This window comes from Oncorhynchus tshawytscha, linkage group LG06 (assembly GCF_018296145.1).
Source record: "Oncorhynchus tshawytscha isolate Ot180627B linkage group LG06, Otsh_v2.0, whole genome shotgun sequence".
Lineage (NCBI taxonomy): Eukaryota > Metazoa > Chordata > Actinopteri > Salmoniformes > Salmonidae > Oncorhynchus > Oncorhynchus tshawytscha.
Window position 1 is genome coordinate 53,729,823 of NC_056434.1, and position 72,089 is coordinate 53,801,911.

The 72,089-nt window shown below is 41.6% G+C and overlaps 1 protein-coding gene across 3 annotated transcripts; it reads right to left on the reverse strand.

Annotated features, from left to right (window-relative positions):
* Positions 1 to 14,104: 14,104 nt before the first annotated feature.
* LOC112232482 (CD82 antigen) lies at positions 14,105 to 58,976 on the reverse strand. Of its 3 annotated transcripts, XM_042323403.1 has the most exons (10): positions 58,869 to 58,951; positions 58,214 to 58,353; positions 44,576 to 44,654; positions 42,465 to 42,537; positions 28,962 to 29,086; positions 25,755 to 25,829; positions 23,348 to 23,446; positions 19,112 to 19,285; positions 15,678 to 15,761; positions 14,105 to 14,467 (listed from the first exon to the last, which is right to left on the reverse strand). In XM_042323403.1, exons 3-10 carry the CDS (start codon positions 44,636 to 44,638, stop codon positions 14,390 to 14,392), a joined length of 771 nt encoding a protein of 256 aa, XP_042179337.1. In that variant the 5' UTR covers positions 44,639 to 44,654; positions 58,214 to 58,353; positions 58,869 to 58,951; the 3' UTR covers positions 14,105 to 14,389. The 3 variants fall into 3 exon arrangements, with proteins under 3 accessions (XP_042179337.1, XP_024255280.2, XP_024255282.2); XM_024399512.2 differs by lacking the exon at positions 58,214 to 58,353 and having other exon boundaries at positions 58,869 to 58,976; XM_024399514.2 differs by lacking the exons at positions 58,214 to 58,353; positions 58,869 to 58,951 and adding an exon at positions 48,994 to 49,012.
* Positions 58,977 to 72,089: the final 13,113 nt, after the last annotated feature.

Below are 72,089 nucleotides of genomic sequence, written 5' to 3' on the forward strand. Positions count from 1 at the left end.
CTCCAGCGCGCCATCCCCTGTCCAAAGGAGCTGGCAGACCGACCCATGTGTTCCACCCTGGGGATTGTGTCTGGCTTTCTACCAGGAACCTCCCACTCCGCCTGCCCTGGAAGAAACTGAGCCCCCGGTTTGTGAGGCCGTTCAAGTTTCTCCGGAGGGCCAAGAGGTGACGTATAGGTTACAGCTTCCCAGTGACTACAGTATCTCACCTTCTTTTCATGTCTTCCTTCTCAGGCCGGTGGTTCCTAGTCCCCTAGCTGATGTTGTCCCCCATGACACACCTCCATCCCCTCTGGACATCGAGGGGAAACCAGCAGATGCCGTCAGATCCCTACTGGACTCCCGATGTTGTGGGAGTCGACTCCAGTACCTGGTGGACTGGGAGGGGTATGGCCCAGAGGAGTGGAGTTGGGTTCCAGTGGAGAACATTTTGAATCACAACATCATCTGTGATTTCCACCTTCGCCACCCGTACCGGCCTTTTACTCGTCCTCGGTGTCGACCCTTCTGTTGGTGTCATCTTACGGAGGGAGCCGCCCATCAGAGTGGGGGTAATGTCACGTCTACTCCCACTCCTCTCCTCCGACGTTCGATGTCGCCGGTATACTAACCACCGGTCCTGGGAACCATCATTACTCACACATGGCATCCATCATTACGCGCACCTGCAGATCATCATGATACTCACCTGGATTCCATTACCTTCCTGATTACCTCCCATATATCGGTCACTCCCTTGGGTTCCATCCTCAGTCAGTATTGTTCCTGTGTTCATGGGTAAACACCACTGTTACGTTGTCTCTTTTCATGTTTTTTGTTTTATTAAATGTTTCACTTACACCTGCTTCTCGACTCACAGCGTCTCCGTTACATAAACTTAAAAAATTAAGTTAATGAGTTCATACCTAAACCTATCCTTAAACACTTCGAAATTTGACCTTTGGAACAACTTCAAAATTTGACGTTTAAGAAACATGGATGAATGTCTAATTCTGACACAAGACTGTGAGAACTAGTTGTAAAATACATTTTAGCTAGCTAGTACATGCAAGATTTGGATCTGGGTTCTAAGATATTACTGTATGTGTTGTAAAGGCATGTAAGCCACTTTGTTGAGGCCCTGGTGTAACTTAAGTCCATGAGCAAACAGGGAGAAAGACACACACACACAGAGCGAGAGAGACAGACACACACAGACACAGAAAGAGAGAGACAGACACACACACACACACACAGAGTTGAGAGACACACACACACACACACACACACACAGAGAAAGAGAGAGAGAGAGACACACACAGAGAGAAAGAAAAACACACACATACACAGAGAGAGAAAGACACACACACAGAGAGAAAGACAGACACACACACACACACACACACACACACACACACACACACAGAGAGAGAGAGAGAGAGAGAGAGAGAGAGAGAGAGAGAGAGAGAGAGAACTGAAGCGTAGATAGCTGAGCGTGGATAGCCATCCCCTACAACTGTGCTGTGAGGCTCGATCAGCCGATCAGATCAGTGTGACAGATGCATTACCATAGGTTAATGAGAATCCTAACACTGCTGCCTGTAGCGGCAATCAACTCTACTCTCACAAGATACTCTCTACTCTTTCTACACCCACCTCCATCAATCAGTGTCACGTGGTTGGAGTTGTACAGAAGAGATAGACACACACACTCCCTAACTGCGAGCTATCACATCACATTACAGTTTAAATGAATTTTTATGAAGTTTTAATACATCTAGGGTGTAATCTGAGCCATACAAATTAATCGACTTCTTTAGCGCTGGTGATAAGCAGGAATAACACCACCCAACTGCTATGTCAATCCATCAAAAGCCACAGATTTATCCAGATAAAGTCAAATGTAAATCATGCACGTGTCACTCTGTAAGGGATATATAGGAGAGGAGGAGTGTTCATTTGGACCTGGCTCCAATTCTCTCTCTCTCTCTTTCTCTCTCTCTCACCCTCTCTACAGCGCGAGGCTGGAAACAGCATGCTTTCACAGAATCATATTCCTGATGTTCCATGATCTCCGGCAGGGCTGAAGCTGCACCATACTCATTTCGCGCACACACATGCACACACAGGGACAGACAGGAAGGCTGCATGTTAAGGAAGGATGACTGCTATCTTGCTTTCAGGTCCTGAGCAGCTCAGTTGATAAGAGGCTGGCACTAGTTAGAAATGCTAAGGTTGTGTGTTCAATTCCTGCAGGGATCACATACACATACTAAAATGTATGCACTCACTGTACTGTAAGTCACTTTGGACAGACTGTAGCCCTGTGAGAAAGAAAGGAGCTGTGTGGGGATTGGGGAGGGTGTTGTGAGTCATTTTGAGCTCCGTGCTAGGTGATGGTGGGCTGCTGAGCAGGAAATGAGGCTTATGGAGCAGCCACTAATCTGGGACCCGAGACACGATACCTCACTGCCTATCAGAGGAACAATTTAAACAGCTAATGGAATGAGACTAATTCCTCTCTCTGTTCCTCCCTCCCTCCCTCCCTCTCTTTTTCTGTCACTCTATCTCTCCTCCCTCTTGCTCCCTCCTCTTCTCTCTCCCTCTCTTTCTCTCCCTGGTATGTGAGCTCAGACAGTGACTCAGAGCACATCTCTGTTACCTCCAGGCTTAAGGCAATCTAAATCTTGCAAGGGAGTGATTCTTAGACAACTAGAGTATATGTGTGTGTGTGCATGTTTGCATATGAGTGTGTGTGTTTGAGGCTAATGTGCTTCTGAGTGTGTATATGTGTTAGTGGTGCTCCACCCTCAGTTGCTAATAACCCATCAGCAACCGTCCGACTATATGTGATAAATTGAAACTCTGATTCCCGCCCCAGACCCTAACTGCAAATATATGCTACAGTCAGAGATGGTGGAACAATATTGTGACAGGCTGCAGGGTTTATTTTGCCTAATTTAGATGTTTCTGCTTCTTTTCTGTCATTATATGTTGCCCTAGAAGACTTAATAAACCCTTATACTCACCTGAATAATGCCATGAATCGATAAATGCTTCACTCTAGTTGACATCGGTAAAGTTCTCTGTCAGCTCTGCTTCTTTCGCAGAGCAAAGATATTTAGGGACCGGGACTCCAATAACGAAAAGAAAACGGGAATGATGCTCTGTGCAACATTTTCAAATTACATCAGTTTGACTGGTTGTAAGGAACTAGCAAGCTGTAAAATCGACCCGGCATGTTTCTGATAAGATTTCAGTTTGGCTTGGATGCATATTTTATGTGGTTGAAATACTATCAACTTTTATGACGGTGATAAAGATAGTTAATATTAAGGCTATAGACCTACAGTCAGTGTCCAGATTTCAGTTTCCATTTTACTCATCTGAACAGTAGGCTACAGTTCGCTTGATAGGCCAAATAGGCCTATTTGAAGTCCCCATCTTGTGACTGTCGAATTTGAATAGCGCCTCGCAATCATCACACGTAACATTCACTGCTATCATCCTCTTTTAACACTTCACTAAATCTTTCCCAAACATTGCTTTTCTGTCCCTCCCTTCTCTATTTTAAAATCTCATTTTCGCAGCTTTTCTCTTGTTGAATTAAACTCTGACACTAGCTAGGTTTCCATCCAATTGGCAACAGATTTTCATGCGAATATTATAAAATCTGCATAAAGAAACTATGCTAATTTTCCCACCACGAGCCATGTTTCCATTCAAACATTTCATGCGGATCATTATATTATGCATAAAAAAAGTCATGACCGGGCTGATGGAAACATGAAATGGTGGTACAATTTTATGAATGCCGACAGACAATTTGATCATTATTGGGACATGGTAGGATCTTTTTTTGTTGGTAAAATAAATTATGTGAGAAATGGCGGTGGAAAGCATGCAGTTTATTAGGCTCCTGATTAAATCAATGATGATGAACTTCACAGGGTGGTGAATGTGCAAGGTGATGAGCTTGATGCTCCTTTACAAAAAAATATTGAGGGTCTTATTCTGGTGACATGATGATCGATGCTTCCCGAGTCGTAGTGGGAGGACCACACACCATATCATCGGGTGACTCCAAGTTCACTTCCATATCATGGTTATTATATCAATATTTGCACATAAAGGCGTTTCCAACATCATTAGTCACATAATGTATTATACCGACACGAAACGATCCCACCATGTTAAATGAAGAACTGATTTTCCTGCATTTCTAAAATTGTACCCAAAACTTCTTGTAGTGATTTTTTTCCTAATATGGTCATGACTTTACTCGCATAAAAACTGTAGATGGAAAAGTGGTTAGTGTTCATACTTGTTCTGCACGTTCCCAAAAGCATTTGGCCATTGGCGTGTAGGCTATTTGGTGCTTGTACAGTTAGGTCCTAAAAGCTTAGGTTTACACACTAATGGCAGATTTAATTAAAGAAAAACCTCAATGTATCCTGTAGATATAAATTGCACAAGAATGATACATTTTTTGATTTTTTTAATGTATTGTTTTCTCTTTATTCAACCCGCCCAACCACCCACCTGCCTTTCATCCAGACAATATTTCATGACCCTAAAACCACCTGCTCTGAACCGGGTTATGAGTCACCCTGTGCATCACTAGTGTGTGTGTGTGTGTGTGTGTGTTTGTGTGCATTCCCCCTATGTGTGTGCATGTATTAATGCTATTGTAGTAGGCCATACTAGGTATTGCTATTGTACTAGGCCACTTATGCTATATGAGTTCCACGCAATCATGGCTTTGTATAACACTATATGCTTCTTTAATTTTGTTCTGGAACTGGGGACTATGAAAAGACCCCTGGTCGTTTGTAACTACGCAAACAATTTGGAATTTCCAACACAATGTTTCTTATAGAAACAAGAAGCAATGCAGTCAGCCTTTCCTCAACTATTAGCCAAAAAACACTGGCATGCATAGTATTGATATCAGCCCTCTGATTACAATTAAGAGCAAAATGTGCCGCTCTGTTCTGGGCCAGATGCAGCTTAACTAGGTCCTTCTTTTCAACACTTGACAATACTCAGGATCTTTATCATGGACAGACCTCTCCCCATCTTTACAACCATTGAAGCAATATGTTTTTACCATGACAGTTTACAATCGAAAGTAATACCAAGTAATTTTGTCTCCTCAACTTGCTCAACAGGCACATCATTCATTACCAGATTTAGCTGAGATCTAGAACTTAGGGAATTTTGTACAAATTACAATGCTCTGAGGTATAGAGATGTTCAGGACCATGTTCAGGATGTTCAGGTTTATTACTGGCCACCCATTCCAAAACAGTGATTTCACTAGCTGTGGTTGCTGACACGTATAACGTTGAGTCATCAGCATACATGGAGACATGCTTTGTTTAATGCAGTTACAGGTCATTGGTAAAAATAGAAAACAGTAGAGGGCCAAGAGAGCTGCCTTGCAGTACACTCCACTCCACTTTATGTTTAACATTAGAGAAGCTCCATTAAAGAAAACCCTCTGTGTGTAAGGGTTGTCGTCGGTGGAAGAAGGAGAGGACCAAAGCGCAGTGTGGTTAGTGTTCATCTTTTTAATAAACAACTGAACACTTCAAAAAATACAAAACAACAAAGTGACAACCGAAACAGTGCAGGCACACAAAGACTGAAAATATAGAAAAACTAACATAAGCTGCCCACCCAAACTCACGCCCTGACCATACTAAATAAAGACAAAACAAAGGAATAAAGGTCAGAACGTGACAATACCCCCCCCCCCCCAAAAGGTGCGGACTCCGGCCGCAAAACCTGAACCTATAGGGGAAGGTCTGGGTGGGCGTCTGTCTGCGGTGGCGGCTCTGGCGCGGGACGTGGACCCCACATCACCACAGTTTTTGTCCGCCTCCTCAACCGCCCCCTGGCCTCTTACGAGCGGCGACCCTTGCCGCCGACCTCCGACTGGGGACCCTAGCCATGGGTCCCGAATGGACGGGAGATTCCGGCAGTGCCGGACAGGCGGGAGACTCTGGCAGCGCCGGAGTGAAGGATGACTCCGGCAGCGCCGGACAGGCAGGAGACTCCGGCAGCTCCTGGCTGACTGACGGCTCTGGCGGCCCCTGAATGGCTGGCGGTCAGGACAGACTGGCGGCTCTGGCGGCTCAGGACAGACGGGAGACTCTGGCGGCTCAGGACAGACGGGAGACTCTGGCGGCTCAGGACAGACGGGAGACTCTGGTGGCGCTGGGCAGGAGGAAGGCTCTGCCAGCACTGGACAGGCAGGAGCATCTGTAGGGAGAAGACAGAGACAGCCTAGTGCGGGGGGCTGCCACCGGAGGGCTGGTGCGTGGAGGTGGCACCGGATAGACCGGACCGTGCAGGCACACTGGAGCTCTTGAGCACCGAGCCTGCCCAACCTTACTTGGTTGAATGCTCCCCGTAGCCAGGCCAGTGCGGCAAGGTGGAATAGCCCACACTGGGCTGTGCTGGCGAACCGGACCACCATGCGTAAGGCTGGTGCCAAGAAGACACACTGGAGGCCAGATGCACTGAGCCGGCTTCATGCCCACTCTAGCCCGGCCGATACGAGGCGCTGGGATGTACCGCACCGGGCTATGCACACGCACCGGGGACACCGTGGCATAACACGGTGTCTGCCCGGTCCCTCTCTCTCCCCCTGAAAGCACAGGAAGTTGGCGCAGGTCTCCTACCTGCCTTCGCCACACTCCGTGTGCCCACCCCAAGACATTTTTGGGGCTGCATCTCGGGCTTCCAGCCACGCCGACGTGCTGCCTCCTCATACCACCACCTCTCGGCTTTCGCTGCCTCCAGCTCAGCCTTGGGGCGGCGATATTCTCCAGCCTGTGCCCATGGTCCCTTGCTGTCCAGAATCTCCTCCTAAGTCCATGAGTCCTGCGATCACTGCTGCTGCCCGTTACCACGCTGCTTGGTCCTTTTGTGGTGGGTGTTTCTGTAAGGGTTGTCGTCGGTGGAAGAAGGAGAGGACCAAAGCGCAGTGTGGTTAGTGTTCATATTTTTAATAAACACCTGAACACTTCAAAAAATACAAAACAACAATGTGACAACCGAAACAGTTCTATCTGGTGCAGACACACAAAGACTGAAAATATAGAAAAACTAACATAGACTGCCCACCCCAACTCACGCCCTGACCATACTAAATAAAGACAAAACAATTGAATAAAGGTCAGAACGTGACACTGTGCTCTATTAGATAGATTTCTGTGCCATATCATGGATTCTGAGCTGCAGTAACAGTACATCTCCCACAATCTTATTATTATTATAAATTTCTTTCAACCAATCATCAGTCATTTGTGACTCGTTTCAGAAAACTAGGTGTATGTCACACATCATTACTTCACAGAAGGATTTGAACGTAAACATTTTTTTTTAGCAAATGCCTTCTGAAATGTCTTCATGTGCCTTAATAACAAACCTGTATTCCATCCTTAAATACAAAAACAATTGTTAAATTACAAGCCTAGTTGGTGTAGCCACGGAAAAAAGTAGGAACCTTCCCCCTAGCCATGATTGGCTGAGATAATGGATGGGCTGGACATGCCGGGAGATGAGATTGGATTGGTCTGCCATGTAGCATGTAGTCTGTAATGTGAGCTGTCCAGTATGTGTGGATAGTCCTTTTTTTGGGGGGGGGATCACAGCCGGACTCCTGGTGATGACCGGTTGTGACACAGCCCAGGATCAAACCTGGGTCTGTAGTGACGCTTCTGTCATAGTGCCTTCGACTGCTGCACCACTAGAAAGGCCTTGATAGTGTTTTTGAAAGATATAACGTTAGTCGAGAACTACAAAAGTTTTGCGACTTTTCTCAACAACATTGATGCCCTGAATTTAGCAGGTGCTATCAACAGTTAACTGGAAAAAGTGATGGGCTACTTTATGCACACGCCACAGTAAGTGTGAACCAGTGACTTAACACACTGCTGGCCAAACAAAACAGAGTTAAACACACTGTAGCTACAAACGAAACAGAGTTATTAAGTGGTTCCAGTCTGCCTTGAAGCGTTCATCCATGTATGCGGATAAGAGTCTTGCTACAATTTCAGTTATACTTTAAAATTTAGTCAGAAAATCATTTTTATTGCAAGTTAAAGTGTACTGTTAGTTCGCTAGAGAATGTTAGCTTGCTGGCTCGCTTGTGGTAATATTACTACAAACTTGTAGTAATATTACTTGAATCAGAAATGTATTTGCATTGCTAGTTATAGCCTAATGTTAGCTAGCTAACATTGAACCTAGTTTGTTAGCTTTAGCTACCTGCAGATTCATACTACAGCTATGACAATGTTTGTATTGGTAGCAGTATGAGTTGGGATTATGCTAGCTACTTGTCTAAACAAAAGACTCAACTTCGGCCGGATTATTACATGACCTATAAAATTAGCCAGGTGTGTCTGGGGGTGATTAAGGCCCTCTATTGTATTTCATGAACATGTGTACATGTCTAGACAATAGTGACCCATCCACTTAGCTAGATGTGGGTGAGGGGTGGTTATAGCATTTCCTTCACATGACCCATCAATTTAGACAAGTATGTCAGGTAAGAGTCTATAATCTATAATTATAAAATATTTTTATCTGGATAATTCTGTTTTTGGTACTGCTACTATGCATGATTACGATGTGTCACTGTTCATGTTGGCATTTCCTGCCTAGGTTTACCCACTTTACCAAAAATAATTGTCAACATCAAATGTTTTTGTGATGATTAAGCCATCTGATTCAATGAAAGATGGAGTTGAATTTGTCTTTCTGCCCATAATTTCATTTCAAGTACTCTTAAGTTTTTCCCCCCCATCATTCTTATATCATTGATCTTGTTTCAATATACTCAGGCCACCAGGTGGAGGTGGTGGGGTACCACTGGTGACCACTGTGGCGTGAGGGGGTCCAGCCTGAGGATGCCCACTATAGTGAGCACTATAGTAAGGGACCCTGCTGTGGGAGTGGAAGTGTGTGTGTGTAAGAGAGGAAGAGGGGTAGTAGGCAGCAACACTAACCCTATACCTACATCCTGGTTGGATTATCACCCACAGCCATGGGACCCAGCAGCCAGAAGTGAGTGAATGTTAGACATGTTCAATCAACCAGTCAGTTGTGACAGTGGTATGGTAGTCCTGGGGTACAGGCTTGGTGGGTCCATAATTTGCATTCCCAGCACTGCACCCAGACCTCCTTAGGCTTGTTACAACTAACCCTGACCCTTGCAGCCATTGGCTAGATTCAATTTTAGCTACATGTTAAAACTTTAGCATTGCTAACATTGCTTACATCAAATATATCTACCCACTGGTTATAAACCTGATATAACCTGCTACATTCACACCTCTACCATAGCAGTGTTCCTACATGCTCAAAAGAGTAGATTATACACTGTTCATAGGCTTCTAGCCTTCACCACTCTATAACCTTCCCATTATCTCATGCTCTGTCTGAAGGATCGTTTAGAGCCAATACCTGTGTCCCACTTCCTGGCCCTAGTGATAGAAACAGAGAGGAGACTTTCCTTCTTCTTATGAGTGTATGTGTGTGTGGTGCGTGTCAGTGTTGTGCTGAGAGTGGGCTCGTGGCCATGGCCGAGTGCTGCTGTATCCATCCAGAACCCCTCAGACACACACATACACACAAACCAGACACGAGACTAACCAGAGTTTTGTGAAAAAGACAAATGAAAGAGTAACACAAAACAGAGATGGACTCAAAATAAAAACAGTCAGCATTTCTCATTCTGTTTTCTCCCTCAAGGCCCTTGCTTTAAAAAGGAGCAGGGTCTTTGTCATCGACACAGATTACATCAGTAAGAAGTCCTTTGAAACATTGTTGAGTGATGAATGAGATCCTAATAGCCTACTTCAGTCAGTTCCATCATGGGTTAACACCTACCATATGCAGGTTATCATAGTGAACAGGGTGGGCACAGGTTGAAGATGAGGGTACCTGCATATGTTCCAACAAAGAGAACTGTATATCTGCACACCTTACAAATAGGCTACAGGCATACCCTCTGCTAGGTTTGAAATTAATGCAAGTCATGATCTATGGTCTATTCTGATACTGTATAAGGGCAACAATTAAGCAAAGCAAACCAGGATCCTCCCTCTGACTTTTTCCTGTACTCCACCAGGGCCAGTATCCACAAAGCGTTTCAGAGTAGCAGTGCTGATCTAGGATCAGACTACTCTGTCCATGTAATCTTAATCCATTATTATCTAATAGACGAAACTATTCCTAGATCAGCATTTATACTCTCAGACACTTTATGAATATAGGCCCAGGCTTTCAACATTACTCTCTGCTCAGCTGTGGCAGACACTAACTGTGTGCCTATGCTGCTATCTTCTGGCTGTGTTCAGTATTGCAGCTGTCTGATCCTGCCTTGGCCACATTTCAGACCCCTTGACTTTTTCCACATTTTGTTATGTTGTAGCCTTATTCTAAATTGGATTAAATAAATAAAATTCCTCAGCAATCTACACACAATACCCCACACTGACAAAGAAAAAAAGGTTGAGAAATGTTTGCAAATATATAACAAATAGAAAATCAGACCCTTTGCTATGAGATTCAAAATTGAGCTCAGGTGCATCCTGTTTCCATTGATCAGAGCAAAAACCAAGCCATGGGGTCGAAGGTATTGTACTCATAGCTCCGAGACAGGATTGTGTCGAGGCACAGATCTGGGGAAGGGTAGCAAAATATTTCTGCAGAATTGAAGGTCACCAAGAACACAGTGGCATCCATCATTCTTAGATGGAAGTTGGGAACCACCAAGACTCTTCCTAGAGCTGGCCGCCCAGCCAAACTGGGCAATTGGGGAGAAGGGCCTTGGTCAGGGAGGTGACCAAGAGCTTTAGAGTTATTCTGTGGAGATGGGAGAACCTTCCAGAAGGACAACCATCTCTGCAGCACTCCACCAATCAGGCCTTTATGGTAGAGTGGCCAGACGGAAGCCACTCCTCAGTAAAAAGCAGCCCGCATGGAGTTTGCCAAAAGGCACCTAAAGACTCTCAGACCAATGGAAACAAGATCATCTGGTCTGATGAAACCAAGATGGAACTCTTTGGCCTGTATGCCAAGCGTCATGTCTGGAGGAAACCTGGCACCATCCCTACAGTGAAGCATGGTGGTGGCAGCATCATGCTGTGGGGATGTTTTCAAAGACAGGGACTGGAAGACTAGTCAGGATCGAGGCAAAGATGAACGGAGCAAAGTACAGTGATCCTTGATGAAAACCTTCTCCAGAGCGCTCAAACCCTCAAAGTGGGGCAAAGTTTCACCTTCCAACAGGAAAACGACACTAAGCACAAAGCATAGACAATGCAGGTGTGGCTTCGGGACAAGTCTCTGTATGTCCTTGTGTGGCCCAGCCAGAGCCCGGACTTGAACCCAACCGAACATCAATGGAGAGACCTGAAAATAGATGTGCAGCGACGCTCCCCATCTAACCTGACAGAGCTTGAGGAGATCTGCATAGAATAATGGGAGAAACTTCCCATAAACAGATGTGCCAAGCTTGTAGCATCATACCCAAGAAGACTCAAGGCTGTAATCACTGCCAAAGGTGCTTCAACAAAGTGCTGAGTAAAGGGTCTGAATACTAGTGTCAATGTGATATTTCCTTTTTTATTTTGAAAGAATTAGCAAAAATTTCTAAACACCTGTTTTTGCTTTGTCATTGTAGGGCATTGTGTCTAGATTGATGATAATTCTTTTACATTTTTAAATACATTTTAGAATAAGGCTGTAACATAACAACATGTGGTAAATGTCAAGGGGTCTGAATACTTTACGAAGGCACTGTAAATCTGCAGATTGTAAGTCTTCCTCCTATATCAAAATAAAATAAAATAATACAACTCAAAAATACAGTAAATTCTTTTACATTTTCTTTAAAAAATATAATACTGCTAATGGTTTGTGATGGATTCAGTTTATTAACAATCCTTGATACTGAATAAAAAATCCTAAATAGTTTTCCTTTTCAACATGGCTTCTAACTCCAGGAACACCCCTACATGTAACATACAACAAATACATACATGACTTTAAAATGTTTCTATTGAGTCAAATAGAAACTTTCAAAACACAATATAAGTTCAATTATAAAAGTCTCAATTTGGCAGTACAAAGAGGACTTCACAGGGATTTTATATTTCATACCTCCACTGATTTTCGAATAATGCCTCGGCTTATTATTAAAAACTCTCTTCTTCGTGTCGAAAATGGCCAACTTAATAAAATAATAATACATCTGTTTTTGAATGTGTAGTTATACAAGTAATGCTGAAATGAGAAATGTAGCAACCTCTTAAAGGGATGACAGTCATGGTGGTGGAATTCTTGGGCTGAAGACCAGAGACCTAAGGGGACCAACAGAAAATTTTCCACAGAAAATAGTGCCGATAATAGCAGTGAAGCTACTACATCAGCCAGCCAGACTCTGTAGTTAATAAGAGACAATGTCTGCATGCCAATTGGTGCCCTTTTCCCTATAAAGTATACCACTTTTGACCAGGGCTCAAAGCGAATACATAGGGGCTTTGGTCAAAAGTAGAGTGCACTATATAGGGAATAGGTTGCAATTTGGGGTGCACACAATAAGAGTGGAACACAGAATAGCATTCTGAAAATAAAACAAAAACAGAGCAGGCGGGCTGAGGCGATCACTTTCTTTCCAATATAAAATACTGACCATGCTCAGTGACTCAAACCATCACTAATTTGTCCCTTAGTAAAGTCATATGTTTTTAAAAATCCCATGAAAAAATGACAAAGAAATGACAAACAAAATAATAAAAGAAAGTAAAACACAAGCATAATATATCATACACACATATACACTGAGTGTACAAAACATTAGGAACACCTGCTCTAAATCCACTTGAATCAGTGTAGATGAAGGGGAGGAGGCGACAGGTTAAAGAATAATTTTTAAGCCTTGAGACGATTGAGACATGGATGGTGTATGTGTGCCATTCAGAGGGTGAATGGGCAAGACAAAATATTTGCCTTTGAATGGGGTATGGTAGTAGGTGTCAGGGGCACCAATTTAAGTGTGTCAAAAACTGCAACGATGCTGGGTTTTTCATGCTCAACTGTTTCCTGTGTGTATCCAGTATGGTCCACCACCCAAAGGACATGCAGCCAACTTGACACAACTGTGGAAAGCATTGGAGTCAACATGGGCCAGCATCCTTGTGGAACGCTTTCGACACCTTGTAGAGTCCATGTCCCGATGAATTGAGACTTGTTCTGAGGGCAAAAAAGGTGTGCAACTCAATATTAGGAAGGTGTTCCTAAGGTTTTGTACACTTAGTGTATAATATACTTCATGAAATCTATTAATTCATCTTGGTAGCTACTCGTTTTCCGGAAACCAGTCAGACCAGACACACCCGTAAGAAAAAGGGAGGGCAGATGAAGGCAGAAGATACTAAGGCCTCCATGGAGAGACTGATGAAAGAGTGGAGTAAAAAGTCAAACCCACCCCAGCACCACAAATAGCAGCTGTGGGATACCCCTCCTGCAGTACCCCCTCCACAGTGTTCCATAGTGTTGCATTTCAAGCCCCTCCCCAAAGCCCATCTTCAGAAAGTAGGAGTGCTGATCTACTATCAGTTGCCTTTTAGATAATAATGAATAGACAAGAATGGAAAGGGGATACCTGATCATAGATCAGCACAGGTCCAGGTCCTCTCTCTGATCAACAGCTCACAAAAAGTCACTAAAGTGCTCTCACAACCAAAGCTAGCTTACTAACTAATTACGTAACAACCCCGAAAAGCGCTTCAGGAAGAGACAGAAAATAACAGATGAGAACTGAGGAACATCCTGGATTCATATGGGTGTTTGTTCACACTCACTCCATCAGATACGTTATATCCCACTGTTGAATTCATTAATACCTAAAGATGAGTGTCTTCTAAAACCAAGTCATTTGATGAAAGATAAGGCAAAATGTGTGTGTCCAAAAAGATACAGGTCCATATGTTGATTGAGAGTGTGTGTCCGGACACTGGGTCTGTGTTTCAATGTCAGAGTGTGTCTGCGTTTCACTGTCAGAGTGTGTGTCTGTGTTTCACTGTCAGAGTGTGTGTCTGCGTTTCACTGTCAGAGTGTGTGTCTGCATGTCTGTGTTTCACTGTCAGAGTGTGTGTCTGCATGTCTGTGTTTCACTCTCAGAGTGTGAGTCTGCATGTCTGTGTTTCACTGTCAGAGTGTGTGTCTGCATGTCTGTGTTTCACTGTCAGAGTGTGTGTCTGCATGTCTGTGTTTCACTGTCAGAGTGTGAGTCTGCATGTCTGTGTTTCACTGTCAGTGTGTGTCTGCATGTCTGTGTTTCTATGCTGTGTGGTGTATAGCTTTTACTGTCTTCAGGTCTTCATAGTCAGTACTTGGGTACTTTGGTGTAGTCCTCCTGGACAACACTCTTACACAGGCATATAGACAGGATCATTCCCAGAAGCTGGAGGACGAAACAACTGGGTTAGTTATGCTAAAAGCACGCACGCACACACGCACTCACAAACACACACACACGTGTGCCCAAAAGCACCAATGCATGCACACACAGATAGACAGACACACGCACGCACACGGCAAGCACACACACAAGCATTAAAACCAAAACTAGCATACACAAAGACAACCACACCAGGCGCAGAAACAGGGTGGGGCACAGTAGACCTCCTATTATTAATCTTGAAGGTGCAGGATGCATACACATTCATACCTCACATGATGACGGACTATGTGTGGGCATGTACAGTGCCTTGCGAAAGTATTCGGCCCCCTTGAACTTTGCGACCTTTTGCCACATTTCAGGCTTCAAACATACAGATATAAAACTGTATTTTTTTGTGAAGAATCAACAACAAGTGGGACACAATCATGAAGTGGAACGACATTTATTGGATATTTCAAACTTTTTTAACAAATCAAAAACTGAAAAATTGGGTGTGCAAAATTATTCAGCCCCCTTAAGTTAATACTTTGTAGCGCCACCTTTTGCTGCGATTACAGCTGTAAGTCGCTTGGGGTATGTCTCTATCAGTTTTGCACATCGAGAGACTGACATTTTTTCCCCTTCCTCCTTGCAAAACAGCTCGAGCTCAGTGAGGTTGGATGGAGAGCATTTGTGAACAGCAGTTTTCAGTTCTTTCCACAGATTCTCGATTGGATTCAGGTCTGGACTTTGACATTCTAACACCTGGATATGTTTATTTTTGAACCATTCCATTGTAGATTTTGCTTTATGTTTTGGATCATTGTCTTGTTCGAAGACAAATCTCCGCATTTATACAGAGACTTGATTACACACAGGTGGATTGTATTTATCATCATTAGTCATTTAGGTCAACATTGGATCATTCAGAGATCCTCACTGAACTTCTGGAGAGAGTTTGCTGCACTGAAAGTAAAGGGGCTGAATAATTTTGCACGCCCAATTTTTCAGTTTTTGATTTGTTAAAAAAGTTTGAAATATCCAATAAATGTCGTTCCACTTCATGATTGTGTCCCACTTGTTGTTGATTCTTCACAAAAAAATACAGTTTTATATCTTTATGTTTGAAGCCTGAAATGTGGCAAAAGGTCGCAAAGTTCAAGGGGGCCGAATACTTTCGCAAGGCACTGTATGTAATGTGTGTGTGAGGGCCTGTGTGTGTGTGCGATACCTCAATGACTGCCACTCCAACACAGATTCCAAGAATAACTCCACAGTTCTCCAGAAGCCAGCCCTCCACACTATGCATGCAGCCCTGTAGAAAGAGGGGGGAGAGAGAGAGAGAGAGAGAGAGAGAGAGAGAGAGAGAGACAGATTTAAATTTTTGAAAACCTTGAATGGCACAATCCAGGTAATGTACATACCATACACAGTGGCGAACCGTCATTCAGGGCAGCTTTGAGCCCCACATTTTTGGCCCTCCCCCAAAAATGAAAGGGTTTGCAGTCTGCTGTGAAGCATTCATCCATGTATACGGGTAAGAGTCTAGCTACAGATTCAGATATTATACATACAGTTGAAGTTGGAAGTTTACATGCATTTAGATTGGAGTCATTAGAACTCGTTTTTCAACCACTCCACAAATTTCTTGCTAACAAACTATAGTTTTGGCAAGTCGGTTAGTACATCTACTTTGTGCATGTAATTGTGCATGTAATTTTTACAACAATTGTTTACAGACAGATTATTTCACATATAATTCACTGTATCACAATTCCAGTGGGTCAGAAGATAAAATACACAAAGTTGACTGTGCCTTTAAACAGCTTGGACAATTCCAGAAAATGATATCCTGGCTTTAGAAGCGTCTGAAAGGCTAATTGACATCATTTGAGTCAATTAGAGGTGTACCTGTGGATGTATTTCAAGGCCTACCTTTCAACTCAGTGCCTCTTTTCTTGACATCATGGGAAAATCAAAAGAAATCAGACCTCCACAAGTCTGGTTCATTCTTGGGAGCAATTTCCAAATGCCTGAAGGTACCACGTTCATCTGTACAAAGTATAGTACGCAAGTATAAACACCATGGGACCACGCAGCATCATACCGCTCAGGAAGGAGACTCGGTCTGTCCCCTAGAGATGAATGTACTTTGGTGCGAAAAGTGCAAATCAATCCCAGAACAGCAAAGGACCGTGTGAAGATGCTGGAGGAAACAGGTACAAAAGTATCTATATCCACATTAAAACGAGTCCCTATATCGACATAACCTGAAAGGCCGCTCAGCAAGGAAGAAGCCACTGCTCCAAAACCGCCATAAAAAAGCCAGACTAAGGTTTGCATCTGCACATGGGGACAAAGATTGTAATTTTTGGAGAAATGTCCTCTGGTCTGATGAAATTGAAATAGAACTCTTTGGCAAAAATGACCATCGTTATTTTTGGAGGAAAAGGGGGGAATCTTGTTAGCCGAAGAACACCATCCCAACCGTAAAGCACGGGGGTGGCAGCATCATGTTGTGGGGTGCTTTGCTGCAGGAGGGACTGGTGTACTTCACAAAATAGATGTCATCAATGGTAGGAAAATTATGTGGATATATTGAAGCAACATCAGTCAGGAAGTTAAAGCTTGGTTGCAAAATGGATCTTCCAAATGGACAATGACCCCAAGTAGACTTCCAAAGTTGTGGCAAAATGGCTTAAGGACAACAAAGGCAAGGCATTGAAGTGGCCATCACAAAGCCCTGACCTCAATCCTATAGAAAATGTGTGGGCAGAACTGAAAAAGTGTGTGCGAGCAAGGAGGCCTACAAACCTGATTCATTTACACCAGCTCTGTCAGGAGGAATGGGCCAAAATTCACCCAACTTATTCACCCAAGCTTGTGGAAGGCTTGTGTTGGCACGTTGTGTTAGCTAATCCAAGCTTATAATTTTAAAAGGCTAATTGATCATTAGAAAACCCTTTTGCAATTATGTTAGCACAGCTGAAAACTGTTGTCCTGTTTAAAGAAGCAATAAAACTAGCCTTCTTCAGACTAGTTGAGTATCTGGAGCATTAGCATTTGTGGATTCGTGGGTTCGATTACAGGCTCGAAATGGCCAGAAGCAAAGACCTTTCTTCTGAAATTAGTCAGTCTATTCTTGTTATGAGAAATGAAGGTTATTACATGCGAGAAATTGCCAAGACACTGAAGATCTTGAACATCGCTGTGTACTACTCCCTTCACAGAACAGCGCAAACTGTCTCTAACTAGAATAGAAAGACGAGTGGGAGGCCCCGGTGCACAACTGAGCAAGAGGACAAGTACATTAGAGTGTCTAGTTTGAGAAACAGACGCCTCACAAGTCCTCAACTGGCAGCTTCATTAAATAGTACCCACAAATCACCAGTCTCAACGTCAACAGTGAAGAGGCGACTCCGGGATGCTGGCCTTCTAGGCAGAGTTCCTCTGTCCAGTGTCTGTGTTCTTTTGCCCATCTTAATCTTTTATTTTTATTGGCCAGTCTGAGATATGGCTTTTTATTTGCAACTCTGCCTGGAAGGCCAGCATCCCGGAGTCTCTTCAGAATTCTCCTGAAGAGAGAAAGAGATTGAGAGAAATAGAGAGGGGGAGAGCAATAGATACAGGGAGAGAGAGGGAGAGAGAGGTGTGCAGAAAGAGGTAAGAATAAAGGGGTGATCCAAACGGGTCAGGACACAGAGCGCTCTCCAAACACCACCGTTGTCTTTGGACGAGACTCAGTGCAGCATGCATACCGGTGTGTGTGTGTGTGTTGTCTTTGGCGGGGCCTGTAGAGCGGTAGAATAACAACCAGAGGCTGGCTGGAAAGAGAGAACATAAAAAGGATCCCTCTATAATAACAGTCCAGCAGCCTTACGGGAAAACATAGGAAACATTCATCAGCCCTCTGCTGTGTGTGTGTCTCTGCTGTGTGAATAGAGGCCTTTACTCAACACAAACAACAGGGATTGCTGCTGTCAACAGGGTGAGCAGGGTGATTAAGTACTACTGTAGTCCTGCCTTACTGAATTACCATCTGGGACATGACTAGGTTGCTGTCGGATGGTCAGGTGGAGTCTGATTAGATTCATATAGGAATGCAACTTTGTAATGAGATGACACAGACCTTTGCTAAAAATACATTTTCTGTTCAAATTAAATATAAACAGAGAAGTTTAGCTATGGTTTGCTCTAATGAACAAGAGCCAGGGTGTGGCTCATATACAGGCAGGTCAGCAGACAGGTGTACACAGATCCCAGTCTCCTTGACGTCTGTCCCTCTCCCTCCCTCTATACTACTTCGTATACAGGCAGGTCAGCAGACAGGTGTTCACAGAGCCCAGTCTCCTTGACATCTGTCCCCCTCCCTCCCTCTATACTATTTCATAAACAGGCAGGTCAGCAGACAGGTGTTCACAGAGCCCAGTCTCCTTGACATCTGTCCCCCTCCCTCCCTCCATACCGTTTCGTAGACTGTCAGATCGGTAGAGCATGGTTTGATGTCAGTCCCCCCTATCCCATCCTCTCTCTTTAGCTTTCCCTCCCTTCCCCCTCTCTCCAACATACCGTTTTTGTAGACAGGCAGGTCAGTAGACAGGTGTTCACACAGCATACTCCTTGATATCTGTCCCCCCCTCTCTCTATCTCCCCCCTTCAACATACCGTTTCGTAGACCGGGAGGATGTTGGACAAGTGTTCGCAGAGCCCTGTCTCCTTGACGTCTGTCCCGGGCAGGGTTTCGTTCCGACAGGAGCAAGGGTACATGGAGACAGAACTGTTCCTGATCCATACATTCTCCGACCAGTTGCCTGGGCCAGTCCAGCCACAGCACTTCATCTGGAAGGCGGGGGGGAGGGGGGACAGGACAGGGAGGTGGGAAGAGGATGGGGGAGAGAGAGAGGGAGGATTGGCAGAAAGAAAGAACAAAAGAAAGAGAAATAGGGAGAGAAAGCATGATTAATATGTACCAGTTAAATTCTTTGGTGAAACAGACAGTGTTCAAACAGCAAAAGAAGCCCAACACTCTTTGCCTGATGCTCGCATGAACATTTTGGGGTGATAGGCTTGGCAGGAGAGCCAGATATGCAAGAATGAACAGGGGAGGGGGATGTTAAAGTGGAAACCTTTTGAATAAGTAGCGCCGTGAGAGTGCTTGTGCTTTTGAATGCACAGTATCACATTCAGTTGACAACTGAACTATACTGAACAAAAATATAAATGCAAATGAAACAATATCAAAGATGTTGCTGACTTACAGTTCATATAAGGAAACCAGCCAATTTAAATAAATTCATTAGGCACTATAAATTCATTAGACACTGGATTTCACATGACTGGGCAATTGGTGGGCCTGGGAGACAGGCCCATACAATCATAATGAGTTTTTCATCACAAAAGGGGTGTATTTCAGACAGAAATACTCCTCCGCACACCCCCTGACGATACCGCAGGTGAAGAAGCTGGATGTGGACGTCCTGGGTTGGCGTGGTTACACGTGGTCTGCGATTGTGATGGAAATTCTCTAAAACGACGTTGAATGCAGCTTATGGTAGAGAAATTAACATTCAATTCTCTGGCAAGTGCTCTGGTGGACATTCCTGCAGTCAGCATGCCAAATGCTTGTTACCTAAAAACTTGAGACATCTGTGGCATTGTGTTGTTTGACAAAACTGCACATGTTTAACCTCACTAGGGTAGGGGGTACTATTTTCACCTCCGGATGAAAAGCGTAACCAAAGTAACCTGCCTGCTACTCAGGCCCAGAAGCTAGGATATGCATATAATTAGTAGATTTGGATAGAAAACACTCCAAAGTTTTTAAAACTGTCAAAATAATGTCTGTGAGAATAACAGAACTGAAATAGCAGGCGAAATCCTGAGGAAAATCCATCCAGGAAGTGCCATTATTTTGAAATGGCTGTTTTTCCAATGAAAGCCTATCCACCATTTAAAGGGATAGGACCCAGATTCCGTTCCCTATGGCTTCCACTAATGGTGAACAGTCTTTAGACATTGTTTCAGGCTTTTATTCTGAAAAATGAGGGAGAATGACAACTTTGAGTCAGTGGATAGTGAGATGTCCCCAGAGCTGTTTCCTGAGCACGACCTGACAGCACGCCTTTCTTGTTTTTCTTATATATTGACGACGCTATTGTTCGGTTGAAATATTATCGATTATTTAGGCTAAAAACAACCTGAGGATGACAACCTGAAAGTTAAATAGTTATAGTAATTTAATTTGAATTTGGCACTCTGCAATTTCACTGGATGTTGGCCAGGTGGGACGCTACCGTCCCACACCCCCTAGAGAGGTTAATGATCATGCTGTTTAACCTGTTTGGGCTAGGGGGCAGCATTTTCACTTTTGGATGAAAAGAGTGCCCAGAGTAAACTGCCTCCTACTCAGTCCCAGATGCTAATATATGGATATTATTAGTAGTATTGGATAGAAACACTCTGAAGTTTCTAAAACGGTTTGAATGATGTCTGTGAGTATAACATAACTCATATGGCAGGCAAAAACCTGAGAAAAAATCCAAACGGGAAGTAGGAAATCTGAGGCTTGTAGTTTTTCAACTCAGCTATTATTGAAGATACAGTGGGATATTGGTCATCTTGCACTTCCCAAGGCTTCCACTAGATGTCAACAGTCTTTAGAATGTTGTTTGATGCTTCTACTATGAAGGGGGGCTGAATGAGAGGGTAATGAGTCAGAGGTCTGGCAGAGAACCACGGGCTCGTGACGCACGGTCATGAGAAAGTTACCTCTCGTTCCATTGCTTTTCTACAAACGATGGAATTCTCTGGTTGGGACATTGAACATTTATTGATGATATTTATTGAACATTTATGATAAAAACATCCTAAAGATTGATTCTACACATCATTTAATATGTTTCTACGACCAGCAATATAACTTTTTGGACTTTTCGTCTGACATTTCCGCTGGAATTACCCGCGCCTCGTGAGTGTCGATTTGTTTACTAAACGCGCGAACAAAAGGTGTTTGGACATAAATGATGAACTTTACCGAACAAATCAAACATTTATTGTGGAACTGGGATTCCTTGGAGTGCATTCTGATGAAGATCATCAAAGGTAAGTGAATATTTATAATGCTATTTCTGACTTTTACTGACTCCACAACATGGCGGGTATCTGTTTGGCTTGAATTGTTGTCTGAGCGCCGTACTCAAGATTATGCTTTTTTCGTAAAGTTTTTAAAAAATCTGACACAGCGGTTGCATTAATGATCTTCATCAGATGACACTCATAGGATTTCATGTTACACAATACATGTATGTTTTGTTCGATAAAGTGAATATTTATATCCAAAAATCTCACTTTACATTGGCGTGTTATGTTCAGTAGTTCCAATGCGGTGATTTTGCAGAGAGCCACGTCAATTTACAGAAATACTCATAATAAACATTGATAATAGATAGAACTATCATACATGGGACTTTAGATAAACTTCTCCTTAAAACCTGTTGTGACTAGGGGGCAGTATTTTCATTTTTGGAAAAATAACGTTCCCAAAGTAAACGGGATATTTTGTCAGGACAAGATGCTAGAATATGCATATAATTGACAGCTTAGGATAGAAAACACTCTAAAGTTTCCAAAACTGTACAAATATTGTCTGTGAGTATAACAGAACTGATGCAGTTCTGAGAAAGCCTGAGAAAAATCCAATCCGGATGTGACTCATGTTTTGAATGCTCTGCGTTCCGATGCGTCCCTATTGAGCAGTGAATGGGCTATCAACCAGATTCCTTTTTCTACGTATTCCCCAAGGTATCTACAGCATTGAGACGTAGTTTCACGCCTTTATGTTGAAGAATACCCGTAAGCGGCTACATTGCGCAAGTGGTCACCTGATGGCTCTCAGAGTGATTATTGGGTAAAATACAGAGGTAGCCATTTTTCCTCTCGCTCCTACTGAAAAACCAATTGTCCCGGTGGATATATTATCGAATAGATATTTGAAAAAGACCTAGAGGATTGATTATAAACAACGTTTGCCTTGTTTCTGTCGATATTATGGAGCTAATTTGGAATATTTTCCGGCGTTGTCGTCACCGCAATTTACGGTCGATTTCCAAACATGAAGAATAAACGGAGCTATTTCGCCTACAAACATAATCTTTTTGGAAAAAAGGAACATTTGCTATCTAACTGGGAGTCTCGTGAGTGAAAACATCCGAAGCTCATTAAAGGTAAACGATTTAATTTGATTGCTTTTCTGATTTTCGTGACCAAGTTACCTGCTGCTAGCTGGACATAATGCTATGCTAGGCTATCGATAAACTTACACAAATGCTTGTCTTGCTTTGGCTGTAAAGCATATTTTGAAAATCTGAGATGACAGGGTGATTAACTAAAGGTGTTTCAATATATTTCACTTGTGATTTTCATGAATAGGAATTTTTAGTAATATTTATGTCCGTTGCGTTATGCTAATTAGTGTCAGTTGGGAGTTACAACAAGTTAAAGGTTAGTGATTCATTTTATCTATATTTCCGCTTTTTGTGACAACTCTCTTTAGCTGGAAAAATGGCTTTGATTTTCTGTGATTTGGTGGTGACCTAACATAATCGTTTGTGGAGCTTTCGCTGTGAAGCCTTTTTGAAATCAGAGACTGTGGCTGGATTAATGAGAATTGTATCTTTAAAATGGTGCCTAATACTTGTATGTTTTAGAAATTTGATATATGAGATTTCTGTTGACTGAATTTGGCGCCCTGCAATTTCATTGGCTGTTGGCGAGCGGTTCCGCTAGCGGATGGAACATTTCTGGGATCTTTTATTCAGCTCATGAAACATGGGACCAGCACTTTACATGTTGCGTTTCTATTTTTGTTCAGTGTAAATATCAACGTTGACTAAGGCTACTCACCGTCCTCTGTACATAGTCCCAGGTGTGTTCTGTGGTCCTGTTCTGACCAGTGTAGTTGACCAACATCCCCTTGATGATGTTGGACATCTCATGCTTCAGCTGCATAGGGAGACAAAGGAAATAATACATGCATGAGCTAATTTAACTTTCAAAGTTAGGACAAGAAGAGGTACTAAAAAAGGTACTAATATTATCTAGGCATGATGCACTAATATTATGAAACCTGAATATAGCACAGAGCATGGGTAATAATGCACACATCAACAGCACAATGTCATGTTTCAATTGCCTTTCTATATACAAATAATGACAACAAGCTATACACTAAGTGTACAAACATTAGGAACACCTGCTCTTTTCATGGAATAGACTGACCAGGTGAATCCAGGTGAAAGCTCTGATCCCTTCTTGATGTCACTTGTTTACTCCACTTCAATCAGTGTAGATGACAGGGAAGGGACAGGTTAAATAAGTATTTTTGAGCCTTGAGACATTTTAGACATGGATTGTGTTTGTGTGCCATTGAGAGTGAATTGGCAAGACAAAAGATTGAAGTGCCTTTGAACGAGGAATGGTATTCGGTGCCAGTCTGGGTTTTTCACGCTCAACAGTTTCCCGCGTGTATCCAGAATGGTCCACCATCCAAAGGACATCCAGCCAACTTGACACAACTGTGGGAAGCATTGGAGTCAACATGGGCCAGCATCCCTGTGGAATGCTTTCGACACCTTGTAGAGTCCATGCCCCAACTAATTTAGGCTGTTCTGAGGGCAAAAGGGGGTGCAACTCAATATTAGGAAGGTGTTCCTAATGTTTTAAACACTCAGTGTATTATACAGGGCCACATGGTAGGGAGGCAGGGGAGTTGTGCCTAGCCTACATGCCTTAAAAAAATAAAATTTGATTTGATTTGATTTGATTTAATAGGGGAGGAGTGGTGAGGGAGCCCAACCCTGTTCTGGGAAAGTGTGCCACCCTGCCCTGGCCTGTGGTAAACCCTAAACACAGAGAGCAAGCATTCACACACACATACAGCCATAGCAACCCCCACCTATCGTGAGTCATGAGATTCAAGTGGATCATGGGAACGGCTGAGCTAACAGAACTCAAACCGGTCAGATCGGCTCAAACAAAACACTCCTGTTTGTTCACGCAACACAACACACACACACACACACACACACACACACACACACACATATCCAATTTCACACATTAGCATACTCTTCTTTCTTCTATAAAACAAGAATCACAGGTCCAAACAAGTTATGAAATCTTGAATATCATTATTCTACCTCGATTTTGTGTTAAACAATTAAATAAAAGCTTCCTTTTTGAGCTTGAGCAGTTTGACTCTGGTAAAAACTCAAATAGCTGAAACTCAAGTTTGTATCTATGCTGTTTTAATGTTAGAGTTACAGTAGATTTACAGTTGACCAACCCTTGTGGTGCTGCTAGTGCCCCTCTCCTACCTATAGGGGGTGACGTGCCATTATACACCGTGATGACACGTCTCCATCCCCGTGCTGTCATTTACCAGCCGCTCAGCGTTGGCAACCGTCACGACAGAGCTGGAAACACATTTCACAAGCAAATGCCTTCCACATCGTCCCCCTCCACAACCTTTCTCACCCCTCACCCCCACATCAATCCCCAGCCTGCCCCCCCCGAGTAGAAACGGAACTACCTGTATGAACAGCTCAAAATGAAAACATACAACACCACAGTACAGCAATACACGTTTCCTCTGCAGATTTCACACATCTCTCCCTCAACCCCACCTGCTCTCAGTCTCCCAGTCTTTCACTTTCCACTGATGTGTCGCGATCCGATTCTCTACTCTTCACCCAGAAGTGTCTACCCGTTCAATCCCCCCTAAAAACACTGCATTGGAGCAAGCATGGCTGGAGGAAGTTTCGACCATATTTCTTAAATCATTTTAAATCTATAAGTGGAAGTACACTTCTGGAGAAGGGTCGAGAATCGGAACTCAACCGTTGACTCATCACAGAACAATGCTTCACTCCTGGCACACCCTGTTCCTGTTACACCAACACTAACTGTACATTCCATCACAGTCAGGGGTCAGAGGGGGGATTCTGAGAAGGCCTTCTCAGGAGTCAGGGAAGGTACAGCTGTGTAGGGGGGAGTGGAAATGCAAGATATGTCCCAGCTGCGAGGCCAAGAGAGGGAAGGTGAAGGGGGAGAGCGGGACGCGGGAGATGGGGTGGGAGAGGGGCAGGGATTGGGAAAGGGGGCAAGGAAGGCAAAGAGGGAGAAGGATGAAGGGGGGTGGGAGAGGGATGAAGAGAGAGGTGGTAGAAGAGTGAAGCAGAGGGAGATGAAGATGGAGAGAGTGTGGGGTAGAAAGAACAGGGAAGGACATAGGGAGGAAGGTATAACTCACCCTGTCTCTCTGAAAGTAGATGAGCACCCCAGCGGTTACCTGGGCAATGAGGATGAGCAGGAGGCAGGTGAAGTACTGGGGAGAGACAGACAGAGAGCATCATGGGAAAGTGAGTTTGACAGGTTCATTATAACAGTTCAAAACAACAATGGTCTAGTTTGTATGACACAGGCCAAACCAAGTTTTACAGAGAATGTTAATCAATGTTATTGACTTCAAATGTTAGTCAGTTTAGTCAATCTGAAATGGAATCTCAGAAGTTGAATGGACACTGAAATAATGTAAGTCATTTGAAATGTTTTTGTAGAAGCAGAGCATGGCTGCCCTCACTACACCCCTGAAGCTCCCAGGTTTATCTCCCTGTAACCCCTCCTCACCCTCCTTTAACCCTCTCATCACAGTAAATCCACACATACTGCTGACCTAGGATGGTATTTAACTAACAATCCTCCATAGACCAAACAGGACTCTTTGCGTCTATACTAGAGGTCAAGCGATTAATCGGCATGGCCGATGGTGCCTGTTCATTTATCATCGAATCACAGCCTACTTCGCCAAACGGGTGATGATTTAACAAAGCGCATTCGCAAAAAAACACAGTCATTGCACCAATGTACCTAACCATAAACATCAATGCCTTTCTTAAAATTGTACATAATTATGACATAACATTGAAGGTTGTGCAATGTAACAGCAATATTTACACTTATGGATGCCACCGGTTCGATAAAATATGGAACGGTTCCGTATTTCACTGAAAGAATAAACGTTTTCTTTTTTAAATGATAGTTTCCGGATTTGACCATAATAGTATTTCTGTGTGTTTTTTACATTATAATTAATTCCATGATTTGATATTTGATAGAGCAGTCTGACTGAGCGGTGGTAGGCAGCAGCAGGCTCGTAAATATTAATTCATACAGCACTTTCCTGCATTTGACAGCAGCTCTTCGCAATGCTTGAAGCACAGCGCTGTTTATGACTTCAAGCCTATCAACTCCTGAGATTAGGCTGGCAATACTATAGTGCCTATAAGAACATCCAATAGTCAAAGGTATTTAAAATACAAATGGTATAGAGAGAAATAGTCCTATAATAACTACAACCTAAAACTTCTTAACTGGGAATATTGAAGACTCATGTTAAAAGGAACCACCAGCTTTGTTCTCACGTTCTGAGCAAAGAACTTTAAAGTTAGCTTTTTTACATGGCACATATTGCACTTTTACTTTCTTCTTCAACAATGTGTTTTTGAATTATTTTTACCAAATTGATGTTTCATTATTTATTTGAGACTAAATAGATTTTTATTTATGTATTAAATTAACTTAAAATAAAAGTGTTCATTCAGTATTGTTGTAATTGTCAATATTACAAATATATATATATCTATTTATCAACCGGCCGATTAATCGGTATCGGCGTTGAAAAATCATAATTGGTCAACATCTAGTCTATACACACTTCCACAACAAATCAGGGCCGCCAAATAAAAATTGAAGACCCAAGAGTCAATGAGTAATTTGAAATGTGAAACTTTAGGTTTAGCATTAGCGTGTTAGTAGTGGTGTTGTGTGTACAGTGGAAAGAAAAATTATGTGAATCCTTTGGAATTATCTGGATTTCTGCATAAATTGGTCATAAAAGTTGATATTTGCAGGAGAATGTAAGGCTATCTGTCCGCCAATTGAAGCTCGACAGAAGTTGGGTGATGCAACAGTCCTGGCCTCAACCCGATTGAGATGCTGTGGCATGACCTCAAGAGAACGGTTCACACCAGACATCCCAAGAATATTGCAGTTTTGAGACAGTTTTGTAAAGAGGAATGGTCCAAAATTCCTCCTGACCGTTGAGCAGGTCTGATCCGCAACAACAGAAAACGTTTGGTTGAGGTTATAGCTGCCAAAGTAGGGTCAACCAGTTATTAAATCCAATGGTTCACATACTTTACCCACCCTGCACTGTGAATGTTTATACGGTGTGTTCAATAAAGACATGAAAAAGTATAATTGTTTGTGTGTTATTAGTTCTTGGATATAGGGGGCGCTCTTTTAATTTATGGATAAAAAAACGTGCCCGTTTTAAGCGCAATATTTTGTCACGAAAAGATGCTCGACTATGCATATAATTGGCAGCTTTGGAAAGAAAACACTAAGGTTTCCAAAACTGCAAAGATATTATCTGTGAGTCCCACAGAACTCATGCTACAGGCGAAACCAAGATGAAACTTCAACCAGGAAATGGGTAGAATTTTTGAAGCTCTGTTTTCCAATGTCTCCTTATATGGCTGTGAATGCACCAGGAACGAGCCTGCGCTTTCTGTCGTTTCTTCAAGATGTCTGCAGCATTGTGACGTATTTGTAGGCATATCATTGGAAGATTGGCCATAAGAGACTACATTTTCCAGGGGTCCGCCCGGTGTCCTTTGTCTAAATTGGTGCGTAATCTTCAGGTGCGGGCATTTTCTCCTGGGATTCAGGACAGAAAGCACACTTCCACGAACGATGTATCATCAAAGAGATATGTGAAAAACACCTTGAGGATTGGTTCTAAACAACGTTTGCCATGTTTCAGTCGATATTATGGAGTTAATTTGGAAAAAAGTTAGCCGTTTTTATGACTGGATTTTCAGGGTTTTTTTGGTAGCCAAACGTGACGCACCAAACAGAGCGATTTCTCCTAAACAAATAACCTTTCAGGAAAAACTGAACATTTGCTATCTAACAGAGTCTCCTCATTGAAAACATCTGAAGTTCTTCAAAGGTAAATTATTTTATTTGAATGCTTTTCTGGTTTTTGTGAAAATGTTGCCTGCTGAATGCTAACGCTAATGCTAACGCTAAATGCTACGCTAGCTAGCTACTGTTACACAAATGATTGTTTTCCTATGGTTGAGAAGCATATTTTGAAAATCTGAGACGACAGTGTTGTTAACAAAAGGCTAAGCTTGAGAGCTAGCATATTTATTTCATTTCATTTGCGATTTTCATGATTAGTTAACGTTGCGTTATGGTAATGAGCTTGAGGCTGTATTCACGATCCCGGATCCGGGATGGCTAAGTGCAAGAGGTTAAGCAGACTGTTTGTCTATTGTTGTGACATAGATGAAGATCAAATTTGATGACCAATTTATACAGAAATCCAGGTCATTCCAAAGGGTTCACATCATATTTCACTTCATATTACTCGGTGTGTGTGTTTACTCACCAGGCCCAGCAGGCAGCGTATCTCATAGATGGCTCCTATACAGCCCAGGAAGCCCATGGCCATGGAGAGAGACCCCACACTGATGAAAATGTAGGACACTACCTTCAGGGTAGTAGAGGATTCCTCTGTAGGGAAGACATAGTGGAAAAGGTAAACTCTCAGCCCACAACAGACCATACAATAAACCAGAATCCATTTTACCTACTAGCTAAAATCAGGCCTACTCCTGGACTAAAAGGTATGCTCAACTAAAAAGGTATGCACATGTGGCAGGTGAAGTACCATCTAACCAGTGCATTCAGTAGTACCATAGTCAAGCAAAGCAATGCGGTCTGCCACAGACCAGGGCTCAAATGAGGCATTCTAAACATTCTAGCAATTCTCTGTACTACAAGAGTTTAAATGGCCCACCAGAGCAAAGGAGGAGATACAGAGCATTCACAAAGTATTGAGAACCCTTGTTGTTTTCCACATTTTGTTACATTACAGCCTTATTTTAAAATTAATTAAATATTTTTCCCCTCATCAGTTTACACACAATACCTCATAATGACAAAGCAAAAAACAGTTTTTTTTGGTGCTAATTCATGTAAAATAAAATAAACGGAAATGTCACATTCACATAAGTATTCAGAACCTTTACTTAGTACTTTGTTGAAGCACCTTTGGCAGCGATTACAGCCTCGAGTCTTCTTGGGTATGATGCTACAGGCTTGGCACACTTGTACTTGGGGAGCTTCTCCCATTCTTCTCCGCAGATCCTCTCAAGGTTTGTCAGCGTCGCTGCACAGCTATTTTCAGGTCCCTCCAGAGATGTTAGATCGGGTTCAAGTCCGAGCCCTGGCTGGGCCACTCAAGGACATTCAGAGACTTTTCCCGAAGACACTCCTGCATTGTCTTGGCTGTGTGTTTTGGGTCGTTGTCCTGTTGGAAGGTGAACCTTTGCCCCAGTCTGAGGTCCTGAGCGTTCTGGAGTAGGGTTTTATCAAGGATCTCTCTGTACTTTGCTTCGTTCATTTTTCTCTTGATCCTAACCTCATCTTTTATCTAGTTCTCTCTCTTGGAGGAGGTCCAGAGAAGCTCCAGAGGCCCAATCTCTGTCTGAAATTAAGCGTGGCTCATAGCTCTGGATCTGGGACACGGCTCCAAATCACTGGGGCCACAGCCAGAAGAACCAGAGAGTCCTATATACTGCATGATAACCTTTACTCAACCCTGTTCCATGAATAATACAATCACAATATAGTCACATCAAACCAGCCAAAATGCTCTAAAGATAAAACACTATAAGTCACTTCAAAGTATTGGCTCAGATTGCAGGATATATTAATTTCAGAACCTGCCTTTGTTAAATCTATACTGTGGCAATACCAGTCACCTTATATGAATGGTAAACTACTGTTTGTGTAGCCTATTGTTATTTTATAATTTATTTTAAAAGAAAGTTGTCTTTAAAAAGTATGGTAATTTCTTATCAAGATTGGGCGAAATATCCCTGGACTGTCCATATTTGAAATGTGTATTAAATTAAGTCAATCATGATACTTTAGGCCTATATAATGATGTTTTTTATCAAGTGAAAATGTAGTGTAATAAAGTTATTTCAAATAGCACACATTATCTTTCTATTCAAGGTGAAACAGCCCACTATTTCTATATTCTTATACTCTAATAAGTATTTTTTCACTCATAAGTCTTACTGTTTCCACGGGAGTCCAGAACGTAGACGCAGCTGCCTAGTATCATAATCACATGGCAAGGTAACATGAGAGACCAACTGATCTGTAAGATTTTTTTGTTTGATTTAACACGCAGGTGCATGTTATCTCCCGTTAGTATCGTTTTAAGAAATACAGCGTTAACGTGCAGGGGCACGTTAAGTTCTGCATTTTCGTTGCAATTGACCCTACATGCCCATGAAGGATAAACAATGCCTGTATAATCATATATATATTCTACAGTATAGCTATAGTGAAAGTAAACCAAGTCAGCGTAGTACAGTACATCACTGTGTGTATGTACTGTGTACAGACAGACATATATAGGCTATCAGTAGCGTTCGTCTTCCTCCTCTTCTGAGGAGGAGTAGCAAGGATCGGAGCACCAATGCGCAGCGTGGTACGTGTTCATGATGAATTTATTAAACACAGAACACTAAAACAAAAATAACAAAGAGAATGACACGAAACAAAACAGTCCTGTCTGGTGACATACACAAAGACAGAAAACAATCACCCACAAAACACAGGTGGGAAAAGGCTACCAAAGTATGATTCTCAATCAGAGACAACTAACGACACCTGCCTCTGATTCAGAACCATACCAGGTCAAACGCAAAACACAATATAGAAAAACGAACACAGACAACCCACCCCAACTCACACCCTGACCAACCTAAAACAAAGACATAACAAAAGAACTAAGGTCAGAACGTGACACTATCCAACTTCAGACAGGCAAAAACACATACATTTATACACACACTCATAACCTACATGCATGCATATGTCAGTGGCAGTGGTTATGGGATAATGAAAAGGCCTGGGTTTCACAGGGTGGGTCTACTACTAAGTATAGAGCAGGACACCCCATACAGACAGACTGTATGTGGCTCAGGACTATAATTTATGGGGATGTAACACACACACTGATCTATATCCAGTAAAGCCCTCTCCAATGTGCATGTGTGTGTGTTACACACATACGGCACTACAGAGCCATACTGAAATACGCTAGTTAAAAGGGCTCACACACAGAAAACACAGATCTAAGCTCCACCTGTCTTACAGGACTTGGCATCCGCTGACAGGAGCCTCTCACTACAAAACACAGATTCTTTGTGGATATAGAAGAGAGAGAGGAGCAGTTGTACTGAGCACCAGTGTACTATACTGTAAGACTCAAAGCACGTGAAGTAAGGAACACAGTGGACTGACAGAGATCAGCCCAATACTTCCTAACTCTGACCAAGGTCATTGGTGACAGAAAAGTTAGCAAACAAAACAGTGAAACTTGCATGCAGACTTCATTTCACAGCTGGATACTTTCTAAAAGCAGGATCTCAAGGTCTTCAGATTAGTAACTTCTCTCCGAATGCAAATCTTGTCACATCTGCTCCTGCTACGCCCTCTGGTGTTCATCCGGTGTCTTCTTGACCTGCAGTTACTCCCCCTGTACACTCTCTCTCCCTCTCTGTGTGATTGTAGACAGGTGTGCTGGAGTCAGAGCAGATCCCTACCAGCTGCAACTTGTTCCATAATAAAGACCTCTACAAATACTCAGTCCTGCCACTTCCACTCTGCCAGATCATAATCTCTGCTCAGTCAGTTCACGATTCTAGCCATTTATGATTATTCAAGATCCTGTTACTCTGCTGTGCCTGTTACCCTGCCTGACACCATTTATCCTATCATTGCATTTACCGATCTGTCTCTGGCTCCTGTCTCCTGTTCCACATTCACCACCCAACGACCTTGGATTCCCGTCAGGATCTGCTTACCCTGTTCTACTCAGCTAACTCCAACCTCAGTCTCCACATCTGTTTTTCTGCAAATCATCCGAGCTTCCCCAGATCTGCACTCCATATCTCTCTGTGTAACAATAAATATTTTGGTTCATTCATCCCTGTTTCCTCATCTGAGTCTGCTCTTGGGTTCCCCTGTGTCGCTCCGTGTAACACATCTGTATTCTCTAGTGGTAGCGTAGCTAAAACACAACTTTTCCCTGTAGTCAGGATGTGTTCTCTGCTCTACTCTGTCTTGTACTATGGCACATTTCCAAGTAGGTCTCCTTCCCCTGGAACTTTCCACAGAAACGTACATTTATAGAGTTTATTTCAAGGATGCGTCCCAAATGGCACCCTATTCCCTTCGACCAGGGCCCATAGGGTGCCATTTGGAATCCAGCAGCTGCTCAGACTTAGGGGGATTATTTGTCATAGCAGGGTTCAGTGTATAAACATTTCCAGCTAGGGCAACATATTTAGTCTGTATTCAAATACCGAATGAACGCATCAAATGGAGTACATATTCTCATTTTAAACACAGTGATTCCACATTGAACTCAAATTCAATCTGTAAGACAGATATAATATATCACGTTTTTACCTCAACAAGATTCAGTGTAGGATACATGTGAACTGAAAAAACATTCCCTGAGCTAAACTGCTAAATGCAGCCGTTTGAGATTGAACCCAAATTCAACCTGTACAATGGATATAATACCTATTTTTACCTCATAATGTGTGTGTTTGTGTACATTGAACAAATCTTTCTATGAGCTATAATCTTTCTCTCATCTTAACTGAAGTATAGCCTTGCAGATCATAATTTCACACTGAGTTTTGGCACAAGATCGCAGATCTCCCTCACCAAGGCCAAGGTCTTTTGTTTAAATATATGTCAAGCTGTGTTTTTGCGAGCACTCCAATGATGAACTGTGTGTCACGCTCGTCACTATGGTGAACTACTAACAGAGTGGCACTGATAGAGAGAGAACAGTAGTCCAGTAGCTACTCCCATGGTGGAACAGCTGGACTCAGAGAGTCGGTCCCCATGGAGGAGGAAGGGGGAGAAAAAGGAGAATGAGTATAGTGAGCCCCTCGAGAAGGAAGAGGGGATATCCTAAGGGTTCCCAACCTTCTTGATTTGAGGGGTAGATATAAAACGACGCATAAATCCATGATGCTTTAGGCTAGAAGCAAGCGGTAAAATGCCAGAGGAAGACACGACTCTGATGCACATGGTTTTTCTCTATGACATTCAGGAGCTGAGCTACAACCTTTTAAAGTTGAGGAGTCATTACAAATTGACTTGGGAAGTAATCTTATACAATGTGTGACTGTCGCTATCAATTGATCAATCCACTTTCTGTAAAAAATAATACGTATAATTAAATTGAGGGTTCATATAGATTATCATAATGAAACATTTGGTAGTGGAATAATATTTGGGAAAATTGGGGTCTAGATTTGATTTTCCTTATCAATTATTATACATTTTATTATTATTGTCTTCAGTCTTGTTAAACTACGTAGAATTGCAGGTAATAAGCTTAAAACAAGTCTATATACAGTGGGGGGAACAAGTATTTGATACACTGCCAATTTTGCAGGTTTTCCTACTTACAAAGCATGTAGAGATCTGTCATTTTTTTATCATAGGTACACTTCAACTGTGAGAGACGGAATCTAAAACAAAAATCCAGAAATTCACATTGTATGATTTTTAAGTAATTATTTGCATTTTATTGCATGACATAAAGTATTAGATTACCTACCAACCAGTAAGAATTCCGGGTCTCACAGACCTGTTAGTTGTTCTTTAAGAAGCGCTCCTGTTCTCCACTTATTACCTGTATTAACTGCACCTGTTTGAACTCGTTACTTGTATAAAAGACACCTGTTCACACACTCAATCAAACAGACTCCAACCTCTCCACAATGGCCAAGACCAGAGAGCTGTGTAAGGACACCAGGGATAAAATTGTAGACCTGCACAAGGCTGGGATGGGCTATAGGACAATAGGCAAGCAGCTTGGTGAGAAGGCAACAACTGTTGGCGCAATTATTAGAAAATGGAAGAAGTTCAAGATGACGGTCAATCACCCTTGGTCTGGGGCTCCATGCAAGATCTAATCTCGTGGGGCATCAATGATCATGAGGAAGGTGAGGGATCAGCCCAGAACTACACGGAAGGACCTGACCAATGACCTGAAGAGAGCTGGGACCACAGTCTCAAAGAAAACCATTAGTAACACACTACGCCATCATGGATTAAAATCCTGCAGCGCACGCAAGGTCCCCCTACTCAAGCCAGCGCATGTCCAGGCCCGTCTGAAGTTTGCCAATGACCATCTGGATGATCCAGAGGAGGAATGGGAGAAGGTCATGTGGTCTGATGAGACAAAAATAGAGCTTTTTGGTCTAAACTCCACTCTCCGTGTTTGGAGGAAGAAGAAGGATGAGTACAATCCCAAGAACACCATCCCAACCGTGAAGCATGGAGGTGGAAACATCATTCTTTGGGGATGCTTTTCTGCAAAGGGGACAGGACGACTGCACCGTATTGAGGGAAGGATGGATGGGGCCATGTATCGCGAGATCTTGGCCAACAACCTCCTTCCCTCAGTAAGAGCATTGAAGATGGGTCGTGGCTGGGTCTTCCAGCATGACAACGACCCAAAACACACAGCCAGGGCAACTAAGGAGTGGCTCTGTAAGAAGCATCTCAAGGTCCTGGAGTGGCCTAGCCAGTCTCCAGACCTGAACCCAATAGAAAATCTTTGGAGGGAGCTGAAAGTCCCTATTGCCCAGCGACAGCCCCGAAACCTGAAGGATCTGGAGAAGGTCTGTATGGAGGAGTGGGCCAAAATCCCTGCTGCACTGTGTGCAAACCTGATCAAGAACTACAGGAAACGTATGATCTCTGTAATTTGCAAACAAAGGTTTCTGTACCAAATATTAAGTTCTGCTTTTCTGATGTATCAAATACTTATGTCATGCAATAAAACGCAAATTAATTACTTAAAAGTCATACAATGTAATTTTCTGGATTTTTGTTTTAGATTCCGTCTTTCACAGTTGAAGTGTACCTATGATAAAAATTACAGACCTCTACATGCATTGTAAGTAGGAAAACCTGCAAAATCGGCAGTGTATTAAAAATACTTGTTCTCCCCACTGTATATTCTAGGTTGGGGGCATTTTTTTTTTTTATGTGAAAAAGGGGGTCCTGGGGAAAAAGGTAAGGGTATGGTGCGAGGGAATAGGGGGAGGATACAGGATCTCAGCTATCTGTAGAACAGCTGGATAATAAAAACAATGCACGATAAAGAGACTGGGGCCAGGGCTGTGCTTTGTGTTATGTCCCGGACACCCGACCTTGGTCAGAACAGATGGTGGTTCAGTATACCATATTCACAATGAGTGTCAGAGTATTAGTAGTGCGGATTTAGGATTGGCTACACCTTTTAGATTATAATGAATAAGATTATATGGCAGATCCTAGATCAGCAGAGAGGGATGATCGCCTAGGCTAAGCAGCAGGCATCAATCAACATTCAGTGACCTTGGAAAACATCAAGAGGGAAATGCCGATTCGAGAATCTCCATCCCTCAGTGATATATTTAATTTAGCCTTTATTTAGCCATGAAGTCCCATGAGATGAGTCATATTGTTTTAAAGGAGACCCAGTGGAAAATGATGACCCAGGCCAGACCTGAGAGGTCCGGGAAACATGTTAAGTTTCTATGTGTGTGTGTGTGTGTGTGTGCGTGTCACAGGGAAGAGAGGTCCGGGAAACACTTCCAGTTCTGTCCAGTTAATACTCTCTCCAGACTAAATATAGACTATCTACTACTCCACCTAACCTTCTGCGAGAGATCTCACTGGTCGCTCCAGCAATACAACTCGTTGACGGAGTTGGAATCAACTAGAATTAAGTTCAGAGTTATGCAGGAAAAGAATCCTACACGCCAAGAGAAGTACATTTCCAAGAGCAGTTCAAATAGAAAGTTGGATATGTATGCATATATGACTCGTTTCAGGAAACTAGGCGTATGTCGCAAGTCACGACTTCACAGGAGAGGCTTCAACTTTAATGTTTTATTTTTTTTTAATCAAAATGGGTTTTCGGGCAGAAATGCCTTCTTGAACATTTGAACTTTCATGTGCCTTAATAACAAACGTGAATGCCATCTGTGCCATTTAGCCACAGAAAAAGTCAGGAACCTTCCCACTAGCCATGATTGGCTGAGATAATGAATGGGCTGGACATGCCGAGAGATGAGTTTCGGATTGGTCTACCGTGTAGCATCTTCTGTCTATAAAATGAGCTGCTCGTTATGAGTCGATAAGCCTTTCTACTGCAGTTTTTTATAAAGATATAACGTTAGCCATGGAGTACTACAAATGTGTTGCTACTTCTCTCTAACATTGCTGCCCTGAATTTATCAGACAAAGGTCAGTGGGAAAAAGTTGTGATGGATTACTTTCAGGAGGACAATCGTACCATGCTCACTCTCTCTGACTCTGAAAATGAAATCAGACAATGTGAACCAGAGTGACTTGACACAATGGGCCAAGCAAGCTGTACAAACAAAACAGAAATGACACAAGACGTGTTATTTAATGAAAGGGGTTTTGCAGTCTGCTGTGAAGCATTCATCCATGTATACGGGTAAGAGTCTAGCTACAGATTCAGATATTATACATACAGTTGAAGTCGGAAGTTTACATACACTTAGGTTGGAGTCATTAAAACATGTTTTTCAACCACCTCACAAATTTCTTGTTAAAACCTCTCTGGGATATGTGGGACGGTAGCGTCCCACTTGGCCAAAAGCCAGAGAAAATGCAGAGCGCCAAATTCAAATAAATTCCTGTAAAAATCAAACTTTCATGAAATCACACATGTAAGATACCAAATTAAAGCTACACGTGTTGTGAATCCAGCCAACATGTCAGATTTCAAAAAGGCTTTTCGGCGAAAGCAAACGATGCTATTATCTGAGGATAGCACCTCCATAAACAAAAGAATCCAGCCAACATGTCAGATTTCAAAACATCACAAATGGCTTTTTCGATTCATTCCGTCCATATATATCCAAAATGTCAATTTATTTGCAAAAAAACACGGGTTCCAACTTGATGCTATTATCTGAGGATAGCACCTGCATAAACAAAAACTGAAGCATGAGATCAAACAGTACCCCCTCGTTCAAGATGGCCGTACTTCTTCATCACACAAAGGAATAACCTCCACCAATTTCTAAAGACTGGTGACATCCAGCGGAACTGCAACCAAGTCCCTTAGAAATCTGGATTCCCAATGAAAATCCATTGAAAAGAGGGTGACCTCAAAAAAAATAATCTGAATGGTTTGTCCTCAGGGTTTCGCCTGCTACATAAATTCTGTTATACTCACAGACATGTAGACATGATTCAAACAGTTTTAGAAACTTCAGAGTGTTTTCTATCCAAATCTACTAATAATATGCATATCCTGGCTTCTGAGCCAGAGTAGCAGGCCGTTTATTTTGGACACGCTTTTCATCCAGACATGAAATCTTATCTTCTGGGGATGAGTAGCAGGTAGTTGAATTTGGGCATGCTTTTCCTCCAAAATTCCAAATGCTGCCCCCTATCCTAGAGAACTTAACAAACTATAGTTTTCGCACGTCGGAAGTAATTTTTTCAACAATTGTTTACAGACAGATTATTTCACTTATAATTCACTGTATCACAATTCCAGTGGGTCAGAAGTTTACATACACTAAGTTGACTGTGCTTTAAAAAACTTGGAAAATTCCAGAAACTGTCATGGCTTTAGAAGCTTCTGATAGGCTAATTGACATCATTTGAGTCAATTGCAGGTGTACCTGTGGACGTACTTCAAGGCCAACCTTCAATCTCAGTGCCTCTTTGCTTGACATCATGGGAAAATCAAAAGAAATCAGGCAATACCTCAGAAAAAACAATTGTAGACCTCCACATGTCTGGTTCATCCTTGGGAGCAATTTCCAAATGCCTGAAGGTACCATGTTCATTTGTACAAACAATAGTACGCAAGTATAAACACCATGGGACCACGCAGCCGTCATACCGCTCAGGAAGAAGACGCTGTCTGTTTCCTAGAGAGGAATGTGCTTTGGTGCGTAAAGTGCAAATCAATCCCAGAATAACAGCAAAGGACCTTGTGAAGATGCTGGAGGAAACAGGTACAAAAGTATCTATATCCACATTAAAACCATTCCTATATCGACATAACCTGAAAGGCCACTTAGCAAGGAAGAAGCCACTGCTCCAAAACCGCCATAAAAAAAGCCAGACTACGGTTTGCAACTGCACATTGGGACAAAGATCGTACTTTTTGGAGAAATGTCCTCTGGTCTGATGACAAACAAATTGGACTGTTTGGCCATAATGACCATCGTTAGGTTAGGAGGAAAAAGGGGGCTTGCAAGCTGAAGAACACTATCATAACCGTAAAAGCACGGGGGTGGCAGCATCATGTTGTGGGGGTACTTTGCTGCAGGAGGGACTGGTGGACTTCACAAAATAGATGGCATCATGGGGCGGAACATATGTGGATATATTGAAGCAACATCTCAAGACATCATTCAGGAAGTTAAAGCTTGGTCGAAAATGGGTCTTCCAAATGGACAATGACCCCAAGCATAGTTCCAAAGTTGTGGCAAAATGGCTTAAGGACAACAAAGTCAATCCTATAGAAAATGTGTGGGCAGAACTGAAAAAGCGTGTGGAAGGAAGCCTACAAACCTGACTCAGTTACACCATCTCTGTCAGGAGGAAATAGCCAAAATTCACCCAACTTATTGTGGCAAGCTTGTGGGAGGCTACCCGAAACGTCTGACCCAAGTTAAACAATTTCAAAGCAATGCTACCAAATACTAATATGTATTGTGTATGTGTATGTAAACTTCTGAACCACCGGGAATGTGATTAAAGAAATAAAAACTGAAATAAATCATTCTCTCTACTATTATTCTGACATTTCACATTCTTTAAATAAAGTGGTGATTCTAACTGACCCAAAACAGGGAATTTTTACTAGGATTAAATGTCAGGAATTGTGAAAAACTGAGTTTAACTGTATTTGGCTAAGGTGTCTGTCACGTTCTGACCTTTAAATCCTTTGTTTTGTATTTAGTTAGTATGGTCAGGGTGTGAGTTGGGTGGGCAGTCTATGTTTGTTTTTCTATGATTTGGGTATTTCTATGTTTCGGCCTAGTATGGTTCTCAATCAGAGGCAGGTGTCATTAGTTGTCTCTGATTGAGAATCATACTTAGGTAGCCTGGGTTTCACTGTGCGTTTGTGGGTGATTGTTCTTGTCTCTGTGTTTTGCACCAGATAGGACTGTTTAGGTTTTCACACGTTTCTTGTTTTTGTAATTCAGTTGTTCATGTTTACGTATTAAAAGAACCATGGACACTTACCACGCCGCATATTGGTCCTCTGATCCTTTTCGCCTCTCCTCTTCGGAAGAAGAGGAGGAAATCCCTGACAGTGTCTGTAAACTTCTGACTTCAACTGTATCTAATTTTGTCAGTTGTTTTTATTGCAAGTTGACTGTTAGCTAGCTAGCTGACGCTAGGTGGCTGGCTCGCTAACTAACATTATGTGTATGATCTGTGGAGTAATATTATCTCAGAAATCCATTTGCATTGCTAGTTGTAGCCTAATGTTAGCTAGACAGGAACTAGCTAACATTGAACTTTATTTGGTTAACTTAGCTAGCTATGACAATCGATTTGTATTGCTAGTACTCTATGGATTAGGATTATGGTTCATTGTTTAGCTAGCATGTCTAAACAAAAGATTGGATTGATTACATGACACATCAAGTTAGACAGGTGTGTCTGATGGTGATTACGGCTATCTATTGTATTATAATGTTAAAATATTTGTATCTGGAATTTGACTTTCAGCATCAGTAGAACACGCCTGACTCTCCTCCACCAGTCATACAAGGAGAATGCTCTAATGCCTCCCATCAAAAAGAGAGCTGGCTCAAGCAAGCAATTGTTTACAGTGAGCAGTCGGTCGCTCTGCAGTGGTCAAAACAAGAAAAAGTTTGTGCTCTGGTATTGTGCCTGGCGGACCATGCACAAACTCCACCATAGTCTTGACATTCACTTCCTGGTGGAAAGCTATGGCTTGCAACAACACCTGATTCCGTAGTGCAGGCCGCTGCCACAGATCAAGCAGTACCAGCACTTCAGGTGAATATTATTTTCACTGCATTGTATGAGGTTATTCTTCTTATCTGAACTTGGGAGATGAATTGATGTTATGCAAGGTTGTAATGTCCTCTACATTTTTTTTGTTATTTCCTGTTTTACAGCTTTGATGCTCTGGAGCCTGGTATTGTTGTCTCCAAGGAGCATTCGGACTCAGTCGTGACCAGGTTTTAGCTGCTGCGCAATGCTGACATCCTTCCTCCCATTGATGGTCAGCCTGTACAAGCACCACCTTGACTGGACACAGCTAGACAAACATATATTTTTGACAAGATCAGGGAGTTTTGCGACAAAGAGGCTATGGACATCACATGCCCTGCACCAAAGTCAATGGCAGCACAGAAACACTCCGAATATAGATTCCCTTGTTCATGCGTGGTTTGGACTTGGAGCGAGTTCCCAGTGATCAACACTATCTGCAGTGCCTCTATTCACATGACTCTCTCCTAACACACGTGCCATACGTTGCTACTACAATTAAAAAAATGTATCCTGCTGCTCAACCACTTTTCCCTTGATTGTATGCATATAACTACCTCATACATCACTGATATCGTTATTGATATTGTTCTTGAACATAATGTATATTATTATAATTTTTTTTCTACAGGCATTGACACTTGTTATTTTTTTCTTTATATTGACACTCTCTTTTTGATATTGCTACTATGCAAGTAACCATTTCGCTTTACCGTTTACTCCTTCTGTAGAGACCCATCCACTTAACAAGATGTGGCTGTAGGATTATAGCATTTCTTTTACATGACCCATCAATTTAGACAAGTGTCATCTACTATTTATAAAATATTTGTATCTGTTTAACTGAAAATTTTCCTTATTGTAGGCTCCTACTTTTACCTCTTAGCCTTAATCTTTACTACACTACTCATTGTGTAGCACATGACCTCACATATGAATCCTTAAGGAAATGGGTGGGGCTGGCTTAAGAGGGTGTGAACAATGGGTGTAGACAAAGAAGAGTTCTCCAGTAGGTACCAAATCATTCAAGGGCCATTTTCTCAAAAGTGAGGTTACACATTTATCAACGTTCAAAGCAGAATTACTTTCCCATTGTTCCTCAAATACAGCGTAAGATAAACCATTTTGTAGCCCTGTGTCTCTGCTTTTATCTAATGTTTTTTCAAATGTTGCTACATAACACCAAATTAAGGTGGTCGGTCACATATGGAGACAATATAGGAAATAAGGTGACATGCTGTGTGAACGGCAAAGTTAGTAGGGTTGAAGTAAGCTGTCATCCTCTAACACAGTATGAAACTACTTCAGATGTTAATCACCAACCTATCGCTAGTGATCTGTCACTTCCGCCTGTATGTGTTTGCATTTGCGCATGCGTGTGTGTGCATGCGTGCCTGCCGAACCATATAGCTGTTTCTAGTGGTTGAGAGTACCATACGCTATCTATCAGTTGTGGGTCACATTTTTGTTTTAGTGCTTACATCTGCTCTTAACTTATGGCCCTCTTCCCTTGGGTTGGTGTTTGTGGGAATGAGACAAGTAAGATGAGAGCCACTTTAACTGCACAGACTGGGCTAAGGATTTCGGATTGGACATGGATTGAGGTAGTAACAGTAGTAACACTTTGGGATCTGACAAGCACAATTTCCAATCTCTACTTTTGGATTCCCCTGTGCATAGAACACTTGAGCAAAGATAGACAGTATCAACAACTATCAGGCAAGATCACAAAGGGTGTGTGTATGCCTGTGTTCTTACTTACGCAGAACTGCGATGAAGCTCTGATTATCCAGGAGAACCCACAGTCCAAAGCCCATGATCAATGCTCCAAAGATCTACAGAGGGAAAAGGAATTGAGTTACAAGGTGGCACTCATTTTCATGGTCCATAGAGCCAGATAGCAACAATTGTCCTGGACCAGTACAATACAATAGAGGCAGGTAGATTCTTACTGAAAATGTTGGGCTCATTGCAAACCAGATCAGTGAGATAACAAATAGAGAGAACTTGAAAAGCGGTGTGTCTCTAAAATAAGAAATTATAGTATGTCTGCTCCCTCTCTTTCTCTCTTCTTTTTCAAGTCTGGTGCACTCAGCCTGTTGTTACATTGGTATCGTTTGTATCATTTTACTTTGCCTGGGAGAACTATTAGCAAGTGGCTAGGCTTAGCTGTACCACAGGCTCTGACATAGAAACAAACAGAGTATGGCTTTGTGTCCATGGTTGCACCTTTACAATGCAGAAAACCACCTCTCTCTAGCTCAAACCGTTCAAAACTAAAGACCTATTTTACCGGAGCAAAAGAAAATTACTTCTAGTATGGTTTCGTAAGACTCTCTTAAAGGGGTACACACAAATTAATCATCATGAGTAAGGAAAAATAGTTTAAATAAAACCTATCTATAAAATACATCTTAAGAGAACATGTATGATTTTGCAGTATGAATTAGATGAGATGGAGGTCATTACCATTAAATGAATTAATCAAAAAATGCTAGGTGCCGCAGAATTTTTATATCCCATCAAGGTGTGCCACGGTTCAAAAAAGGTTAGGAACCACTGGTCTACACCACACCTTCTCTACTGTAACAGATCCGTCAGGAGACCTCCCATTCAGACTAACCTAACACATAAAGGGCCAGATTGAAAAGTTCTGAAAGGGAACTAGCCAATAGAGGAGCCAGGTCTAGACCAGAACCAAAAGGTCTGAACCTGATCAGAGTTTCTTGTTTAATTTTCATTTCCGGTCCAGACCACGTCCTTTTCTGACACTCACCTCCAGCAACGAGCGGATGTTTTAGACAGCCAGATTATCTGCCAATTATCTGGTAACAAGTCTATAAAGTGTAGCCTAGCGGTTAGCGCGTTGGGCCAGTAACCGAAAGGTCGCTGGTTTGAATCTCTGAGCTGACAACATGAAAAATGTGTCAATGTACCCTTGAACAAGGCACTTCACCCTAATTGCTCCTGTAAGTCTCTCTGGATATCAGTGTCTGCTAAATAACTCAAATGTAAAAATGTAGCCTAAAGTGCAGTGTGGAGTTTATAGGGACCATGTCTGGTAGTGGGGGGGGGGTCAACCCAAAAGATGAGAGGTTCCTAATTCACCACTTTCCCTTGGCTTGGAAATGGAAACCTAATTGAGAACTCTTCATTTAGACTAGAGGGTCTGTTTCAACCTCATTAGGTCCATATAAACTAGTACTATGTAGTCCACTACTAGCCTCTGTCCACAGATGCTTTCCATTAAGGGCGGTGAGTGTTCACATCAAAAGCCTGAGTCACATTTACTACACACCAGACACACAGTGAATAAATTGGAAAGGAGGTAAAGAGTCAGGTTGGACATCATCAGTGAAGGTTTAATATAGGAGCTGTTGTGTCAGTTTCAGGATGGACTGTCTGGGTTTTGATCAAACACACTTGTAGGTTGCGTTTGAAGAGTGAAGTCTCTGCCAGGTGAAGTCTTTTGACCTCAATGGTATTTCCTACCTTTCTAAATAAAGGTTAGAAGATGAAAACCACCAGTTCTGACTGTGTTGCTACAGTACAGTACTACAACACTTATCACTTTGGAAAGTAACACGTACTCTGCTAATCTCTGGGATATTTCAATAAACAGCCTACCATATTCAAATGATAATGAAAACAGGAACAACATGGAAAGAACAGCAAACAGAAACTGGTCAGTGGGCACTGGACACACACATTTTCTATGAATGATCTTCAATAACTACTAGTCATTATACACAGAGTAATATTCTCTTAAGTCAGATGGATTTGATGCAAATGAAGGCTACAGTGGCTGGGGTTGACATAAATATCCATTGACATAGATAGCAGGCTAGGGCTGAAGGTGGTGATGTCACTTACAAAGAAGAGGAGGTTGAAGAGGAACAGGAAGTACTTAGTTGCCGTGATGCATCCCTTCCCCATGGTTACGACTCTGCAACTGAGAGAAAGAAACAGTTAGGTTAGATGAAGGCTACTTTTTATTTGTTTTATTTAACCTTTATTTAACCAGGTAAGCTAGTTGAGAACAAGTTCTCATTTAAAACTGCGACCTGGCCAAGATCAAGCAACGCAGTGTGACACAAACAACAACACAGAGTTACACATGTAATAAACAAGCATACAGTCAATAACACAATAGAAAAAAAGTCTATATACAGTGTGTGCAAATGGCGTGAGGAGGTAAGGCAATAAATAGGCCATAGTAGCGAAGTAATTACAATTTAGCAGATTAACACTGGAGTGATAGATGGGCAGATGATGATGTATAAGTAGTGATACTGGTGTGCAAAAGAGCAGAAAAGTACATTTAAAAAATATGGGGATGAGGTAGGTAGATTGGGTGGGCTATTTACAGATGGACTATGTACAGTTGCAGCGATTGGTTAGCTGCTCAGATAGCTGATGTTTAAAGTTAGTGAGAGAAATATAAGCCTCCAGGTTCAGCGATTTTTGCATTTCATTCCAGTCACTGGCAGCAGAGAACTGTAAGGAAAGGCGGCCAAAGGAGGTGTTGGCTTTGGGGACGACCAGTGAGATATACCTGCTGGAGCGCGTGCTACGGGTGGGTGTTGTTATCGTGACCAGTGAGCTGAGACAAGGCGGAGCTTTACCTAGCATAGACTTATAGATGACCTGGAGCCAGTGGGTCTGGCGACGAATATGTAGCGAGGGCCAGCCGACTAGAGCATACAGGTCGCAGTGGTGGGTGATATAAGGGGCTTTGGTAAGAAAATGGATGGCACTGTGATAGACTGCATCCAGTTTGCTGAGTAGAGTATTGGAAGCTATTTTGTAGATGACATCGCCGAAGTCGAGGATCGGTAGGATAGTCAGTTTTACTAGTGTAAGTTTGGCGGCGTGAGTGAAGGATGCTTTGTTGCAAAATTTAAAGCCTATTCTAGATTTGATTTTGGATTGGAGATGTTTAACTTCTTATGGATGAGGGGCAGTATTGAGTAGCTTGGATGAATAAGGTGCCCAGAGTAAACTGCCTGCTACTCAGGCCCAGAAGCTAGGATATGCATATTATTAGTAGATTTGGATAGAAAACACTCTGACGTTTCTAAAACTGTTTGAATGATGTCTGTGATTATAACAGAAATCATATGGCAGGCAAACACTGAGAAAAAATCCAACCTGGAAGTGGGAAAACTGAGGGTTGTAGGTTTCAAGTCTTTGCCTATACAATATACAGTGTCTTTGGGGTCATATTGCACATCCTAGGGCTTCCACTAAATGTCAACAGTCTTTAGAACCTTGTTTCAGGCTTCTACTGTGAAGGGAGAGAGAATAAGAGCTGATTGAGTAAGGGGTCTGCCATAAGGCCATGAGCTCGGTCAGGCGCGCATCCGTGAGAGGTAGCTGCGTTCCATTGCATTTCTAAAGACAAAGGAATTCTCCGGTTGAAACATTATTGAAGATTTATGATAAAAACATCCTAAAGATTGATTCTATACATCGTTTGACATGTTTCTACAAACTGTAGAGGATTTATTTTTACTTTTTGTCTGGCCTGCGTGTCGTGAATTTGGATTTTTGAACTAAACGCGCGAACAACAAGGAGGTATTTGGACATAAATTATGGACTTTATCGAACAAAACAAACATTTATTGTGGAACTGGCATTCCTGGGGGTGCATTCTGATGAAGATCATCAAAGGTAAGTGAATATTTATAATACTATTTCTGACTTCTGTTGACTCCACAACATGGCGGATATCTTCATTGCTTGTTTTGGTCTCTGAGTGCTGTACTCAGATTATGGCACGGTGTGCTTTTTCGGTAAAGCTTTTTTGAAATCTGACACAGCGGTTGCATTAAGGAGAAGTTTATCTAAAGTTCCATGCATAACACTTGATTATTTTATCAATGTTTATTATGAGTATTTCTGTAAATTGATGTGGCTCTCTTCAAAATCACAGGATGTTTTGGAAGCAAAACATTACTGAACGTAACGCGCCAATGTAAACTGAGATTTTTGGATATAAATATGAACTTTATCGAACAAAACATACATGTATTGTGTATCATGAAGTCTTATGAGTGTCATCTGATGAAGATCATCAGAGGTTAGTGATGAAATGTATCTCTATTTCCGCTTTTTGTGACACTTTGGCTGGAAAAATGGCTGTGTTTTTCTTTGACTAGGTACTGACCTAACATAATCAGATGGTGTGCTTTTTGAAATCGATCACGGTGGTGGGATTAACAACAATTTTATCTTTAAAATGGTGTGAAATACTTGTATGTTTGAGGAATTTTAATTATGAGCCTTCTGTTTGAATTTGGCGCACTGCAGTATCACAGGATCTCAGCCGTAAGAAGATAATATGAGTCTGGAAGGAGAGTTTACAGTCTAGCCAGACACCTAGGTATTTGTAGTTGTCCACATGTCCTAGGTCAGAACCGTCCAGAGTAGTGATGCTAGTTGGGCGGGTGGATGTGGCCAGCGAACGGTTGAAAAGCATGCATTTGGTTTTACTAGCGTTTAAGAGCAGTTAGAGGCCACGGAAGGTGTGTTGTATGCCATTGAAGCTCATTTGGAGGTTAGTTGACACAGTGTCCAAAGAAGGGCCAGATGTATACCGAATGGTGTTGTCTGCGTAGAGGTGGATCAGGGAATCACCCACAGCAAGAGCGACATCGTTGATATATACAGAGAAAATAGTCGGCCCGAGAATTGAACCCTATGGTACCCCCATAGAGACTGCCAGAGTTCCGGACACACTTTTTTTTTTTTTTTTTTTTTTTTTGACACACTGAACTCTTATCTGAGAAGTAGTTGGTGAACCAGGCGAGGCAGTCATTCGAGAAACCAAGGCTGTTGAGTCTGCCGATAAGAATCCAGTGATTGACAGAGTCGAAAGCCTTGGCCAGGTCAATGAAGACGGCTGCACAGTACTGTCAATTATCAATGGCAGTTATGATATCGTTTAGTACCTTGAGCGTGCCTGAAGTACACCCGTGACCAGCTCGGAAACCGGATTGCACAGCAGAGAAGGTATGGTGGGATTCTAAATGGTCAGTGATCTGTTTATTAACTTGGCTTTCAAAGACTTTACAAAGGCAGGGCAGGATGGATATAGGTCAGTAACAGTTTGGGTCTAGAGTGTCACCCCCTTTGAAGAGGGTGATCACCGCGGCAGCTTTCCAATCTTTAGGAATCTCGGACGATACGAAAGAGAGGTTGAACAGACTAGTAATAGGGTTTGCAACAATGGTGGTGGATAATTTTAGAAAGAGAGGGTCCAGATTGTCTAGCCCAGCTGATTTGTACGGGTCCAGGTTATGCAGCTCTTTCAGAACATCTTCTATCTGAATTTGGGTGAACGAGAAGCTGGGGAGGCTCGGGCAAGTAGCTGAGGAGGTGCGTAGCCATTTGCCCGGGGTTGGGGTAGCCAGGGGGAAAGCATGACATGAATGACAACAAATGAAAAAGCCTGGGAGGAATTATTGTGACAGGTGAGGAACCAAAATGTTGGTCAGTGTTTCCCAGCTGATCCTAATTAGATGTTATATTTTAGTTTTCTCTTACTTCATGTAGCTAGCTAGCTAACATATTAATGCTAGCCTATTCCTCTCTGATTTAGAAGATGTAGTTGCGCAAACAAAATGCTGATCTAAGCCTACATCAGCACTGTTATGAGCCTAGCTATGTTTGCGCTGACTCTGAGTACATTTAGCTAGCCAGCTAACACTATTTATTTTAGCCATAACTTGCTAAGAAAATACAAACTATCTGTTTGTAGACAGTAAGATACACAAACAAATAGCGTAATAATAGAACACTTGCAGATTTATAATGAGAAGCAAAGTGGAAAGCAGCATCATTGTCCTGTTGCATCTAACCATGCAGACAGAGTAAACTGCAACTTGTCGGTAAGTGCCCCTGACTCCGAGGTCGAGCAACAACTTGCTCTCCTTGAGTGACTGTTGGGAAAGTTATGATTAAATGACTGAACAAATCATTTTAAATGGAACTGTAACTAAGTAAACTTATACTCTGTTTTATTATATCTGATTAACAATATGAGTTCATACGATGGGATTGTGTGACACAGACAAGGAGTAATTAAAGTTAATGAACACCATTCCAACTAGGAAGAAACAAATGGGTTGTGGACTGTGTAAACAGATAAGGTCGTTAACCTATGTTTGAACCTACGGAACTGAGCTCTGGGGTTTTTAGATAAGACAGTGAGTGCATTCCTAAGTTTTCTGTTAATTAGAACTGTCAGCTCAGTGGTGATCGATAATGTTGAGGTGTCAAAAGTTACCTGGTAGTGTGTTAGTAAGTTAGAATTAACTTTTCACCTCACTTTGTCCCGGTCGAGAGGAGGGGATTCTGTTAAAACAATGAAATGACGTCATGATTTGTATATAAACTGTTGCTCGTGGTGAAGTGGCAGCGCGCTCCGAGAATAAATTCTGTTACCTATTATTAAAAAGACTAGTCTCCGTCTATTTTATGCAAACAAGAATCTTACAAATTCTCATAAAATAGATTAAGGGTTTTCAATTAATGAAAGCACATTGGCATAATTAAATTCCAGTAACAGTGACAGGGGAAAGGGCTGGGTGTGGGAAGTGCATGGGAAAGTGTCAAGCAGGAGGAGAGGAAGAGAGACAACTCATCTAGCATATGAGGTGAAATATAAAAACAGCGTTGGAGTGGCATATCACATTTAACAAACCAAACATTGAAATACCATTGCAGAAAGTAAAATAAAAACCCAAACTGGTCCATGCAGCAATACTGGTATATAGTAAAAGAGGGTATACTGCCTATCCCTGCAGTGGTGTTTCACCCCCAGTCCTTAATATCCCCAAGTCCTGTGTTAGAGCCTATATAGCAATTCTACTGTCATCTCCACTTCTAGATAACAGCAACAACAACCTCTTTTTACAGTGTGTAGGGATTCACCCATACTGGTCGCAGATTCAAATGTTTAAGTTCAGAATGCATCAGTCTGCGGACCCCAAACCGATCCAAATGTAGAATGCATTGGTCAGAAAATCAATTACAACTGTTAGGCATTGCCAATTCACTAAAATGTTTTGTTCATGTTACTTTCTTTCTACCTTCTGAAAATACCTAAAGTGACGACTGATGCGTCCTCTCCTTCAATGTCAAACTAAGCATGTAACTGTGTTGATAGTCATTGATCTACAAGTGATTTTGCATGCCGAGTAACCCCATGGAATATCAGTAGCCTAGTCAAACTGGGCACAGTGCCCAGCTTTAAGCGCTGACCAATGCCAGATATGCGGCCTGTTCCTGATCTTGCACATCTGAATGGCACTTTCAGCGTTTATATACATCCGTCGGCATACCGTGAATAAGGCCAAGTTTACATTGGATCATCAAGGCTTCTCATGGGTTTTAACACACACACACATATGCTTTGCTCCTCTCAGTCCACCCTGCCTGTTTGCCTGCACGATCCCTTCCCTCTGTTCACATGGCAGAGCAATCGTTGCAAGGCACTACTGTGTCGTAGCTCTTAATATGAGCAGGATGTAGTGTCAGTTTGAGTCTCACACTGAGACCAGATACAGTACACACACACACACACACACACACACACACACACACACACACACACACACACACACACACACACACACACACACACACACACACACACACACACACACACACTCCTTCACCTTGTTGATTGCCCCATCTATCTCTGTCTATTCCTCCTTTGGTTCCCCGTGTCAGCATTATTGTCATTATGTTTTTCATTTCCAGACGCAGTCCTGTCCTGTTCCATGCCCATTGTTAATTAAATGTTCACTCCCTGTACTTGCTTCTCATCTCCAGCATCTGCCCTCACATTATTAACGTGTAAGGACAGGATTGATCAGAACCAGATATCCTAGTCGAGCACATAAAAACATGTAGGCCTAAGTACAGTAGCAGCAGATACTATAGTCTACTACACAAAGCACATAATCCTTAACACTAGAACTGCTAAAGCAGCCATTTGGACTGCTCATTAATCAAATGATCTTATTACTCTGCCATTTTTAAAGTCATGGCCCCCTCTGTCCTTGACTTTTTCTAAATATGTCGATATAACACACAGTCAATGTTAGAATCTTAATATCACAAACTGAACTGGAGTTCTAACCAGTTTTAGGAGGGCATGTAATTTTTTTGAAAAGGGGTTATATGGTAGGAGACCCAGGAGGACCCCATTACTGAGAGAGAGAGAGAGAGAGACAGAAGAAAGACTGCAATTTGCATATTTTTGGAAAAGCACACCATCTCTATTTCTAAAGAAAACAAAATAAAGCCCTAAAAGAAAAGAACACCTTCCCTACAGTCAAATATGGTTCAGAGATGTTTTGGGGTTGCTTTGCTGCCTCTGGCAATGGGTGCCTTGAACATGTGCATGACATCATGAAATCAGGAGAATACCAAGCACAGGAGGTTGGTGGCACCTTGACTGGCACGTGATAATGGCTGGAGCGAAATAAGTGGAAAGGTATCAACAACATCAAACACATGGTTTCCATTTGTTTGATGCCATTCCATTTGCTTAGTTCCATCCACTATTATGAGCCATCCTCCCCTCTGCAGCCTCCACTGATACCAAGGCATTTTGGAGTGCAGTGTCGGACACAGTGTCCGAAAGCTCGGTCTCCATATAAGGTCAATGACCCAAACACACTTCGAAAAGCACCCTGGATTGGTTAAAGACAAAACGCTGGGCTGTTTTGAAGTGGCCAGCAATGAGGCCAGATCTGAAAACTTGTGGAGAGATCTGAAAACAGCAGTTGGGAGAAGGCACTTTTTTGTTTTTACATACACTAGGTGTACAAAATAGGGATGCACAATACATCGGTGAACATATCGGAATCGGACAATATTAGCTAAAAATGCCAACATCGGTATATAGCCCCGATGTCTAGTTTAACGCCAATGTTAAAAACCGATGTCTAAGCTAACGTGCATACCTATATAATGTAGGTACAGGAAGTAATGACACCACGTAAACGTTTGCGCTACACGTGCAACACAGCATTCCGAACCTAGCCCACAATGTCTGCTGTGTGGATCGAGCAGTCATTTGAAAGAGTAAGATATTTTCAGTGAGACAACTCAAAAGCAAAATCCATTAATGCCAAGATAATGGAATTCATTGCCCTTGACAATCAACCGTTCTCTGTTGTGGGTGTGTTGGCTTTAGCGACTGGTCGAGCACTGGTACATACTAACATTACCAAGTGCGCTATTGTTCAGATGTTGCCCTACCGGAGTTACACAGTAATAGAGTCACTGCTATTAGCTTCACGACATACTATATACTATAACACTATTTTAACACTATTTGACAATAACACTATTTGATGAGATAAATAAGCTTTTAATTTGACATGTCAAATAACACTATTATAGAATGTTGTGTGTGCTGAATTTACACATGCAAGCCAAGCTCCACCACTACTATCAGTAGAATTTGCAAAGCTGTACAAAAAAGTCTGCAAGCAAACACCTGCCACAAATTATGTGTTTACAATACAGTTGGCTAGAAAGCATTATATGTCCGACCGCAACTTCTGGGGTAGCTAGCTTTAGCTTTGTACCTAGCTAGCACCAATATAACCAGCCTGAAAACAATGACCAGTAGAAACTGCAGACATTTTGATTATTGTTAGCAATGTGTTGGAGCCCCCCCCTTGGGTTGTGTCGTGGCGGAGATCTTTGTGGGCTATACTCGGCCTTGTCTCAGGATGGTAAGTTGGTGGTTGAAGATATCCCTCTAGTGGTGTAGGGGCTGTGCTTGGCAAAGTGGTGGGGTTATATCCTTCCTGTTTGGCCCTGTCCGGGGGTATCAACGGATGGGGCCACAGTGTCTCCTGACCCCTCCTGTCTCAGCCTCCAGCATTTATGCTGCAGTAGTCTACATGTCGGGGGGCTAGGGTCAGTTTGTTATATCTGGAGTACTTCTCCGGTCTTATCCGGTGTCCTGTGTGAATTTAAGTATGCTCTTTCTAATTCACTCTTTCTCTCTTTCTTTCTCTCTCTCGGAGGACCTGAGCCATAGGACCAGGCGTCAGGACTACCTGGCATGATGAACCCTTGCTGTCCCCAGTCCACCTGGTCGTGTTGCTGCTCCAGTTTCAACTGTTCTGCCTGTGGCTATGGAACCCTGACCTGTTCACCGGATGTGCTACCTGTCCCAGACCTACTATTATTTGACCATGCTGGTAATTTATGAACATCTTGGCCATGTTCTGTTTATAATCTCCACCCGGCACAGCCAGAAGAGGACTGGCCACCCCTCATAGTCTGGTTCCTCTCTAGGTTTCTTCCTAGGTTTTGACCTTTCTAGGGAGTTTTTCCTAGCCAACGTGCTTCAACACCTGCATTGCTTGCTGTTTGGGGTTTTAGGCTGGGTTTCTGTACAGCACTTTGCGATATCAGCTGATGTACGATACGAAGGGCTATATAAATACATTTGATTTGATTTAGGAATCCTTGTGAGTAAGTATTAGCTAGGTTGCGACTTGTTGTTCACCTATTGAAATTGAACTTCAGTTTATGAAAATAAATAGCTAGCCAGCTACTTAACCCTGTTGCCCAAAGCTAACATTATAAGCAGCTAGCTAGCTTCATCTGGCTAGTATAAGGCTCGACCGGACCGAGTTATGTGTTGTGAAGCTAGCCACAATAAGGATTAGGCACAATAGTGCCAAAAATAGTTTTCAAAAAGAGTACAACTAAAATAAGGAACTTGCAGAAGTACTTGCATGTCACTATGATTTACTTGCTGAGCATATGGAAGTTTATACTGTCTTCTCTGGGATGTCAAAATCAATTCAAAAAGATTTGATAACTTCCATCGCGTCATCCATTAAAAGTGAGATGAAAAAGAGGGGTTGACGTAGCGCATTTTTTCACACCCGCTCAAGTAGGCTTTCCACTTTCCTCCGGTATTTATTTAGCAAAGGTAATAACCCATCATCACTTCAGACAAACACAAGCAAAAACTCTTTCCATAAATGTTGCAGCAGCCTAGGCACACCTAAAGATTTGAGATCTGACATGCTGTATTGGATGAAACAGAGACGATTTTTCAGTCTGATCAACTGTATGCTACTAATAAGAGCAGCTGCATACAGCCTTTGCGCCCTGTTCATCTGGTCAGGGTAAACTAATTGGTTACATTTTGTATTTATAGTCCATTTGTTTGTGAGAAGAAAATGTGATAACATTTTGTTTATATTCAAACCTGGGCTGGCTAGACTGCCTCAACCTTTTCAATCCAAAATTATTAACTGGAATTAATCAATCAACATAATAGTGATGACAGACTGAGTTCATTTTTAATTAGGCCTGCAGTTGCATATGTCTGCACTATGCAAACATGCAAAAAGCAAGCCGTATGAGTTCTATTGTCTATCAGTTGTTGTCTCTGTGTCTGGGTAGAGGAAACACCCTGCTGGTCTAGTTTAAATATAATTCATATGAACAAATATAAGGTAGCTGCAGTTTGACAGGGTTTTCAACCCCCCCCCAGGACCAGGATTTTTTTCCAGGAGGTTTTTAAAACCATGTGACCGGATTAGAAAAACTGGTCCTATAATGGCCCGTACAAAACATTGTTTAGGTATGTGGATGATCAGGGCTTTATCCAGGAACATTTAACGGGCTACATCAATGTGTCAAGTGTGCGTGATGGCAGTCTGTGTTAGACTTTGTGAATTCTGAGTTTAACTTCATGGAGAAACTTTTTGACCAAACCTATGGTGGAGCTGTTGTAATGGAATGTATATGCTTTTTGTCTTCCCAGTGAAATCCTGTCCTGCTCTCAGTGGAAGAGTTGAGCTCTTCTCCTACACCCTCCATCCATGATGAGCCTGTCCTGCACTGAAGCCTCTGAACACCTCAACCCCTGTCCTGCACTGAAGTCTATGAACACCTCAACCCCTGTCCTGCACTGAAGCCTATGAACACCTCAACCCCTGTCCTGCACTAAAGCCTCTGAACACCTCAACACCTGTCCTGCACTGAAGTCTATGAACACCTCAACCCCTGTCCTGCACTGAAGTCTATGAACACCTCAACCCCTGTCCTGCACTGATGCCTATGAACACCTCAACCCCTGTCCTGCACTGAAGCCTCTAAACACCTCAACCCCTGTCCTGCACTGAAGCCTATGAACACCTCAACCCCTAGCCTGCACTGAAGCCTCTAAACACCTCAACCCCTGTCCTGTACTGAAGTCTATGAACACCTCAACCCCTGTCCTGCACTGAAGCCTATGAACACCTCAACCCCTAGCCTGCACTGAAGCCTATGAACACCTCAACCCCTGTCCTGAACTGAAATCTATGAACACCTCAACCCCTGTCCTGCACTGAAGTCTATGAACACCTCAACCCCTGTCCTGCACTGAAGCCTATGAACACCTCAACCCCTAGCCTGCACTGAAGCCTATGAACACCTCAAGCCCTGTCCTGTACTGAAATCTATGAACACCTCAACCCCTGTCCTGCACTGAAGTCTATGAACACCTCAACCCCTGTCCTGCACTGAAGTCTATGAACAGTGTTACAGAGATGAAAATATCCATTAGAAATGTAGGCATGGGTTGCTAATATGACTAGGATTGTGAAAGAAATAAAATAAAGTTTATATAAAATAATTTCCTCCACGGATATGGTCGGATTTTGGCTAGGCTACTTTAAAGTAAGGTAGCAAAACGTTCAGGTTTCAAACGATTAAGTATATCTTTTCATACTACCTCCAGCTCCTTGCAAAGTGGTGTGTGACGTGCTGATGAAGCATGCCTTCCATTGTCTGTGCATTTGGTGTTTGAGATGCTGCCATATTTTCCGCTCAAAGGCTCTGTATCTGTATGCTGTACACATGTGATAAATAAGATACATAACGAATATACTGTACACACACGCGCCAATTTAACTTCACAAAATTATGCTAATTACCCTATAGACCGATAAGCATGACCTGTCAAATGTATTTCCATCGACTGGTATTTAAGTAAATGAATAGGCTAAAAAGCATTATTTCATAATGGTATTTTTTCTTCTTAATTGTCAGGCGGCAATTTTACTTATCAGTTTTTCTATTTTTGGGGGGGGGCAAAATCAGGCTATTACCAGCTAACGGAAACCCTGAGTTGAACACCAGTTCTTACATTGATTTGGACTCGGTCACAGAAATGGGAAGTGCAATATGTATTTATTGCCGATTTCAAAGTGCCATGTGTTCTTTTCTGCTAAATCCTCTAGAGAGCAGAATTTGAAAGAACAATACTCACAAAACGATACCAAAAAATATATATATATATATATATTTTTTAAAACAACAAAATGGGATGTTCTAAGTCCACAAAAATGCTTACACTTTAATTCAGGTGCGCCCAAGCCAGAAAGTTGTGTTTGGCTGGAGGTGTTTCTGTAGCGCACATGTGATGGAGTTTTCAAAACAAATGGCCACTGGATTAATGCAAATAATCATGATTCTGCCAGGTAGGCATAAGCTACTGTGTTACCTTTTAATTGCCTTCCTATCTACCTGAAAATGGTTAGGCTATCATTAGCATTTCTAACGGTTCCACAAAGTGGTAGACGTGTGACCCGATTCAGGAAACCAGGCGTATGTTGCAAGTCACGACTTCACAGGAGAGCCATTTGAACATTTATTTGTATCAAAATGCGTTTTTTTAGCAGAAATGCCTTCTGGAACATGTGAACTTTCATGTGCCTTAATAACAAACTTGTATGCTATCTGTAAATATGAGTAAAATTGTTAAATTAAGAGCCTTGTTGGTTAAGCTACAGAAAAAGTTGGCAACCTTCCCACTAGCCATGATTGGCTGAGATAATGAGTGGGCTGGACTTGCCGAGAGAGGATTGGTCTGCCATATAGATGGCTTCTGTCTATTTGAGCTGGTCAGTCTGTGTTGGTAATCCTGTTGAACGAACCTTTAAAAAAAATATATCAAGTAATTGAGCTGCATATGTGTTGCTCTCCATTTTCTGGAGGAATCGAGTTTTGAAATCAGTGGAATTAGAGTATGATAGCTAAAGAGAAGGAGAAAACACCTGTCTCCGGATTACGTCTTCAATCCAAGGGCAACCGTGGCATGGCATCCATGACAAGAAGATGTGTCCATCATGCATGATAGATAGTCTAGCTAGCTACTTTTCAGATATTACACTTTTCTAATTTTGACAGAAAGTGGTTCCATTTCAAGCTAGTGTACTGTTAGCCAATTAGCTAACATTAGCTGATTGGCTCCCTAGCAGCAGGGACTGGGAGACTAGTCAGGACCGAGGGAAATTTAGCTAGCAACAGCAAGCTAGCTAGCTAAATTGCCATAAATGTTTGCTTATCGACCTGTCCCAAAATGAATGTAGTTGGTTCAGAGTTGGTTTTGATATTTCAACCACCTGATTGCGTATGGTATGGGAGGACAAAATCAACATGGACGGACGGACGCACGCACGCGCGGTCTGGTCAACATGTAATGCAACAATGCTGTAACGTTAGGCGATATGCATCTTTCAAATGATTATTATAGCACACCGCACATCATCGTCGTTAAGCTGGAAAAATTATACAGAAAGGCAAAGCGACAGCAGCGAACAGCCTGCTCTGCCCCTGTCGAGTCTGCTGCTACGTTATGCTTTTAGCTGACTCAACGTTACAATGAAGCAGTTGGTGCTTTGGAAACAAGCTGAAGTTGACTGCTGGGAACATGTCCACAACTTCATCAGCAAGTTGTCAAACTATTGTAAATAAGTGACAAATGTATGTGTGCAGTGCCCAACATCCTTAGCTAGCTAGCTAAAATTCAATCCATGTGTTTGTCATTGAAGCTAGCTAGCAGCAGGCAGGCTACAACAAGCTAAATCAGCTGATGCTTAGTTTTGCCCCAGTGCCTGTGTTTCATAGTGAGTGAGTCATGCACAAGACAGGTAGCGGAACACAATGCTCGCAAATGGATTGTCTTCCAACTGACACAAATGGAAGTGTCAGTTGAGAAGTGGAGTGTGCAATGTTTCAATGCTCATTTTGGCCAAAACACTTGCAGACTCAAGTGATCACTATTGAACACAACAGCAAGTGGCCACTTTATAAAGGGCTTAATGGCCAATTGTTTGGTTTCAGATTAAATTCAGCCTATGACTGTGGTACTCTTAGAAAATAAAAGGTTCTACCTGGAACCAAAAAGGGTTCTCCTATGGGGACAGCAGAAGAACCCTTTTGGAATCCTTTTTTCTAAGTGTTGATAGAACTTAATTGCCCCCTAGCGGTCATACGAAATAGGACCAGATTATGCATAGTGCATGTGGAATTTTATGAATTTTCTCAACGTTTTAACGGAAAACCGATTAAAGGCGTTAAAACGTTAATACGTGTTTTTCTATTTGTCACATCCATAATATTCACATCTGTGAGTCCATTACCCTTGCATGGTACAGCCCTCCCTCTGGGGTTAAATATTTTAGTACCTTGTTATGGGTCCCCAGCGTTCTCCGTTTAACAACAACTGTCAGCTCACAGGAAAAATGGAGGAGGCACATGGACACAGAATCCGTTTACACCAAGTTGTATTGCACCAAGCCAGGAGCGACAACATTCTTGGGACCATCTCTCCAGACCAAGGCCAAAGCAAATGAAAAAAACACAATTTATAGATTGTGTCAGCTATTCAATGCAAGAAGTGTCAACTTCACAAATCGCCCAACGGTTATTGTATTGTAGCTAACGTTATACATACAGCCAGAGGGAAAATGTTCCTACAACTTTCTTTCTAATCACCAAATTCAACCAGGGCGCATATAGCGCTCACTCATCGTTTCTCTATCTACCCGAGGCTTGACAGCTGTCCATAACTTCGGGATGTGATGGGAAGTTCCACTTTGCCTAGCACATTTCCCTATCAAATGTTATTCACAGTAAATTACTAATAGCTAGCTACAGCTACCTAGCGTATGGCTCATTTATAAACCAGATAACTTTAGCTCTATTCAGAAATGTAAACTAGCTAGCCATATTAAGTTAGCTATATAGCGTTCTGACTATCATTAGAGTTATCAAAATACCTCGTGACTTTGTCTAATATTAACTAATATCTAATAACCCCACAAATAAACAAATACTTACTTTTTGGTGTAAAATGTGTAGAGAACAGTTGGCCGTCTTCTTGTCTGTCCCGTTGTGCGTGTGAGAGAACGGGATGTGTGTCAGTGACAGGCCACGCGATTGGCTGTGAAGGCGTGGTAGATCCCTCTTTCATGTCTGTAAAAAAGTCATACTGTACAGTTTGTTAAATGATAGGCCACTGCAACATGTTTCTCTCTCTTCTCTATGAACATAATACTTTAAATGTTAAATTTCATGTTGTTCTTACTGTTCTCTTCAATAACACGATAATGTCATTTTTAAAGGCCTTCAACTTAACTACACAAAATTAAGAAAGTAGCCAACTTCGCTCATGCATGAGTCATTAAAAGCAAATAAATAATGAGCTCACCCTTTACATTGAATATAGTTACACTAACATTAATCAGTTTGTTGATTCCATCCTCAACATGTGGTTTTTACTATTCAGCTTCCTGTTTACAAAGTAACCACAGAGAGAGTGTCACACGTGTTGAATACATAGTTCACAGAGTTGCCAACAGTCATAGATAGAGGAGTGCCAATCAGCCGATGGAGCCATGCGTCCACCCTCCTGTCTGACTCCCACCCTGACCACTGATACCACCCTATAAAAGAGTTAACCTGACCATATCCCGTAAGCATGCTGGCACATTGAGTGTGGTAGGGGTGTGTCGATGTGGGTGGGCGTCTAATAAATCCATTGAATATACACCATCACAAAGAAATCTACAGGTACTGTAACTGCCCAAATAAAGGAAACACCAACATAAAGTATCTTAATAGGGCGTTGGGCCACCACGAGCCAGAACAGATTCAATGTACCTTGGCATAGATTCTACAAGTGTCTGAAACTCTTTTGGAGGGATGCGACACTCTTTTTGAATGAGAATTTCCATTATTTGGTGTTTTGTTGATGGTGGTGGAAAACGCTGTCTCCGGCGCCGCTCCAGAATCTCCCATAGGAGTTTAATTGGGTTGAGATCTGGTGACTGAGACGGCCATGGCATACATGATTTGCATTGGTTTTCATGCTCTTCAAACCATTCAGTGACCACTCGTGCCCTGATGATGGGGGCATTGTCATCCTATGAGGGCATAGCCATGGTAGCCAAAATAATGGCCTGCCCAGCATGTTTATATATGAGCCTAAGCGTGATGGTATGTTAATTGCTTAATTGACACAGGAACCACACCTGTGTGGAAGCATTTGCATCACTCGGTAAGTGTTTCCATTATCTGTATTACTAATACATTTAGTCAGGTCATGACTAACAAAAGACTAATAACATGTATTTTCAAAATAAAATAATATATTTTGAGTTTAACTGTCACTGGTATGTGCAGCCTTTAGGCTACAAGGCTGAGCCATGCAAATGAAATCAATAGTTCTTCTTTTGTTCATTAAACAGACAAGACACTTACATTCCCCTGCCTTGATCACAGTCAACACGCATATTTTAGATATAATGGAATATAAAATATAAATAATATTTTTCCCACACAACTTGAGTGCTATGGAATATATGGAACCGCTGTCATATAGCCTAGGCTAATTTAAAAGTAGTATTTTGAAACAGAGCCCATGTCCTCATTTTTATAAAAACACTAAATCTGCTCTTTCCGATCATGTTAAACAAAAAATCTAACCTGGATTTGAGAAAACATTTTCTGATCCATGTTAGATGTGATTACCCCATCGTGCACGTGCTCTCTTTTCAAATTCCCCAGTCCACATGGGCTATTTTGGCTGAAGACAGATAAACTACACATCGCTAGTAGGCTAAGTTGAAAATGTATGCAGATCAAGCTATCATTTACTAGCTAAATATAAGAGCATTTAAATAGTTACCTGTCAAATATTTTTTTTAATATATGAAATTGCAGTGTGCATTCCCCCAGGCTAAATGCCAAAGCATTTCTGTGACAATATACTAGAACATCTCAAGGACAGAACTACACACAGTTAAATGGAGAGAATAAATGCATTAAAAGCATTTCTGTGAAGCTTTGTGATTGACAAGAACAAGTGTGATGTCTGACAACAGAATATTTAAAATGTAATTCGTGCCAATGCTGCATCAGCTTTATGGCTACATTTATATTATACTAAGCCGTAGGCAGAATTTTACCGCAATTATGGCTAGGTCGGTTGGGGGCAAAAAAAGTTTGGGCTTTGATACCAGCAACACCTTTCAGACAGATACATAGAAAAGACGGAAAAAAGTTGCCAGCATGCTAAAGTTGGCAGGTTTTCGTCTTGGTTTGTAAGGGGTATAACTTCTCTTATTCTCTCTCCTGCTCGTCCCTTCAGTGTTAAGTTAGGTAAGCATCAGTGTGGCTTCATAGAAGTGGTGAAAAACTAGGGAGCCTCAGGCGTTACTATGTTATTATGCTGCTGTTACTGTATGTCATTAGGTTAAATACTTACAGTAATTGATTGTTTCAGTAAAAATAGGCGATCCAGCTGTGTAGAAATTCAACATATCAACTTTGAAGCTTCACATCTTTTGAATGAAAGCAGATTTGGTGAGCCTATTATTATACTGTTGGGGACGCTTATATAGTTTATAATGTTTTAGAGTTCATGAAAATCAGAGGAGAATCCAGAACCACATCTCAGTACTCTATACAGTGGGAGTTGTTTTTAGGTCAAGCCTTCACCACAGGTAATGTAGGGTGTATGTGTGGTGGCTCATCGTCTTGCCTGCATAAGAAAGATGACCCCACCACCGACCTGCAGTTAATAATAGAAACCCCAATAATAGAAAACCCTTTTTGCATGTGGTTAGGTGTGCGTATACCACGAAGAGGCTCAAGACAAGTATAGAGTAAAAATTAGAGTAAATTTAACTCTATTTAAAGAAAATGTATCTCTGCCAAAGATAACATTTGGTCTCAGTCCAAAGAGTAAAATGTACTCTGGCAAATTATTTTTTCAGAGTTGTATTTGCTCAACTTGGTGTAGAAATTTAACTCCTATGTCATTGCGTTTCACGTTTTTTACTCTGCAGTGTTGTTCAGTATTCTAGAGTTAATTGTTGAGTATAATGTTTACTCCTACCAGTGTCATCACACATTTACTCTGACTCATAATACTAAATAAATTGACCTTGATCAGGGTAAACGCGTGAAATATTGGCATCTCACAATGAACTTCATACACAGAGTGCATTTGCCACCTAATGAGCTCCGTCCATTAAATTTAAGGACACCATTTTCCCTGGACAAATATCCAATCTACCTAGGTCAAATGTTTGGCAGTTGTATGTCATGCCACTTTGGTGTTTCTCAGTCAATGTTTTAGTTATGTTTTTAAAGCTTTTCATTGTATTTTTTTTATTTTTATTGTGTTTTGCTTCGCAGCACACACACCAGCTATGGAGAATCAGCCTGATTTCCTGAATACATCACGGATAATGCACCATAAAACGTTGCTTTGGTAACAACCTTTTTCCAGGAAACAAATGTTAAACATCTGTGGGTTTCTGCAATCAAGTGCTTCAAATAGATTGCGCAGTAGAAAACAAGACTGAATGGCATTTAAGCCCAAATCATTGGAACCCTCAAGTAACTTGTTTCTTTCCATATAACCATAGTGAAAGCTCTGAATGTGCATGTCACATGCATCTCTTTAGTTCGCAAATACTATCTTGGAATTGTCTTCACTAAACTCTGTCTGCAAGTCATCTTTCTCAGCAAGAAAGAAATGGCAGCTATGTCTTGCACTAAAAGATTCCACAAAATTAAATAAACCATGAATACCAAGATTGTCACCTGTTACTTGGACAATAGTTCAATGAATTTGATGTTCGTACAAGGGAACCTTCATTCCATCACTTTCCAAAATGTTTACATCTCGTACAATTGGGTCAAGTAGTGAGTGAAACCCATAGGTTTTTATATATTGAGTATGAAATAGAGAAACCAGGTGAATATTGAGCAGAGAGGAATTCAACTTTGGAGGGCACCCAATTTACGTATGCCACACATCAATCCAAGAGGATTAGCTGTTTCAAAGTCTTCACAGAAGAGTTGAATTTGAATTGAATATTTCCCTTTTGAGAATGATTCTTTAAAAAAAATCCACCACGAAAGTCATAAAGTAGACTTTCTTTGGAACCATCCACAGGCTGCAAATTTTTGTTTGTGCGCATTTTTATAAATAGACTTCACGTCTGGATGGGTATGTGCATTAATTTGTACATTAATTTATCTTTAACAATAACCTGGTCATATGTTCCAGTGGATCTATTGCATCGCGTGTCATATCTTGTGCCAAGAACATATTCAACTGGATCTACAGTTCCCCACTTCTCTTCAGAAATATTTAAACCTTTTGGTTTCAGAATTCAATACATTGAAAGGATTTTCTATTTGCCCAAAACACTGATTAAATTTTACACCCAATATCGTTGTTGCCAGTTTCCTGTAAAGTCATAAACGTATTCACTGACTCTTTAGCTTGACTGTGGATATCATCAACTATCTTTCCCATGGAACTGACTAAAGTGTTCACTGTTGTTTCACCAACTCCTGCTGCTTTGAGTTGAGCTATTGTTGTGGCACCATTATCCACCATACTCTGATAATACAGAGCTGAATCACAATGTGAACTTGGTGCTGGCATATCACCAACATCGTTTGCTGCAAAACTGTTAGCAGCTGTAGAGGAGCCTTCACCATCATTATCAGAAAATGCTTCGGTACGCTCCTCATGTGCCTTGTTAAGATGCTTTCTACATCCAGAAAAAGTGCCAAATACATGTGAACAACCAACCTGACCACACTTCAAATGCAGAGATTTCTCTAGACAAAGACATTGGATTAACTTCATATGTTTTACAAGGCTATTGGCATTTGCCTGGTGGCATTTGCAAGCAATACAAAACATTTCTGTGTCTCAAACAGATATGTTAAATGCAACATTCTGGCCCTCAGCTCTGCTACCCTTATATTCGCCTTAGTTGTATCAACGTCAATGTCGTAGATTGTTGTTTGTAGAAAAGTGTACCTGTTTGCCAGACCCTGACTGTATGAGGTACCAAAAACAAAGTGAGCTTTGAAAGCTCGTCAAAACAGCCCAGTGAGCCAGATGCCTTACAAGGTGCCGCATGTTTGTCAATCATGATGAAGTAGGCATGAATGCTCGTTCTCTGGGTCCCCACGGCAAGCAGATAGGGCTGTTGATTTCCATCGATGCCATCAAGATGCTGCTGGTTGCTGCCAATAAGACAATAATATATCATTAGGACATCTACTATTAATTCTCAAAACATCTAATATAAGTCTCACAAACCAGATAGTAGTGATTCTGATGTGCATTACAGTTTTATACTGCTAAAATTATAGTGTAACTAGTAAGAGGTATGATAGCAATAGAGCTGATGATAGTGTTCTTTGTTGGGGTAAGTGTTTATACATTTGAGGGGTGAAGGGCAAGAGGGGGAAGGAGGGGATCAATAACACATTTGTGTTGAATTGTAGCCTGACCCATAGGAACTTCACAAGATGTTCAGCTGTTTCACAAGATGTTAATTTTTCCCAGCTTGTTGGGGCATTGAGCGGGGGGAGGCAGAAGATGGACGAGGAGGAGAATGGACTACTTGTCAATCTCCCAGCCTAGAAACACATTTTAATTCTGACAGAAAACTTTCAAAACATGTCTGCCTCCCACATGCTCATCGTAGAACATCATATTACAGTATAAAGTGGTATGACTGTACCATTTTCCACCTCAGCTGTGAACTCGTTGTATATCAGCTCGGTTGTTGGTGTGAGTCTATGACCCTGCAGGATGACCTTCTATTTGAAGACAGTAGGCCATTTCCCCAGGAATTTTGAGGAAATTGCATCACCAAACATCAGTGCTAAATCTTGCTCAATCTACAGGCAAGACACAAAGACAACAATAAAATCACAGCTACCAGATTTCTAATACATGGTTCTGTCGCCATTTAAGTGTAATTTGGGAATTGTATATTTTATTAGGATACCCATTAGCTGTTGCCAAAGCAGAAGCTACTCTTCCTGGGGTCCACACAAAACATGGAAAATGACATAATACAGAATATTAATAGAACAGCTCAAGGACAGATTATTATTATTTTTTTAAACAAAAGGCTCACTTAGCCTACATATTAAGCACACAAACTATCTAGGTCAAATAGGAGAGAGGCGTTGTGCCGTAAGGTGTTGCTTTATCTGTTTTTTGAAAACAGGTTTGCTGTTCACATGAGCAATATGAGATGGAACAGAGTTTCATGCAATGATGGCTCTATATAATACTGTATGCATTCTTGAATTTGCTCTGGATTTGGGGACTGTGAAAATACACTTGGTGGAATGTCTGTTGGGGTAAGTGTGTGTGTCAGAGCTGTGTGTAAGTTGATTATGCAAAACAATTTGGGATATTCAACATGTTCATTTTTTTTATAAAAAAGAAGAAGTGATGCAGTCCGTCTCTCCTCAACTCTTAACCAAGAGAGACTGGCATGCATAGTATTTATATCAGCCCTCTGATTACAATGAAGAGCAAGACGTGACGCTCTGTTCTGGGCCAGCTGCAGCTTAACTAGTTCATTCCTTGCAGCACTCGACTGGACAATAATGAAGTAAGACAAAACTAAAGGCTGCAGGACTTTCTTTTTGGAGTGTGGTGTCAAAAAACCAGAGCATCTCTTTATTACGGACAGACCTCTTCCCATCTTTACAACCATTGAATCTATATGTTTCGACCATGACAGTTTACAATCTAAGGTAACGCCAAGTCATTTAGTCTCCTCAACTTGTTCAACAGCCATACCATTCATTACCAGATTCAGCTGAGGTCGAGAACTTAGGAAATGATTTGTACCAAATACAGTGCTCTTAGGTGTAGAGATGTTCAGGGCCAGTTTATTACTGTCCACCCATTCCAAAAGACTGCAACTCTTTGTTAAGGGTTTCAGTGACTTCATTAGCTGTGGTTGCTGATGCATATATGGTTGAATCATCAGCATACACGGACCCACATGCTTGGTTTAATGCCAATGGCAGTTCATTGGTAAAATAGAAAAGAGTTGAGGGCCTTGAGATCTGCCCTGCAGTACACCACACTTTACATGTTTGACATGTTTGACATTAGAGAAGCTTCCATTAAAGAAAACACTTTCAGTTCTATTAGCTAGATAGCTCTGAATCCACAATATATGTGACCCATTTCAGGAAACTAGGTGTATGTCGCAAGTCATAACTTCACAGGAGAGCCATTTGAAAGTAAAACGTTTTTCTTTTTTTTAATCAAAATGCGTTTTTTTTTAGCAGAAATGCCTTCTCGCACATGTAATATTTCATGTGCCTTAATATCAAACTTGTATGCCATCTGTAAATACAAACACAATTGTTAAATTACGAGCCTAGTTGGTTTAGCCACAGAAAAAGCCGACAACCTTCCTGCTAGCCATGATTGGCTGAGATAATGAGTGGACTGGACATGCCGAGAGATTAGTTGGGATTGGTCTGCCATATAACATATAACATATAACTATATTGGAGCTGGTCAGTATTTCTATGTAATCTCATTTTAAAAACATTATTATGTAGTAAAACTGCATAAACCTATGCAAGTGAAAGTGTACTGTTAGCTAGCTAACATTAGCTGGCTGTTTTGCTAATTAATGTTATGTGTATGCTCATCACTTTCATAGAACCTGGTTGATTCATGCAGGGTAGTAACGTCATGAGTTGTGATTATGGTCCATTGTTTAGCTCTAATTTTGACAAAGTATTTTCATTTGAAGTTAGTGTACTGTTAGCTAGCTGGCTCGCCAACTAACTAACGTTACGTAATGCGTTGGGATTCATTGGTTATCTAGCTACATGTCTTAACAAAAGATGCTCGTCTTAGAGTGCCAGAGCACAAAATAACTGATTAATTTGTGAATGCCCAACACCCATTGAATGTCCAGTGTCAATAAACGTCAGCAACCAAGCGTAATTCAATTGTTGCCAGCAGCACTGTTATAGTCACCAACGTTCTGGATAACATACTGTAACAGCCTAATCAGCTCTGCTATGGCAAGTCATGTTCAGTGAGCTGTTCTCTCTCTCTTAGATGTCTGGAAGTAGCTGGCAATTTAGTACAAAACACACAGATCAACCCTTAAAACCTTTTTGGGATAGGGTAATTTCACTTTTTCACTTTTGGATGAATAGTGTGCCCAGGGTGAGCTGCCTCCTACTCTGTCCCAGATGCTAATATATGCATATTATTATTAGTATTGGATAGAACACACTATGAAGTTTCTAAAACTGTTTGAATGATGTCTGTGAGTATAACAGAACTCATATGGCAGGCGAAAACCTGAGAATAATCCAACCAGGAAGTGGGAAATCTGAGGTTTGTAGTTTTTCAAAGCTTGGCCTATGGAATACAGTGTCTATGGAGTCAAATTGCACTTCCTACGGCTTCCACTAGATGTCAACTGTCTTCAGAAACTTGTTTCAGGCTTCTGCAATAAAGGAGGGGCTCATGAGACCTGTTTGAGTCAGTGGTCTGGCAGAGTGGCTCGTGACGCGTGCTCCCGACAGAGTTAGCTCTCGTTCCAGTGCTTTTCTTCACACATAGGAATTATCCTGTTGGAACATTATTGATGTTTTATTTTAAAAACATCCAAAAGATTGATTCCATACATCGTGTGACTTGTTTCTACGACCTGTAATGGAACTTTTCGAGTTTTTGTCTGGACGAAGTGCAGAACGCCTGCGCTAGAAAGGTTAAAGAGATGGGTGTAGACAAAGAAGGACTCTCCAATAGTAGTACCAAAACATTGAAAGACGGTTTTCTCAAAAGTGAGTTTACAAGTTGATCAACTTTCAAAGCAGAATTACTTTCCCGTTGTTTCCTAAAATGCAGTGTATGATATACCATTTTGTAGCTCTGAGTCTCTGCTTTTATCCAATGTAAAAAACAGAAATTCAAACGTTGCCACATAAGACCGAATCCAGGTGGTGAGTCACATATGGAAGAGGTTGAAAAGCCATAACACACGTCTTTTCAACAACAGGTTATGGTCAATAATATCAAAAGCTGCACTGAAATCTAACAGTACAGCTCCCATAATCTTCATTTTATCAATTTCTTTCAACCAATCATCAGTGATTTGGGTCAGTGCTGTACATGTTGAGTGCCCTTCTCTATAAGCATGCTGAAAGTCTGTTGTTAATTTGTTTACAGAGAAATAACACTGAATTTGGTCAAACACAATTTGTTCCAACAGTTTGAGAATTGGCAGCAAGCATATAGGTCTGCTGTTAGAATCCGTAATGGCCGCTTTACCACTCTTGGGTAGGGGAAGGACAAAAAACATTCCTTTCGGTTCAGATTAAAGTTATGACAGATAGCTGACTCTATAGCCACTCCTACCATCCTCAGTAGCTTTCAATCTAAGTTGTCAATGCCAGGAGGTTTGTCATTACTGATCGATAACAATTTTTCCACCTCTCCCACACTAATTAAAATTCAAACTTGCAATGATTTTCTTTCATTATTTGTTTTTTTATGCATGAATACGATGGCTCACGGTTGGTTTTTGGCATTTCCTGTCTAAGTTTGCCCACTTTGCCAATGAAGTAATCATTAAAATAATTGGCAACATCAAATGGTTTTGTGATGAATCTGATTTGATGAAAGATGCAGTTGAATTTGTCTTTCTGACTATATTTTCATTTATAGTACTGAGTTTAGTCACATAATTTCTACATTTTCAGCATTTCAGCCAGTCAGATGTACAGCCAGATTTATTAGTCACACCTTTTGCCCCATCTCTTTCAGCCATACAGTTTTTAAATTCCTCATTAATCCATGGAGCCTTAACAGTTCTAACAGTCAGTTTCATAACAGGTGCATGTTGATCAATAATTGGAAGAAGCAATTTCATAAATTCATCAAGTGCAGCGTCTGGCAATGTCCACACTGCGACATGGTCATGCTTTGTAAAAAAAACAATACATCAATACATGTCATTCAAGCGTTCTCACACGTGCATACTATGGATTTGACAGAGTCCATTTCAAACATACCATGCCTAGTATGGCCAGGAACCATGGAAACACTGAATATGTCAGAGGAGTTCTGTGAGTCATGGACAATATTTTGGCAGTAGGCAAAGGTCAGCTTCATCTTTTCTTTTATGGTTGCTTCATCATACGTGTTTCATCAGTGTGATGGCCTCTCGTCACTGCCCTTCTTCACTCAGCCAGTTTTCGTCGGTGAAGGGCTCTCTGTCAACAGCTGGTCCACTTTCAACCAAAGATTAAAAACAACAGGAACACTGTTATAAATAGTACAACCACACTCCATTACACTAAATCGTGAGAAAACCCCATAAAAAACAAGTCTCACTCCCTTATGAACACACCCTCACGTGCCTGCTCCCAAGCAAGCACAAACCATACACACAAATAAGACAGTTATGTACGAGTGTAAAAACTGTTAAATCCCAGTGGATTAATAAGGAATTTAAAAAATTGTATGGTTGAGAGGGATGAGAGAAAAGGAATGGCAAATAAGTCTGGCTGCGCAACCAATTGGCAAACGTAACTGCAAATTGAGAATTAATGTGACTAAACTGAATTAAAAAGAAAGACAAACTACACTATGAAAGAAATATAAATGACAAAGAATGATAGTAAAAAGCTTTGGAGCACCTTAAAATGACATTTTAGGAAAAAAAGCTAACTCAGCTCCATCATTCATTAAATTAGATGGCTCATTCATCACTAAACCAACTGATATTGTAAACTACTTTAGTAATTTTTTCATTGGCAAGATTAGCAAATGTAGGCATGACATGCCAGCAACAAATGCTGACACTCTACACATCCAAGTATATGTGACCAAATTATGGTCATTGTTACAAGCATTGTAATTTTGAATTCCATAAAGTGAGTGTGGAAGGCGGGAAAAAAATGATTATTGCCTATCAACAATGACAAGCCACCGGGGTCTGACAACTTGGATAGAAAATAGCGGACGATATTGCCATTCCTATTTGCCATATTTTCAATTTAAGCCTACTAGAAAGTGTGTGCCCCCAGGCTTGGGGGGAGGCAAAAGTCATTCCGCTACCTAAGAATATTAAAGTGCCCTTTTCTGGCTCAAATAGCCGACCAATCAGCCTGTTACCAAACCTTAGTAAACTTTTGGAAAAATTTGTGTTCGACCAGATGTTATTTTACAGTAAACAAATTGACAACAAACTTTTTCAGCATGCTTATAGAGAAGGACATTCAACAAGCACAGCACTTACACAAATGACTGATGATTTGCTGAGAGAAATTGATGATAAAAAATATTGTGGGGGCTGTTTTGATAGACTTCAGTGCGGCTTTTGACATTATCAATCATAGTCTGCTGCTGGAAAAACGTATGTGATATGGCTTTACACCCCCGGCTATAATCTGGATAAAGAGTTACCTGTCTAACAGAAGACAGAGAACACAGAGGGTCTTCTTTAATGGAAGCCTCTCCAACATAATCCAGGTAGAATCAGGAATTCCCCATGGCAGCTGTCTAGGCACATTACTTTTTAAAATATTTACTAATGATATACATCTGGCTTTGAGTAAAGCCAGTGTGTCTATGTATACAGATGACTCAACACTATACATGTCAGCTACTACAGTGACTGAAATGACTGAAACACTTAAAAAAGAGCTGCAATTAGTATCAAAGTGGGTGGCAATTAATAAGTTAGTCCTAAATATTTCTAAAACGAAAAGCATTGTATTTGGGACAAATCATTCACTAAACCCTGAACCTCAACTAAATCTTGTAATAAATAATGTGGAAATTGAGGTGACTAAAGTGCTTGGTGTAACCCTGGATTGTAAACCATTGCCATGGTCAAAACATATTGATACAACAGTAGCTAAGATAGGGAGAAAGCGCTACTCTACCTTCTTAACAGCACTATCAACAAGGCAGGTCCTGCAGGCCCTAGTTTTGTCGCACCTGGACTACTGTTCAGTCGAGTGGTCAGGTGCCACAAAAAGGGACTTAGGAAAATTGCAATTTGCTCAGAACAGGGCAACACGGCCTGCCCTTGGATGTACACAGAGAGATAATATTTATAATATGCATGTCAATCTCTTGGCTCAAGGTGGAAGGAGATTGACTTCATCACTACTTGTACTTATGAGAGGTATTGACATGTTGAATGCACCGAGCTGGACACCAATGCATACCCAACAAGACATGCCACAAGAGGTCTGGTGGTATATGGCCGATATACCACGGCTAAGGGCTATTCCTTTCCATGACACAAAGCAGAGTGCTAAGACACAGCCCTTAGCCGTGGTATATTGGCCATATAACACAAACTTTTTCTTCTTTGGACTTTATATGGCGATTGGCAACAAACTTTCATAAGGTGTATTAACACCACCGAGCTCCGTTCATCTTTCAGTCACCCACATGGATATAACCAATGAGGAGATGGCACGTGGGCAAATGCTTCTAAAAGCCAATGAGGAGATGAGAGAGGCAGGACTTACAACACGTTCTGCGCCACAAATAGAAGCAACTTCTATTTTAGCGCCTGGCAATGCAGAAGCTCGTTGGCGCTCACGAGCAGTGTGGGTGCAATGATTGAAGAACATGCAAATGTTCATTTAATTTGCAACACTCGCACACGTGACGTGAGCGGTGTGGTAGCATGTTATTGCTATTTTAAACTGGTTACCAATGTAATTACAGTAATACAAATACATGTTTTGTCATACCCATTGTATATGGTCTGATATACCACGGCTTTCAGCCAATTAGCATTCAGGGCTCAAACATCGCTATACCTCGATTGTAAAATGTAATATTCAACTAACAACAGATAAGGTAATGCCGAAACAGAGTGATTATTGGAAGACTCAAACTGCTCATGCAACGAGAACCGGAAGTGACGACTGCTAAGGGGAGGAGAGTGGACAATTGTAAGAGAACATTTCAGTTCAAACTTCTTTGGAAGGCTGTTGTGGAGAAGAGGAGGGAGGAAGACGGTAGGGGGCACAATGTGTAGCAACAGCTTAGACTGCTATGGAATGTTGAGTGGAAGCTTATGTTATGTGGTATGACTAGCTTGTGTAGTCTAGGGGACGGAGTCGAAGGTATGTGGTCTAATGTAATTTGTTGGTATTGCTAGATAGCTAGCTAATGAGCAAACTGTAGAAAGCTAGCTATATGCTAAC

Excerpts from the sequence above, each read along its gene's own strand:
- LOC112232482 (XM_024399512.2), bottom strand. The coding sequence starts at position 44,638 with ATGGGGAAGGGATGCATCACGGCAACTAAGTACTTCCTGTTCCTCTTC. Across the intron at positions 29,087-42,464 it reads GAGCTTCATCGCAGTTCTGC|AGGAATCCTCTACTACCCTG; the intron begins GTAAGTAAGAAC and ends TCTTCCCTACAG. Across the intron at positions 14,468-15,677 it reads TTGGAGTGGCAGTCATTGAG|CTTCTGGGAATGATCCTGTC; the intron begins GTATCGCACACA and ends TTCGTCCTCCAG.